Genomic DNA, 72,089 nt, shown 5'->3' on the forward strand with positions numbered 1-72,089 from the left:
TATCGAGATTGTCAATCTCTTCAGTACTCAACCACCTAAAATTAGCGTGTGGCAAGGGCTCAACCATGGCTGTCCCGTAAAGGTTGTTGCAATCGTAATATTGAACCCAGGATGTGGGTTCGGATGGGTCATACTGATCTGGAATGTTGGGATTGTTCGCCTTGGCGTACCTGTTTGAAATCATGGCTACACCACCTCGTGTTCCTTTTTCGACAAACAGATGCATATCTATGTCGGTCAACAGTTCCAATTTTTGTCGGGTAAATTTTAACATGGCATTCCACGTGAAATGGGGGGTGGAGTAAAAGTGACAGGGGTCCAAACCGTAATATTGTATAGACGTACTTCGGAAATTTTCAAAGACGACTGCCAATAATAATACGTCGCTAAGAAGATAAAGATCGTGGTAATCGCCTAACGTATTGCAGGCAAACGATTCCCACACGTTTTGAGCGTGGACGTAATCATCATCCGTTATGTTCTCTCTTCTTAGTGTACTGTAGAATGCCGTCTGCGGTGGAAGTTGGGTTTCGAAAAACTTGTTTATATGGGTCATGTACTCGTACGGGTAAACGCCTTTACGGATTAAACAATCTCTTTTCTCGGGTAGCGGGTAACAGTTTGTGAGATGTTTAAATACGGTGTCTTTGTCCTGACAATCTTTTACAAGATTTTCTACAAGTTTTTCGAGCGATGACGAAAGAAATTGTAAAAAGTCCAAGAACCTCAATGGACCGACAGACAGTGACTAATCGCTCGGACGTGTTGGCGATACAGTTTATTTTTAGATCGTCCTTATATTTTCCCAGAGCTTGAACTATATGATGACTATCGTAACCGCGGAGGTTATGAAAAAATACTGGAATATGCTCGGTGCGCTTACAATTTAAATTGCACTCGTTATGACATGCACCGAGAAACCGTCCTGTGGTATGCGAGTGATGACGTACACGATCGTCGTTCAACTCACAATGACAAATAAAACACTCGGTAGCCCTTTGAAATGTTTCAGTGTCTTCGGGAGTCATCACCATCGGTTTTTCGGTAATCATAATTTTGTGCAATCTATCGGCGTGATCGAGCAATTCATCCAGCATCTTTTCAACGATATTTTCACCATCAGTTCTCGCTCGGTAGACTACAGGACCTTCACAAATCTCCCCTTCCTCGTCGACGATTACATAGGCGTAACCGGACGGAAGATGATGGGCTACCTTATCGGTAAAACTAGTGTTTGGTTTAGGGGTGGCAGTGTCCATCGGATGTACAAATGATTCAAAGTCTGCATACACCGTATACAGAACGCGTAGTGTGGACGAGTAGTCCCTGAACTTCATCACACATTCCTTTTCTTTAGCGGGATCGGGTACTCTTATCCTTTGTGCACCGTGTCGCTTACACTCGATCAAATGTTGGTTTAGGTTTTGTGTAGCGACAAGTGGGTCTGATGAACTGAAACGGTGCAAACAGTAAGGGCAATATTGGCTGCTACCGCCATGTTTTGTAAGACCTGAAAGGAGACGAGATAGCCCGTTCATACCAGGTTTGGTATTTATAAGGCAGTAGTGAAATTTATCTCTCGTCTCCCCTGCAAGCAGCAATAGGTGTATGCAGTGGGTACGATCGTGGTTTTCGGTAACACGCACCGGGTACACGCGATCGTTATCTTCCTCATAGCCGTAGACATTGATGCTTATTGTGGGATTCAACACCTCGAAGCGATCAATGTCTTTTACCTTTACTGGGTATGATATCCCGTTCATGTTAATTTCATGTTCAAAGCGTGCATACCAACTCTGACGATAGTTACGACCTGGTTGGTCATGCAGGTATGCTAGTACGGACCATAGGAAACATTTTTCATCATGCGGATTTTTTACATTAACTATTGCCTCTCTTTTTACAAGTTTTTTTGGTGTTTTTATAAATGTGCTAGAGGCGCCATATAACGGACGGTAACGGATAATATTTAAATCAATATAAATTATTTTATTCATTACCCATCCGCTACCGTTGTTGATGAATTTGGTTAGTGTCTCTATAATTTTCTCCACTGATTCTATCCATGATTCTTCAACAACGTCGGTGTTATCGTCCAAATTTATCACCGTTCTAGTTTTTCCATGCAAGTACAAATTGATGAATGTTGTTTCTACTCCGTCTTCGAGTTGTGTCCGCTTCATCAATTCAAAATTTGCTGCAACGTACCTGTAGAAACAATAATTTTAGTACATATTGACTACTTTAAAAAAAACAGTACATTTACAAAAAAATATTAACGTTTTTTTAATTACCATTTTATGTTGCCATCAAAGCGTCTGCCTTCTTCCTTCAAACAGTTCAGGATGTTCTTCTGATACCGTAGAAGGGTTGAAAGGAGATACATCTCCTCAGAGTCAGACAGGTCCCATCGAAGACGGATGACGTTGTTATTTATTGCATGGATAACTACCGGTGATACCATTTTTTTTTGTAATATCTGAAACAAATTAAAATAACATATATCGTAACATTGTTTTTTTTTGTGTTTCAGTGAATAACAGAAGAAGAAGACATTTTTTTCATTATATATATTATTTATTATATTTGTTTAAAAAGTATTTTTTTATTGTATTTATTTTAATTGTATAAAGTATTTTTTTAATTGTATTTATTTTAATTGTTTAAAAGTATTTATTTTTTTTAATTTATAAAGTATTTTTTTAAAATTTAATTAAATAATTTATTTGATTTGATTTGATTGAAAGTTATTTGATAATACCATACTGTTCCATTAGTATTTATTTTTTTAATTAATTAAAGTAAAACTTACCTTGCTAATTAAGATCAAAATGTAATGATCTCTCTCCGATCGATGTATTCACTTTCAATAACAGATTGCGAATGATGAAATCACACAAATTTTTTCACTTATTTACAAACACAACCGGATTTAACCGACGCAAGTTATAGGTAAGAAATTAAAATAAATACGATTCGTGGAATTATTTATCGTGTCGATAAGAACAAAAAAAATAATTGGCTTGTGGTTTTAATTATTAAAAAAAAAAACATTTTCCTTATCGCACCCGCTCTTATTAGAGACGACGTTCCAGTTCGCACGTGCGCACTAACGGCTAGTGCGCATGCGACGATTCATATACAAAAACGGTCCGAAAGAGAGAAGAGAGAAAATGAAGAGGGAAGGGGCAGGATAGGCATTCGTGTATCGGAGACTGCAACGATGGTATAGAAACGGTGGCTATGTGTGTGTGTGTATTAATATTACTGTACCATAGCAAATACGATTCTTGGAATTATTTTTCGTGACGATAAGAATAATTTTTGGCTTTGATAAAAAAAATAATTGGCTCAATTCGCGGAATTAATTATAATGACGATAACAATAAAAAATTATTTATAGCGTTGATAAGAAATAATTGGCTCGACCGGATGTGATTAGTAGATAAGAACTTAAAATTAAAATAATTTATGGCTTTGATAAGAAAAATAATTGACTCAACCAGATGTTGTTAAGCAATTAAAATAAATATTGATAATAAGAATTTATGGCTTTAATAAAAAAAAAATAATTGGTTCAATTCGTGGAATTAATTATCGTGACGATAACAATAAAAAATTATTTATAGCGTTGATAAGAAATAATTGGCTCGACCGGATGTGATTAGTAGATAAGAACTTAAAATAAAAATAATTTATGGCTTTGTTAAGAAAAAATAATTGGCTCAACCAGATGTTGTTAAGCAATTAAACCAGATGTTGTTGACGTCTATATTCACTTGTGTGTATATATATGTATGTGTGTGCGTGTGTGTGTCGCAGCAGACATCGCCGCCACCGCCTCCCAGTGCACGATCCACGACGAGAACCTCTCTCCTTCGAGGTAACGCCTCCCGACGCCATCGCCTGGACGACCAGGATCATCCTCGAGGTACGTCTATATTCACTTGTGTGTATATGTATGTGTGTGCGCGTGTGTGTGTGTGCATGTGTGTTTGTGTGTGTGTGTGTGTGTGTGTGTGTGTGTGTGTGTGTGTGTGTACAGACTGATGTTACGTTAAAATTCACAGCTTACGTAGAACATTTTTCACTCATTACATCAGGGAGTCACCGCAGCCGATTGGTTTAAGGCGTCAGTCGGTCGCGTCCCGTCATGACCGGGTTCGAATCCTCTAGCCGACAGAATTTTTTTCACTTTAAATATTATTTATTTATTTAATTCAAATCGACCGCCACACAACAGTGATACCAACCTTTGAAATATTTCTTCAATATATAAACATGTCAACAAAAAATAAATCAAGTTGGCAACACTGACGGGGTACCGGCGTCAATGACGTCACAATCCAAGATGGCTGACCACAGCCATCTTGAATTAGTGACGTCAGAAGTGACGTTTCCAAGATGGCGTCATCTTGGATTCCACGATGGCGGCCGTACGCCATCTTGGAATGACGTCATTTTTGACGCCGTACCACCATTTCCGTACTACTCTGGTGGGTTAGGTACCTCAATCTGTCACTGTTTTACTCAGACTTTAAACTTTGTTTCTGAAACTGTTTTCCTACTGCTGTACAGCATTGTACCTACCTTAGTGTACTATTTATGAATTAATCTTTCAATGGTTTCAATAAACCTTTTTTTTTTACAGCTTTTCTGTAGAAGAGCGCATTTCACCCACAAAAAAAATCACAGTAAACATGAGGATGCTGGAAAGGTATCTCTTTGATAGTCAGTCTATGGTGCACATGCGAAACAGTGACAGAAATGGTGCTCTCAAAAACTAGTGGCAGCAATGTTATAGTGGAAGTGAACAAAGGCAAATTCACACTGCTGAAAATTACACCGGTCTTGTACTTAACAACAACAGTGGTTGTTTGCTTAAATTTATACAAAAAAACAATTCCTTTTAGAAATTATTTTCAAAATAAAATTTAATTTAGTGGATATTATTCTGGATGCCAAAATTTAAACTGAAATACAGGATTGGGTTTTTATTCCACTTTTTTATTTGGCTTATTCTGTAATAGTTTATTGTACACATTGTGGTTTTCCCTGCCAACATGACATAAATAATAAATGAGTTTTGAGAAATCAAATAACAATAATACCCCTATGAAAAATTCACATTACAAACAAATTTTGCCAAACTATGTCAACACATCTTAATAAATTATAAATGAATTATTTTTATTACGTAAAAAGAGGAACAAGAAAAACATACAATTTCCCATGCTGGGACTCTCTAGCCAAGAATTGCTTTCATAGCTTATTTCTTATCACTTGATATACACCCATAGGAAACAGAAGATAATTCATTCATATACAGTATTTTTTTAAATTTTGTTTTCAATATTTTGGCAATTCATTATAATTTACGTTATTTTTTAGGTTTTTTTGTTCTTAATATCATTATTGTTTCAAATAATTTGCTATGAATTAATTTTTATTTATTTTGTATTAGGTTTTTATATTAATCCTTAGATTTAGCAATTTATTAAATAATTATATTTTCAAGCTGTTTTTTTTTTAAATTGCTTTTGTTAATATTTTCAAGACTATTTCTACAGTAAAATTTTTTATCTTACAGTAAAACTCCAGAGTTATTTGTTACAGTTGAGATCTCAGAGATGTGGACAATTTTTTGGGGTTGATTTTTTTGTAGTAGTTATGTGTGATGTATCATACAGTGCAAAGTTGTTTTCGCCATGAGGATATAGTTTAATGTTGAAAAAAGGTTGTTAAGTGTGGCTTTATTTAAATCAAAGTTGTATGAAGGTGGTGCGAGCATGTAGCTGTTTGAGAGGGAAATTTTGTGCTGGATGGTTGTTTTTGTTTGGGAATGTTTTATGAACAAATGCTTAAATGAATTCGGGCAAAATTGGCCTAAGTCCTGAAGGTGAGATATGCTCTATGGGCGCATTGAAGGCTAGTAATGTGTATTTTAACCGTTTCTCACTGATGTAATATTGTAGAGTTACTGTACAACATATAAAATGTGTATGTTTTATAAAATCGTTTATCAGGCAATTTTATTAGATTTTTCAATTTTATGAATTTCAAGCAATTATTGTTTTTAAAAACAAATAGCGTCTACTTTCACCATTTTATTTTCTTTAATTGTTGTATATGTACTTATTATCACTTGCATGAGTGTCTCAGAATGGCAAAGAAGGAACTAACTATCAATGCTAATCGTGGTCAGTACCTTACCTCATAAGAAAAAGTTATTGCTAAAGAGTAAAACTAGGAAAAAGGTTATTTTCCTATAGAAGATAATCAAATGAAAAAAAAACATAGAAAACTATTTTCTCATTATTTTTTAAAGTTATAATTAAAGAAACTGCTTCCTTATGATACGGTGTATTTTTTTAAAGGTCCAGGTACATCTTTAGTTCTTAGGTATATTTGTGATACAGAATGAGCAACATATAATGAAACCACTACCCAACACTATTTATGTAAGACTCACACAAATAGTGCGATAAGTGGATGTATATGTTACTACTGATTGTTGCTGCCATTTGTCAGGTGGCTACATTTCAGTGCAGCATACATTTTGTTGCAGTGCAGTTCTTTTGTGTAAAATGCCTTATTCAATTCAGGAGAGAATAGCTATAGTCGAGGTTTACATTTGTTCTGGATTGCTTGAAGAATCACATCAAGTATTCATAAAAAAATATCCAAATACCTGTATCCAAGAAAAGAGTAGCATACACCATTTTGTTAATAAATGGTATACAAAAGGTTTGATTTCAAATACAAAATTAAATAGGCAACCTTTCGTTAGGACTGCACAGGCCAATACAGATATTGAAAGAATTACTGCCGATCCAAAAAATTACTACACAAGTAAACCCAACAATTTGCTGTTAAATACACATCTTGTCATAAAATTCTTCATGAATTAAAATTAAAACCATGTTGCAACTGAAGGAGACAGACAAACCGAAATGACTTGATTATTGCAACTGGCTTCTTGAAAACATTGTTGGTGGACAGATAGACCTGCTGTGGTATTTCATTTCAGATGAGGGACGGTTTCATTAATCTGACCATGTTAATTCACTGAACACCAGGTATTGGATGACAAGCAATCCTCACGAAATATTCGAGCGTCCACTTCAGGATGAGAAAATTGGTGTTTGGTGTGCCATTTCCGGTAATCGTAGAGTAGGATAAATATTTTTTGACCGGACTGTCAATACACAAGTTTACCTCACAGTTTTCGAAGAATTCTACGCCCAATTAACTGAAAATGAAAAAGAATACAGCTTCTTCCTACAAAACAGAGCAACGTATCACACATCAAACGTTTCACTGAATCGCGTTCATGCAGCTTCCACAAATGAATGAACTGTCAGCAGAGGACGGTAGCCTCCACTTTCCCCAGAGTTGTCTGCTAGCGATTTTTTCCTTTGATGGTACTTAAAGGAGAGAGTTTATGCATCTAATCCCCACAATATTGTTAAAATGAAGGTGAACATTCCATGAGAAATCAATACAGTTGACAACGTTTTGCATCAGACGACTCTCAATATGATATATAAAAGTCGAGCACAAAAGTGCATCGATGTACAGGCTGGTCATTTTGAACATCTTTTGTATCAATAAGGTAGATATATGCAACATTTAAATTACGTTTTGTTATTATTATTTAATTTATCCGTATCATTCATAAAATTTGATTCCAACATAACGTACCGATTCTGCAGCGGTTACGTTATGGGTTCGATTTTATATTGCTCACTTTGTAGAACCGGTTGAAAAATATAGAGATTATAAAATGAGTCATCCCATTTCAATTGCTGCTGTAAAATACTACTAAAATTACAGAATTATATTATAAATAAAATAAATAAGCATTCAGTGTTAATGGATTGTCATAAACATTCGACAATCGAGGTTACCGTTGTCCAGTTCTACTTTATTTCTTTAAACGCTATAGCTAAACATGAAATGAGATGGTTGTAATACAAAAACTGAAAAATTAAATCATACATTTTCTTTTTTATTAAAATTCATTTTCAGGTAGGAAGTGGAATACATTTGTGAATGAAATTATTTAAGTATTAACCAAGAAAAATGAAGTTAATTTTTTTCAACAATATTCCTTCGATCTTCGAATTCAAGAAATCTAGTTCATGTCCAGTATTTAAAGATTGATTTTAACTGATATTGATGAGATGAATATTCTGTTACGGTATGACAGCTGAGAACGTTAATGATTTTTAATATCGGTATGAAAGAAATTAATGATTTCTTTCCGATGCAAAGGTTACAATTGTAATTCACTTTAATTTAGAAATAAGATAACAGATTGAGTTATATGATTAAACCTTTTCTTTAATATGCATTAAGTGGTATCAATAAATTCTAGAAAGTATTCTATTTACACTTGCGCTTACACGAATAGTATACTGTTAGTATCATATTAGTAATTTTCTAATTGGTACAAAAGTTATGATTGAATAAAAATCAACTATGGTTGCCGGTGAAATACTCAATATTCAAGATTGGCGTTGATTTTATGATATTCTTTTCATTTACAAGATTATCTGTTTTTTTAAGATTCGTAATCAACCGCTAACGTCTTCTAACGAAAGTAGTAGGTTTATCTGAGTTTGAGCAATAATTTTGTAATTAACGGTTACTAAAATGGATAAATATTTATATAAAGCTATTCTGTTTCACATTATATTATTAAAAAAAAAAGAAAGTTTAATGAAGAGAGAGATCATTTATATCTGCAGAAAACTGCTAAGATAACGCAGTTTTCAGTCCCCGTTTTGTATGTGAAGATCTGACCTCTACAGTTTTAACTGCCATAAAACAATTCTATAAAAATGAACATTTATCTTATCCCTCATCAAATTTCAGGCCGTTTTAGTATTTTTGTAGTATTTATTAGTGGAGTATTGAAATTAAATGTAATGTCAACCAATCTTTGTATATATGCATAAAAGTAATTTTACGAAATAATATTTCAACTGATTTTTATGACATAAAGAAAGCGATAATGTGGTAAATATGAAAGTACTGTGGTGGCTACCCTGTATTTCATTCAGTTTGTTTTCATCTGTCCATAGTAAAATGGCAGGTTTCACTGAGAGTGGATTATGTAAAAAACTTGAAGATTTAAATACTTCTCAACATAGTATTCAAACATTATCATTGTGGGTTATTCATCATAGAAAACACTTTCAGGTTATAGTGAAAACATGGATGAAAGAATTACAAAAAGGTATTTTATTTTGTTCATATTTTTCGAATGGTTACTTAATTGTTTGGTGGAATTTTGTAGAAGGTTACGTTAATACAGGTTTTGAAGTGTTCCGGTAAATTTAAATTAATTCGAATTATAATTACTTTAATTAACTCATCAACCTGCAAAGTTCTATATATTTGGTTTATAGAAATGCAGGTATTTTTTTTTTTTTAGTAAAATATTGTTTGCCGATTCAGTGATAACATTTATTACGTAAAATGATTGTAAGGGAAAAACGATTTTATAAGCTATTAGTCATTATATTTGTTGATTTTTAAGCATGCAATAAATGATTATATTTTGTTAAAAATGTTCAGTCCATAATATATTATAATATTGATGGGCGTGTAGGTACACTATTTTTAACTTGTTGGCAGTATGGGATACCGTTTGGTAGTTAGATAAAATCTGTTTCGCCTACGAAAATTGCATGTGCTTAGTGAACAGAGAACCATTAGATTTCAAAAACTAGAACCGGAATTTTTAAAACTTAAAATTGTGGAATGTGCTTGTAGATCTCTTTAGAAATTTTATTCTGCTTCATAATTCCTGATAAACTGATGGTATAGTAAACTCCAAAATAATGTCATTCTTGAATTTTATCAGGAATGAAGAAATTGAATAAAAGCTCAAAAAATTCTTCAGTTGTTGACTAGTTCTTGCATTAGAAACAAATGAACAATAAAAAAAGTAAGAGAAAGCTTTAAAAAATCTTTTTGAAGAAAGTTTCACAAAATTAAAAACTGTAGTTATTTTAAAACATTAAAAATGTTATTACTTATTTAATGTTTTCAGTTTTCATTTGAGTTTATATTTTGCTTAAATGACCACCGTTAAATATTTCTTTTTTTTACATTGTGATCTATTTTTTACTATCTTGTATGATAAAATTAGTACATAAAAAGTTCCTTACAATGAAGTAATAAATTTTGTACAGAAGTGTATGGATAGAATGTGTTAATTTTGTTTGAAATAATATTTAAAAATGAAATGTACTCATATGAAATTTACCTTTATGGAAATTTTGAAAGTGTACTCTTGAGGCCTAATTCAACTTTTTTACTCTTGCCATTATAGAGTCTTATAAAGTGTTTTGACTGATAGGAATTATTACCTAACGATGCAATTGCACTTTCGGATCCTCTACACAAATGACAGTTTCATGGACAGAACCAGTTGTACCCAAACACTGTGTGTTCTGCAATGTCCTCCCTTCCATAATAGTCTCACTCAATAGAGAGTCTCATTGCCTGTGTATGCAGGTATCTTAAAGTGACTGATTGGTTAGTAATTAGATAAACTTATACTCCATTTTTTGTACTTGTGGTCCAGCCATCTCAAGATCCAGGATCAGTCTGTAGATCCATTTACCCTTCATCTATTGGTTCCATGATTTATGTCATTGTGATTTCCCTTATAGCTGTTGTATTTGTTATTGTAAAGCCATTATTTCAGTGTCCCAAGATAGACAACAAGACTCGGATTTATGAATATTGGAGATATAAATGTGTTGGTGAAGTTAAACTTCTTTTTTTTATTAGGTTTCACCACAAATTTTTGATTTCAAATAAAATGGGTACTTAACTATGATTTATTCTATACTTAGGGACTCTTCTTTGCACTCTTACAATGTGTCAGAATGGTGTGAAAGGTTAGTGCTAGCCGTCCTGTGCAGGAAGAAGTTGATAGATTAAGGTCTGACTGAAGCAGTTATATATTCTTGCTAACAGCTCATTAATACTGTTCCTGACCATATTCTGTTGTTAGTTTCTAATTTATGACATTTCTAAACCAGTAGTCAGTGAATATTACAAGCTACAGGTTCATTCATCATCTAAAGAAGGACTGCATTTGCATACCAGTACTGAATAATGAAAGCTGTATTAGGTATCCATATACTCCCAGAATATCATACAGTTTGCTTTAAAAACTTGCATTAAGTCTTGCTTATGCATCAGATGTACAGATATATCATGTTGTCTAAAGCAAACGCTTAAGAAAACACTATAAACTGGTAAAAAAAAAATAAGTAGGTTTACAAATTTTAGTTAAGAAATTTGTAATGTTTAACAGATGTAACTATTGATTTTTTCTGCAATTTTAGAAAAATAAAAAGTAATGTATTCAGTATTTACAGGGCAAACAAATTAATCCCAACACAGTATTTTTAGACGAAAAAATGTTTAATGGTCATTCTCAAATTTAATAGTTTGTCTCCTCCTTTGTTTCTGATTATCTCATTAATTCTCTTTGGCATTGATTCCAGTAAGGTAGAACAATGATTTTTGATTTCTTCATCTTGAAACCAAACCTGTATCACTGAACTAATGTCAGTTTTTGTGCTCAATTCATTTTCCCAAGTCTTCTTTTTAGTATGGCACATGAATTTTCAATGAAATTCAGGTCAGGGGAGTTCCCTGGCCACGAGAGCACTCAATTTTTTTGGTTTTTGAAGAATTCTTTTGCTTTCTTGACATGTGACATTGTGCAAGGTCCTGTTGGAAAATTAGTTCTGGGTTCTTCTGCATAATTGGGACTTCTTTGGCATATATTAATGTATTGGTTTGATTTTATTATCCCATCCACAGGCATAAGTGCTCCTGGCCCTTCATGTGAAATATCCCCAAAACATCTTTTTGACCGGGTGTTTGAGAGCTTGTTGCTGGTGTGCTGACGTAGTAGTCTTCTCATCTGCTGACTTACGAAAGTAGGCTACTCTCTCCCCTTGAACAAAGAAATGAGTCTTGTCTGAAAAAATAACTTTTTTCCAAATCTTGATAATCCATTCTTTATGTTCCTTTGCCCATTGAAGTTCATTTTCTTCATAACCTGTGTCAGTAACTGCTTCTTTTTAGGTTTCCGAGTAATCCTTCTCACTCCCAAATCTTCTACGAACTATCATATCAGAAACATTAGTCCCAGTGGCTCTCAAGTCCTTATTAAGGTTAACAACTGACAATCGTGGATTAATTTTGCTTTTTCTTATTAGTAATCAGTCCTGTGTAGGTGTGGTTTTCTTTTTCCATCCACATTTTCCTTTTCTCTTTGGAGAGACAGAACCTGTTTCCTTAAACCTTTTCAGATTTCATTTACAGTACCTAATTTCACACTGCACTCACTGGCTATATGTCTGTTTGTATATAAACTATCAGCATAACCTGAAACACCAAGTAGTCTGCCACAGAATGAAAATTCCCTACAACATAATAAAAATTCCCTTTTTTTGGATTAATTTGTTCAGTACTGTGTGCCAAATTAACATTAGTGATTCACCTTTAAATTAATGAAACTTTTCTTCTGAAGGACTTTTGGGAACTATTTATTTTTTTCTTTTTTTGATTATCCAAACAGAAAGTTAGATAAAAACAATATTAAATTGCCCTGGGTTCAAATCCTGGTCAGGGACAGCATTTTTCATATGCTACACATTTCCATGTCCCATGCACAAGCTTCAAGCTTATGTGGCGATATCATCAAGCAAACTCAAAAAAAGCCAACACAGATCTAATATATTTTTAGATTATGTATTTAAAGCTTTTGTAAGATAGCCATCTGTAGCCACACTATTATTGGATACTACACTGAGGTCAGAGTTGACAACTAACTATGAAAGGTTTTAAAAGAAAACATTCCAATTAATTTGAGTGAGTTGTTAAATATTTAATTTTAAAATGTTATTCCATTTTTCTTGCTGTTAAATGAATGTAATTTTTAAATCTTTCACGTATTTTAAATAGGATGTCATTCACTTTGGAAACTAGCCAAAGAATCCCTTTAGCTAGTTATCCAGGGGAATAACCTCTTCATATGCAATATTCAAGAGCATAATATATGGTTGCCCACAAAAATTAAGTTCGTAAGTGGTAAGGAGTATAATTTTGAATTAAATACCAGGTGATAGATTCTATAGCTTTATTTGCTTAAATGAGCTCTTTTATGTGAAATATTAAAAATGATTTACATGATTATTTGGTAATATGAATTTCCATGTAAAATTTTACTTATGCGTACTTGAATATTGTATACAATGAAAGGAGTAGCCTGATTTTAGAACCACATATTTAGTTGATACAAACATGTAAAAAAATTGAAACTTAATTGGTTTTAAACCTGGAACTTTTCTGAGTTTATTTACAATATATTTTAAAACTTACCTGGAAACTTTAATGATGGTAATGAAGGAAAAAATACTAATTTTTCATCTGTTTTTCAATAGGTAATTTTTTAAACCAGAGCATTTGCAATTTCCAATTTAAAAATTTCCCTTTAAAGGAGATATTTTAGCTTATTATGTTAGAAAAATATTAGCCTTCTAATGTAAGTGCTTCGGTAGCTACAACAGTTAAAATAAATAATTTTTCTATTCCCAAAGAAATTTAGTAAAATGGTTTAGTGGGCTAGCTTAGAAGCTTATACACAAAATACAGTGAAATTGGAATGATATACTGACAATACAATACTTCCATTTATGTAATTTGTTTTTGAATGGAATCATATTTGAATGATGTATTGATTGTCTTTGTGTAGAGTTGTAAATAATATAATAATTTTATGAAATAAATGCCTGCAAATAAATAACTGAAATTTTATTATAAATTACATTGTTCTATAAAAACAATTAATTACTATGTGAGTAAGTATACTGCATTTGAAAAGTAGTTATACACCTATGTAAACGCAATTATATGTTGAGGGGTTGTATTCTGTGCAATGCAAGTAGTTTCTGCAAAGAATGGTACCCTGCGTTATGTGCAGTTTGTGTCTATAAGTGTGTCTAGTTCTTTGCTATTCCTTGTGTTTTAACGATTGAGACTGTGTTTTTCTGTGTAAGTTAAAACATTGTTAACTTTAGAATAGTGAATATTTCTCATTGAACACTTCTTCCAAGAATACTTTAACTGAAACTTTCACATTCAAGGCAGAAAGAATCCCAGTCTCATTCCATTTATAGTGAAGCGGTTCAAAAGTTATCAGCTACAGACAGTGGAAAGTGAATTCAATTTTATGAATGGTTTTAGCAGTTTCTAGCTGACAATTTTGATATTTTAGACTATGTTTTCTGTATCAATAAGGCACGGTTCCATTTATCAATGTGCTTGCTTGCACAGAAATCATGTTTATGATTTGCTAACGCCCGCATACTGCCCATAAAATTCCTGTGAATGATGGCTGCTGAAGATGACAGCCATGCAGCCATGAGGTGTAGTGGCATCTCAACGATGGTTGAAATTAAGTAAATGTCACATGGGACTCTGCGAAGGAGCTGAGTGGGTGTAGGAAGTCTGTCTACCTCTCCCTGGTAGACCAGACCGGAGTCCATAATGAAACAAAGTCAGGGGTATGACGTTGAAGAACAAAGTCAGGGATAACTGAAGTTGAGTTCATTAAGGGAACCAGGACTAAATTTAATTGTTGCGAACAACATTTCTGGTGGTATGTTTTTGTTAAATTGCCTCGTATTTTAAGACATTTACTATAAAATACTATCAATTTAAGGTAGAACTAGGTGCGGGGTTCGTGCTTCTGTGAACTCGGTTAGCTATTTCAGAGGATAACGATGTAGGACATTCAAGATGTCTGGATGAGGCCTACAGCAAAGGCAAAAGCTGAGTTTGAAAATTCCCAATGTAAATGCCTACTGAGGCATTTACATCAGTGACATCCAATGAGGCTTGGCTTATTACTATGAGATGTAAAAAGTTAGAGGGCGAAAGATGACCCATTAAAGCCCATCAGGGCTAGGACCGGGGGGGGAATGGCGACTGGTGTCTTCTCCTCCTACAGGGTTGTGATGCTGAAGATGACAGTCCAAAATGAAAATTCATGTGTGCAGAATTCGGTCTGATAGAGAATTCGTGTGTAATTCTGTTTTGATAAAAAAATTAATTGCCAACCTACGATGAACTCATTATGAGAGCATTACTGGCTAAAAAGTTTATTATAAATTAGATCAACCACTTTATTCTCTTATTTAACTTCCCTTCAAAAAAAAAAAAATAACTTTTAAAGTGAAATTAATATCAATTCTTCAGATTTCATTTTTTAAAGTCAGTATTTTGTTAAGTATTATTAAATTATTGATATTTGATTTTAATTAAGTGCTGACTTCTAAAAGTAAGAATTAAAAGAAGAATTATTTTTATTATTATTTTTTTTAATAGTGTTATTTTACTTTTTCCCGTCTAGCGCTATAGCTGTAGAAGGGAAAGTAGACCAATTTAGGCATATGCAGTATTCACTGGATGTTGACATTTTGATAAGGAACCAAAAAAACCAAATGGAAATTTTCCGGATGGTGTGTTCAGTGTCTCACACCTTATATCTCCAGAACTATTGGGCTGATTTTGACCAAAGTTGGTCAGATTACTTCTGTATGTGGGGCATTAAATTTTCAACTAAAAGGTAAAGGGGGTGAGGCCGAGCAAGGTCACTCAGTATTTCAAAATTTCACCTAATTAAGGTCATATTTTTCTTATGCACTTTCGCTAACAATTAAAAAACAATATTTGTAAAAAATTGTTTTGCAAAATCGCACCCCAAAAAATGCTCTAAATTAGCGGTTAAGTGGGCATACTGTGTCAATAGTATCCCCTGTCACGACAAGTTGTGCTAGTGTCGCAGTCCACAATCTTGGAATTTCCCTTTGGGAAATTCTCTTTCCCTCATCCTCTTGGACTGACAAATTTGAAATTCAACAGGATTGTCAAGCAAATCATTTTTTACTCTTTAAATATTATTTTTTTTATTTAATTTAGTTAATATTTCAAAGGTTGTTACAACTGACGTAGAGCTATACTTGTAGTGTAAATGTATACAGCTACAGTTGTAGTCATCTGCTATGTTGTAATGTCTTAGGTGAGTGGTAGAATTAAATAAATGAATAATATTTAAAGTGTAAAGTAACTCGATCACCCGGTCGACTTGGTACCTGGTGCGTTAAGCCTCACGGCTACACCAGTCAGCCAACTGTATAAGTAAAATCTTTTCTATGTACGTTGTGAAATCACATTAGTTTAGTTAGTGGCAATTGCCACTAGTACCAGCACACATGTGCGAATTAAATATAGTACGCGTGTGTGCTTTAGTTAAAGTCATTGAATTAAATAAACAAAAAAATATTATATTTAAATAAAATTATAAATATTTTAAATTAACTTGTGCATGTAAGCCGTGCATCAGAAACAACCCACAGTTGTAGGATTTCCTGGAATGAGGCTTTAGCTGCGTGTAGGGAAAGTCCTACAACTGCGTTGTCAGTTTTTTTACTGTTAATTGTTTATGGTAAGAATTATTTGATAGAAATTTCAGAGTAGCAGTGAATGTATTAATAATATTGAATTGACAATAAAATTGTATTGAAGTTTTTATTTTTTTAATTCAAGATAATTTACTAAAATTGAACATTTGTTTGTGGTTGTATACTGTTTTTAAATAAGTACCTTTGATGTATATCCTTGTATATACTTTTTAATTGAGGAGTAAACTTTTTTAAATTTTCAGCTAATGAAAGTCGACAAGTAACATTAATGTATCTTGCCAATGATGTAATTCAAAATAGTAAGAAAAAAGGTCCTGAATACGGTAAAGAATTTGGCTCTGTATTAAAAGACGCATTTGAAATAATCGGTGGACCACGTATTGGAGAGAAAACAAAGAAAAATTTAAACAGAATATTGAACATATGGGAAGAAAGAGCAGTTTATGACAAAAAGCAAATAGAAGACTTCAGAAAAGCCTTTGGTAAATTTATTTTAGTGTGAATCACTTTTTACATAAGTTGTTTATTTTTTATTATTTTAGCTTTTAATAATAACATTGATATATAAAATAAAACCTTTTTTAATGTTTCTGTATGTGTGATACTTTTTTTGCATTTTTTTCCTGTTTAGATTACAGACCTGTAAATAAATCTTTATATCACCCTTAATTTAATAAAAATGGCACATTAAAGGTCTATAAAAGGGTAATATATAACTAATGTTATGGGATGTCTTATTAAAATAAGCAGATAACAACACTTTAGGAACCGGAATGGATTGATTCACTGTGAGGTACAGGTATGAGGAGATGCCAATGAAGAATGGAATACAGTGTGTTTAGACATCTCATATATATATATTTTTTTGTGTAATGTGGTAAAAATGTTTTTAAGCTAATAATTTTTTTTTTAAAGTTGTAAAAATTGTTACGTTCAGCATTTAGGCCTTTGTGACCTTTGAATTAAATTAATTTAGTTTATTAAATTTAATTTAATAAATTTTTATATTAAATACAGATATTTTCTATTGAACATTTTTTAGTGGATTGGTTTATTTGTATTGTTACATTTCTTTAAAGATAAATTTTATAATATCTTACAAGCTCCTTGGCACGTAAAGATGAATGAACATAACATTGTAATATTTTGTTGGTGAAAAACAAATTTCTTTAAAAGTGAGATGTGTAATTTTCTACACATTGCAAGGATTTTATTATTTAAAAAAAAAATTCAATTGTGTAATAAAAAAAAATATTTGTCAGTATTATTTTTAATGTATTACGAGTAATAATTTGTATGGTTACTTTGTTTTTTTATCATTATCATAGTATAATGGAACATATAGTGTACATGAGAGTTGAATCTTGAAAGTGTTGTAAAACTGTAATTGTAAGGTTACAATTTTATAAAAGTACCAAAAAAGAAAATTTAACTTAAAAGCACATACACAGGTCCAACTGGAGGTCGGATGTAGTTCCTGAACAATTGCATTTAGGGAAAAGATCCACGAATAAAAAGGTCTTATTAAAATTATTTTAATATTTATTTTTTCTATTATTTAATATAATTCTATTTTTTTTTTTTAATTCTGGAAAAATGGAAATGATTTTAAAAATGTCAGTATCCTATTTTTAATGCTAAGGAATGAAACAAAAAACAATAAGTTTCACATTGAAAGCTTTTTGTAGCCGTCACAGTTTCAGAGATCTTAATGCTGGCGCACTTAAAAAAGTATATCCTTTATAATGATCTAATAAGACAATTACTTTTATTAGCGTATGTTATATGAAATGATGTGACAATATATCTTTTAACACTTGATACAAAAATTCTTTAATGTAAACATGTAATTTAAAGATCAAATTAATTTAGAAAAAGATTGTAACTCTTCTGCAAAGACTTTGCACATTCTTTTTTTTATGTTTTAAACACATTGATATTTTACTCTGGAAGCAAGTGTTATTCCTTTCTTTCTTTAGCTGGTGGATAAATGCAAAATGCCTTTCTTAAAGTTGCTGATAATTTCTGCTTTTGTGACAAATTTTTTTCAGGGTAAATAGTTATTTGTTCTCAGGTTTCTTGAACATTTTGTTTCTCAATATTATTATTGTTTTTTTAACTGTTCTTTCATAAAATTTAATTTCTTCATTTCAGGATCGTTTGAGTAAGAATGAATTAGAAAAAACGAATTTACTGGAATATCAGGAGTTATAAAAAATAAGACATGTTCACTGGCCACCTCATCTCCAGTTTTTTTAGTTAGAGAATATGTGGCATATATACAAGGTCTGTTCAGAAAATAATGACATTTGTAATTATGCGGCAGTGGAGATATTTAGTTACGGTGCAGTTGGCAGCAGTATGTTTTGCATAACCTCTGTAACCACATGTTCTTAGATTGTTGATATCTTGTTTTCATGGTTGTTGTTATTTGAGTGCAACATGCTTAAGTGTTAGTAGCCATTTTTGTAATATGCGACTTTTGAGAGCAACAATACAATATAAACGTTTGCGTGAAACTGGGGAAGACTATCTCAGAAATGTTTCAAATTTTGAAACAAGCTTAGAGAGACAATGCTCTTGAGTCATATGCAATGTTACAAATGGTTTTCACAATTTAAAAGTGGTCGTCAGTCAATCGAAGATGACCTTTGACCAGGAAGTCCTTCAGGTTCAACTGATGACACCCACGTTCAGAAAATCAACAATCTGGTGCGTACAAATTGCCACTCTACTTTCAAGAGAACTTGCAGAAGAGGCTAGTATATCAATCGGATCATGCTGTGACATTTTGACTGAAAAATTGACATGCATTCAGTTAAAGGAAAGTTTATTCCTCGTTTGATGACCGAACAGCAGAAAGAATATCGAGTATGTATTTGTCGGCAACTTCTTGAACTAGCCGAAGACAATGAAACATTCATGCAAAGGAACATAACAGGAGATGAAAGCTGGGTTTATGGCTAGGACATTGAGTCAAAAGTTCAGTCACACAATGGATCAGCAAAGAAAGGATCTCCACGTCCCAAGAAAGCATATCCGTTCCGATCCAATGTCAAAGTGATGCTCTCTGTTTTGTTCAATTTTAATGGAATTGTGTATTTTGAATTCTCAAAATACACGAGGTGAAATAGTGAACTGTGTGTACCATCAAGGCATTATACAATAGTTACATAAAAAAATCTGCAAAAAGAGACCAGAGTTGTGACTAGACACCTCATGGTTCCTTCATCACGACAATGCGCCTGCACACTCAGCTTTGTCAGTTTTGTGCCAAAAATCAAATGACTATCCTCTCTTAGCCTCCCTACTCGCCAGACCTGGCACCTTGCAATTTTTTGTTATTTCCAAAATTAAAATCGGTGATGAAAGGACGCTGTTTTGAGACTATTGATGTCATTAACGTAAATCTGTCACAGACCTTAAAGACCATTTCAAATGAAGCTATCTAGGATATTCATGAAGTGGAAACTTCTCTGGGCATTGTATGAATAGGGGAGGGGAGTACTCTGAAGGGCCCAAGGACCAATTATCTATAAAATTAATAATAAAGATTAAAAAAATAAATTTTGTTTATTTTCTTAACAGACCTCATATCTGTTTACATTTTCCTTTGTGTAGTTATAAACTATTTAGTTTCAAGCATCCCCGTTTCATTACTGACTGCTATGCTGTGATACATCGAAGATATCTTTATAACAGATTTAGACTTTAGTTATGTGCAGTCTAGTCTGATGAGTAAAACCTATAAAAGTGTCCCAATTTCTTGATTTATTGGTGGCTAGAAGTCTTTATTTTCCTTATTTGTTGACATATTTTTATCATCCATCAATTAATTTTTCAATAAGTTCTAGTGAAATTTCTACTGGTTCTCTCTGAAGGATTAAATGACCTGTTAACTACTGCATAGATTTAGTTATTTATTCTGTATCTCAAATACCCATATGTCCATATCTACTGGAATCTTCTCCACAGTAAATATATACATTGTATAATTTGTTCAGACAACTGTATAATTGGTTAAACACTTAAAGTTTTTAACCAATTATACTTAAAACTTAAGTTAACTAATTAACTTAAGTCTTAAGTTGCACTTAGATTTCTCAGAATAAACATTCAACATTTACACTGCCCTTTGAATGGAATTAAAATTTCATCGGCTGTAGTTGATGTTCCCAAAGAGTAGCATGTCAGAGAATTTTTGATGATTGTATTAAAATTTCTTTAACCAGTACAATAAGATAAGCTTTTTTTTAGATGCATCCAAAGAAGAAGTAAGAAAATTAATAACTATTCATGTGTTTTCTACTGACCTCTCTTCCTGTTTCATCTATTGCAAGTAATGTCTCAGTATCTTAATGATTTGATTTTAAAGCAGCAGAATCAATAGTCTTCATTTACATTTCATTCCTTTAACATCTACATCTGCTAATATTGGGTAAATATGCCTCTTGTAATTCACTCAAATTGACTGGAGTTTTTTTAATTTTCCAGCAGAACAGTTGTCATATCAATACTAAATTTAAATTCCAAATTGACTTTCGCTTCAACAGCTTCCCTAAATTATATGAATGGGCTTCAATCTTGGAAGTTGTCTTATAGATTATGAAGCAGTATGCACGTACATTGTGAGCATAGTCCATTGTGTTTCGGCTGCTATCCATTTATATAAATTTACAAAGCTGAGACTACCACTAATTTTGCAGAGTTGGACAAATCGCATACTGAGGATGTTAAAAAGTTGGAAAGTCTTTGGTCTAAACTATCTGATTGCAAAATGACTACATTGAAAAATGAAAAAAATATTTCTGAAAAATCTGTTTCTTTGTCATGCTGAAAACTTTCAGAACATCCCTTGTAATATTATTTATATTAGGAATAGTTAATCAGAATTTGATTTTTTGTTTGTTTAGAATATGGTGGTGCTCAACTTGAGATGTCTCCTCCTAAAAAGAAAGCAAAATTAGCAAATTCTAAAGAAACCGGACAGAAGAAGGAACGGAACAAAGATAGAAAAAAATTAGATAATGAAGAAGTGGTAGAATTCCATGGTATGAAGGAAGTTCATATAACACTTTCGCCGAGAACACCGGTTGGAGATCCTCCAGAGCCTGAAGAGTTAATTAAAGCGCTTTTGGTAAATAATCCCTGTAATTAATGTATAACCACGGTTTTTCAGTTTTGCTTTTTTACAAACTCCTGATTATAAATAATATATTTATCGAAATGTTTGTAAATAAAACAGCATTCATTGTTTCTCTTCTGAAATGTTAAAGTAGCAAGATTAAGTTGAAGGATTAAATTATGATTAAATTCACTTGTGATAAGAAACAAGAATATACTAGCCGGCCTGTCTAGCCAGAACCTAAACCCTCAGGACCCAGGTCAACCCAGACAAATCCTGGAACCAACTCAGGGCCACGGGGTCTACCCAAGGGCCATAGAACTCACCATTTCATGTTGCAGGGGGACAGTGCCTTGGACATCCATACAGCTCACTTTGGTCGCCATTCCCATTTATCCAGAGGGCTTTGCTCCTTGGATCCCCACACTGTTCATTATCCTCATGATTGTGAGAATAGTACGGATAAATAACAAAGTATTCATTCAGGCTTTATAGAAATCTTAAAATGAAACAAAATTACAAAAGATAGAATACTTAACTTTTTTCTTTTTTTTTAACCTTCGGGACCACTGTTAGGTATTACTTCAGAAGATAAGGTGAATGGCAATTTTTGTAGTGTGTGAAAATGCCATGCCTGACCGGGATTTGAACCTGGGACCTCCGGATAAAAGGTCAAGACACTACCACTTGCACCACGGAGGCTGGCAGAATAACTAAAGTATACACACCTTGACGACAAAAAATTTATAACTTATTCCTTTGCCATGGAGGCAAAAATATAATGAAGCAAAAAGATTAATATTTTTTCCCTAATGAATATCTTTAATTTAAAACTTCACCCTCCTTGGGGGTGAAGAAATAATGAGTATTTTAATATTTCAACCTTCAAGGGAGCCAGGGCCTCGGTTTGTGGCTTAAATTCTTCCATGGTATAATACGAATGTATCCTAAACTTTTGAAATCAATTGATCAATCGGTTCTTCGAGATTTTTTGAGATGAAATATATCTAAAAATCTTCTCAGTTATTCCAAGAAACATGAGAAAAATTTGGTTTAAGTAGTTTTTTTTTGTTTACCTTGAACAAACAAAAACCCTCTTCCTCTTTAAATAATAGTATAGATTGATAAATTGTGTTATGAAAACACTTTTGTTTAACTCAGCGGATTTTTAAAATCTTTAGTTAACACAAAGATCCTGATTAAACTTCCTTTGTGGAAGGTCAATAGTTTGAGACCAAGCTAAACCCTGCAGTATTTTAACACTATAGTTTCCTTAATATTGTTTCCAAATCACTGTTCTGTTTCAAATTTTAATGATTAAACTTTGTGATTAAAGAAGGTTAAAGGTAAACAGACATTGGATGCAGCCCCTTCCAAACACCAATTTAACTAAGCTTAAAAAATATATGGTTAATTATAGAATTCTATTTTGTTTTGGCATTCTAACAACAGACAATACATTATGTCTAGAAATTAGTCAGTTGTGTTTACTATTTGTATTTACTTCATTGACTTATTTCCACTATTATTTGTTTTTGAGCTTTTTCAGGAGGATATGTCACCACATTAGGTGTGATTTTTACTCTAATATCACTTAAAATTCAAAACTCATAATGTAAATAGTTATATGTATGTTGATCTTGAAAGTAGCATATAATTTGTTGTTAAATTTTAGATAATTTTGTTTCACTTTATAAAATTGTTTTATTGATCATATATTCTCAATTTTTCTTTATATAATTTTTTTTAAATTCATGATCGTAGGCATAAATCTATTAATTATCTTTATGGAGGTTTATCTAGTAGTTCCTGATTACCATTGAATAGCACCCAGTTGCCTTGCCAACTACATCTTATTAATTTTCAGGCGTGCATATAAACTGATACACATGCTTTTGTTATTGTTGTTACTTATTTTCAAAAGTTGAAGTGAATGGAATTTTCTTGTTTTATTTTACATTCGTTTTGTCCATAGGGAAACTATATCAAAACACATATTAATAGATTTAAATATTTATAATTACCTTGATTTAAATCTGCCTTGCAGTTTTTTCCAGTTTTGTTATTTTCTAACAATATGTTTTGGAAAAACGTATTTCCATCATTAGGTGTGATAGTACTAGTCCTGATAAAGTAAACATAAAATAATGAATTAATAGATTCACTAAGTTACACGTGGTATATATAAAATAAAAATGGACATTCTGTGGTTGTTTCTTAATTGCAGGGCAGTTGTTTATAGATAGATTATTATAAATATAATATTTTATACATTATCTTTTGATAAAGTTTCTTTAAGTCTATTTTAAATTATCTTTCTATTTGAAAAATATTGAACTTTTATTTAACATTATAAACTCCTGAAAAATTATTTGTAAGTTTTTATATGCAATATTTTCTATAAAGTATTTTGAATGATAAAAGTATCATTGAATTAAGATTCATTTTCAATATTAACAGGACGCAATTTGGTTATCTAACCTGAGGTAAAACTATTCTAGGCCCGTTTTTATATATAATTATATATATATATATATATATTTTTTTTTTGCTAATTTTATTCCTGTTCTTTTTTAGGAACTATTATGCCTGTTATTTCACTACTGTTTGGTATCCTGTGTTCACAGTAGCTGTTTTATTACATTCAGTTCACCTTGAAAATCTTGAGGCTTTTCAGGGAATGTTAGTACTTAGAGAAACTATTAGTAGTAATATATATGCAAATGACTTGAAAGAAGCCTTTTCTTTACAAGCATGGATCATCTAATTAACCGATTATCATAAATAGTTATTTAAACAAATTATAACAGATATAAACTGTATGTAAAAGTATGTATGAGAAGTTATCCTGAAAGTAAATAACAAGGGCTATTAAAAGAAAAAATCAAGAATATCGCAAGTATATTTAAAATATAAATCTTACTGCACCAGAATTTATATCCCTTAATCATAGAATGATGACACCTGCGACACAAACCACTTATTAACTGATTTTTTTTATTAACTTATCACTTTGGAACTGTCAGCCAGCAACGAAGACTTTAAGACATAGGAACAGGTGATATTCACTTGGTAAAAAGTTTAGGTTGCACAAAGGGGCGATTGAACTGTTTCCAGCTGAAGGTCATGAGGAGACATGTTCTGACTCTAGGGTGAGGATGACCGCTGTGAATTTGCATGAACCTTGACTTGGTCTGGATTGCATGATGTAATTTTTTTCAGTATTTTGCCGTAGACATCAGTATTGGTTTTACAAGATGAAAGAATTCATAAGAAAATCTGCTTTTTTCACTGTGCGCTTATCTTCCCATTGGTAAACATTGATTAGCTTTCTTTTATCTTTCTGGATGATGAAATTGTTATCATTCCATAGATTGTAATTTTGTTAATTACATGCAATACCCATGTCTCATTCCCAGTAACTATACAAATTAAGAAGTCATCACCTTGTTCTCTGCAGAGAGTCAAAAATTCCAAGGCGTCATCCAACCATTTCATTTTGTGATATTCCCTATGCATTTTATACACCCAGTGTGATACGTACCTGATAATTCAGTTTCTTGGATACAGTTTTGTATAAACACATGCAAACGTGAGAAAACTCTTGAAAATGCACAGAAAAAGATGCGTTGGTGAATTGTCTATTAATTTTTAATCATGTGATAATTGCTAGCACCAAATTGTCGGTAATCAAAAATTGTCACCTGTGCCACTTTTCATTGTGCATATTATCGCCATTATACAGCCACATTCATCTCCATACCATGGAATTACTCATTGCATTTCCTCTATAAACATTGGAAATTTGACAGTGTATTTCAACCGGCTTAATGTTCCTTGCATTTAGAAATGGATTACAGACTGAATTTTACATGTAGCAGGTGTTTTGATTTTTTTTTTGTTGATTATAACACACAATAAGAAGAGTACAGACTAGAGAACTAAATAAGAATGGCATAAATCCATTCCTAAAATATCAAACAACTGCAAGCATACATAAGATATTTATGCATTTGTTTGCTGCAACACAATATTTAAAGGTGGAGATCTTAATATCCAGTATGATAATTTTAGGAGTGATTACATGATGGAGAATACTAATTTCAAGATTGGTCTATACTACTCATGAAAATCTTAAAAATATTTTTTGCATTCCTTAAAATTCTACTAAAACACTGAAAGTGTATAGTTAATAGAATCCAAAGTGATATTAAAAAGAAATTGTAGTCTGATGTCCAGTTCCTGGAAATATGCTACTTATGATGCATTTTCGTGTGCCATGATCTGTTGTTAACATAGAGACATCACACACTTAACAGAAGTATATTTTCTCTTTCAATAAACGAATGAATTATTATAAAAATTAATTCATTAAACTATTTTTTTCTTACAGTTTTATTTCTGATTTTTGTAAGTTTAATAGTGCTAAAATTACAACTTCAGTAGAAAAGTTATTGTCACAAAGCTATACTAGTTAGTTAAAGATTTTTTAATGTTAATAACAATAGTGATGAGAGGATAATAATAATTATTAATCTTTAGTGCTTTAAATTGTTACAGTCACAAATAAATTCCAGCTGTATGAAATGAAATTGCTCCCAATATTATTTCACTTCAATGATTTTTTGGAAACCAGATTTTTAAATATGGCTTTAGTATTTTAACTTAGCTTCACACCCCACAATTTCCACGTTGCTGTTCCATTGCAGAACCATGTGATTATAAAAGGAGCCATTCAGAACTAATGGTAGTCTCTTTTGTTATTCGTACAAGTGTTACTTTGTTAGACTGTCATTCTTGTATTCTGTGAATTGATTTTAGGTTAGGAGGTTAAAAGTTCTGTGTTTCTTTGCATGTAAGTTTTCTTGTAAGCTGAATATAGACTCAGTACAGTCCATTCACAATTTGAGCATAAGGTTTAAAAGAAAGCAGAAATTTTAATGTTTTTTGTGAATTTAAATTGGCATGCTTGTAAAGGTTTTAAAAACATGATTGTGGTCATTTTTTTTTTTTTGGTACTTGAATATAGCTTTATAATCTGAACACTTCCTTTATTTTTGGTTGCTGATAATATTAGTTGCATATCGTGTATAAATTCATCTTATATCTAATTCATGCCTTTATAAAGTTATTTCGTCATACTTTCAATCGAAGTAAAATATTTTACACATAAAACTGCATAAACTGATTTATTAATTTTTTTTCTGTCCTGTGTTTATATGGCTAGATAGTAATTTATTAAAATTAGTTTAACTTTTTGAATAGAAATTTCATCAATTTTTTAAAAGGTTTAATTTTTTACTAGGAACTTGAAAATTCAGCTTCAAGTGACGCAGCAATTAGAGAAAGGATAGCTAGTTTACCCCCTGAAGTATCTGAAATAAATCTTTTAAGCAAATTAGAAGGTAAGTAAATGTTTTTGAAATGTAATTTTATAGTATAATTGTATTTTGATAATCTTTTTAACATATTCCATTTATTCGATTATACTGAAAATAGTTTTGTTTGTAATAAGCATCTAAATATATTTATATTAGCATCCCATTAGCATTATAATAGAAATTAAGTTTTTCAAATACATTTTATTCTTGTTTTTATAGTTGTTTATACTTCAGTGGTGTCCCTTTATTTTTTAGTTTTATTTCTTTTCTATTGTTTCAAGTAAAATGTAATTTGTTTAATACCATTCATTTGATTTGGGAAAAGCTCTCCTTCCTGGTTGCTTACTCTATAAAAAATGAATAATAATGATGATTAACATAAATAGTAGAATTAAATTTACGTTGCATTTGGAAACAAAATTATAATTAGTGTTATAATATTTTTACACTTGCTTAGCATAGTGTTTATATTCTGATTAAAGTGAAATTACTTGTAATCTACTAAAGTGAAATCTAGGATGTAAGCATAAAGCTTTTGGATAGAAGCATTTCATTGGCTAATTGAAGTTTCTTAAACATTATTCATGAAATTCCACAACCCAAAATGAATGCTGATCATGCACTTGTAAGTTTGTTATAGGGTTTGCTGGAGAGCAGATATTTTGCTGATACTCCTAGACAAGGTCAAAACTCATAGATCATATAACTTGACGCTTACAGAGTGTCAGTTGTTTCATAGCAGTACATCAAGCATGGTGTTTTTTCTTCAAAAGTCCAGTAATATTACTTACTTATGGAATATTATTTAACTGCTCAGTCTTATCCTGAATTTCAGAATATTTTTATAATAATTGCCCCAGTGCAATGGCAAATAAATTGTTTATTTTTGTTGAGTGAGTGTAGATTTTGTGCACCAGGAAATGTAGCCGATTTGAAATGTAATGCATCAATGTTATATGATGACAGTGTTTTTTCTTTTTCTTTTTGTTTGTTTGTTTAACCATGGATCTGCAGTCAAACAATTCTTTCCACATAGGATGAGATGAGTGTTTTGTAGCGTGTGTGAAAAATGTCATGCCTGACTGGGATTCAAACCCAGGACCTCTGGGTGAAAGGCCCAGACGCTACCACTCGTGCCTGGGAGGCCGGCACATGATGTCAGTTTGGACAACATTCATCAGTCACTTTTGTCATCACCAGTTTAGTTACTCAGGAAACTTTCTCAGTAGACTGGGATTTTGGTTGAGCTTATTCACAAGGCTACAAAAAAACTTTAAATTACTATATTAAATTTTATTATAGCAAGAAGTTAGAAAATCTGACTTTAACTTGCAACATCATTTTTGTGTTCAAGTGTTTCATTTGAGGTGATTACTTAATTTGGATAATGGTTTTATGTAGATAATGTGTGGTTTCATTTTGGATACATTTACAGCAGTGTATGAATTTGCGAGAATCTTTACATTTATCATGAAAAACCATTACCTTCTCAATATGTTGGTGTTTGATTTCATTTTGAAGAGCAGTCAGACCAACTTTTTTCCCCAGAAATATTAACTACCGAACATTATTCAGAAATTGTTACAAATTCTTGTAATAATTTCAATCAGCAAAACTCCTGGTTACATCCTGATCCCCTAGGAAAACATCCTCCAACCTAGCCCTGATGGGGTTTACCAGAGGTCATCTTATAAACCTCGGCGTACAACATCTCTCAGTCGCCTCGGCCCAGGATGCCATCGATGTGAATGCGACAAGTGACATTCTCATTGGTGTAACGATTACTAAAAATAACAAAACACCTCTGGTCTCAAGCAAGTCTGAAAACTATAGTCGTCAAAGGAACTGAATCACCTATCTACCCAAAAGGTAAAGTGAGTTCACATGTGACACAAATGCAGAAAAACGCAAAAACACGAAAATAAAACTAATAACAAGACAACCAAAACCAATATAACACTAACAAAATAAAAACAGCACTAACAAGAAACAGTAACAAAACTCGGAACAAGACCAAGCAGCACCCTAGATTCCCTTCGCAATCTGTTTCCTAGCCAAATAGTGCAGAAATTCTGCAACAAGTGACCATTCAGCCTGGTCCTTCCTGTTTTGACTGATGTCAAGCGTTGCTGTGATGGTATCCAGTTGACAAATTCCTGCGGTGTGCTCCAGCTCATATTTGGCACTCATACAACACATGGAAGGCATCATCCTGCACCCCACACTGCAGGCATAGACCCGAATCCACCAGGCTGAACCCAGTCTGTCTAAACGTTAAGGCCCTGTGACCAGTAAGAAACTGAGTTACGCACTTGTGAGGAGAGACCCATCAGGCACCCCACAAGCTTTTAATGTCTGGAAAGAGATCGTGCATATATCTGCCACATATCATAACCATGTTGCTTTTTATTTAAGGGCTTTTTTGAAAGTTACTTTTTTCAAGAGCAACCTCATACTCTGGATGATTTGAAAGAAAATATCGAATACAGTTTCTCTAAACATCAGTTAGCAAGTCTATGGAAAGTTGCACCCAATATGAAAAAAACAAGTTGATGCCTGCGTCATTGCTCAATGAACATTTTGAACATTTATTATGACACGAGTAGAAAAAATTAAAGCTATAATCTGCTTAGTTTCCTATTCAGTAATAAAATTGTTTTAGTCATTAAATAAATATTGTGTATTTTACATGCGGGTTGCATGATTTTATGAACATCCTTCACATCTATTCTATTATCTTTTGTGTTTTAGATAAAGCAACAGCCGAGAGGTTATCGGTTCAGGTAAATGATGCTGTAAGCCTATTAACTGAATATAATACAAGACTTGCTAATGAAATGGAAGATAGAAAGAAGGTAACACAGATGCTACGAGATTTCATTCAAGCACAAAGAGAATTACTTCAGCAGGCTGAGAATAGACTTGAGGTATTCTCTATGACTTTATAATTATACTTTTTTCAGCAGACAAATAATATTTCTCAGCATTATGTTGAAAAAACCACTACTGGTTTCTTTGATGTTTATTGATAAGTAATAAACGTTCCCTGATATAATTTTGAAATTTCGAAATTTATCCCTTGATTAATTCCAAGTTTATATTAGGATTACCCCTATAGGGTCTCCCACTCTGCTCATTTTGTGATATATTCTACTTCTGATATCATTGACTTATTTTTCTTTTTTAACATACCTCTCCACTGTAGCCCATTTTTTTTTTTTTTTTTTTTTTTTACTTTTAAGACCGCAAAGGAGACCACTTTATTCAGAATAATTCAAGTCTTTTTTGCCGATCTTTTTTTAGCTTTTACTTTCTCCCAATATTTAGTCATTCTTAATGATCTTGCTTTACGATCCTCTTCTGAATAAACCCTTTTTGTATAATTAAAAGTTCTTACTTTAAAGTTGGTATTCGGATCTTTAATAACAAATTTTAATTTTTCGGATTTATTAAGTAAATCTTTGTAGCTACTATTATTATATACTATTTTAATATATTATATATTATTTTAAGGTAGACAAAACTAGAAAATTTTAAATTAAGTTATTGTCTGTCGTTTTACATTTTGTCTACGTGGTAATATCATGTTATAAGCTGGTGTAATATCTATGTTTAATTTAATCTGTTCACCTACCGTTGTAGGGATTGAATATTTGATCTTCCTCTTTGATTAGTCTTTAGACACAATTTTCTTTTCTCGTTTTTAAATTGTGAATCTTTTGCTCTGTTTTTTTTTTTTTTACGAACCTTAATTTATTGTAATTCCAGTTATGTGTGAGATTAGTCACCAACACTCTAAGTTTAGTAAAGGAAAATGTGACCTCAGATTAGTTTATTGTATTATGTTTTATTGTACCTGCTTGTAATCCTTTATTTTACAGTTCTTCCATTTTCTAGATTGATTCTGTACAAGATATCTCAGTGTTCTGGATCTGGGTTGTGAAGTAATTGTAAATATAAAATTCTTAGCTGTTAACACTAGTTTTATCGACTTATTTTTTTATTTATCTTGTAATTCTATTCCCGACTTCTAATAGCAACTACTACTATTTGTTAGATGCTACTTCTGTATTGGGAACTAGTGAGGTGGTAACTCTGCCTGTGGACTGTTCAGGGACTCTGATTTCTCAACTTGGGTTTTCAAGAAACTACTGACTACGATTCTTGTTCGGTAAAAGGCTCCTATCCTCTTAAAATTGAAACTATCATTGCACAATGTATCAATTTTCTTTCTAGTTAATTTACCTCCTAAACAGACCATTTTCATTTAGATACATATACAGTGTTAGTATTTTCTGTTTTTGATTTTTAGATGCTTTTATATATTTGGTATTTTGTTGCTAAATTTCATTGTTTTATATATATATTCATTAACATATTAACCATAGTGTTAATAAAATTTAATATATGAGAGATAAACCACCAAAACACAGTAATTATAGATAAATTAAACTTAACATATTAATTTCCAATAATCAATTTTCGCTGGATCGTGCATCTTCAGTTGGTATTGAATTCTATAACTGCATTACAACATATTGATTTTATAATTTGTAAATTTGTTTTGTTTCAAAAAATTTTGAAATTTATTATAAATGTATATGGAAATTCTGTTGTCCAGTACTGGGATGATGTATTGGATTTTGCAAAAATCGATTATTGGAAATTAATATGTTAAGTTTAACTTATCTAATTACTGTATTTTGGTGGTTTATGTTTCATTTAGTATTAAATATTTTATTGAAATAAATCTTTTTAACATTCATATTATTCTTTTGTATTGATAAATTCTATTAAATAAACCACCTACTACAGAAGGCATATTTTACCTTAATTTTTCATGAAAGTATTTTTGCAGGGTCACTCATGATTGAAATAATTTTGTTATTGCAATAACAGAATAAAAATTAAGGTAAGATATGTCTTATCTCATTACTCTGTACTTGGTGGTTTATTTAATAGAATTTAAATATATTATTATCTTTTATGACCGTATAGAATCACTTTTGTCAGTCAATTATCCAAGTCTCTTCGATGGGACTGTTTGGACTTTGCAGTCTTCCCAGTACTTTTTCATACGTTCTGATCTTTGTACGTTTTCTAGCGTTTAAAATGTTTGTGTTATGAGTTTTTTCTTCTGAGTTTAGAACAAGTGTTTTTGTTCTTGATTTTCTTATTTAATTTTATTATATCTATGGTATCTTCTAGTGACCAGTTTCCTTCAGATCCTTTCTTATTTCTCTGCTCCATCTGCATCCTGTCTTGTCGTTTTTCAGGCCGAGATTGTACTGTACAAACTGTTTCAGAAGTTTTGACTCTTGCATCCTTGTGATATGTCCAAAGAATCCTAGTCTCCTCTTGTACGCAATTTCAGTGATGGGTCCTAACTCTTTGTACATGACTGTGTTTGGTACAGTCCACCACTGCCCGTCTTTCTGATAATTTTTATTGATGCAGGTTCTTCCACTTCTTTAAATTTTCTGTTTGTCTCTGATTGTTCGTTTCAGGTGGAAGAGTGTTTCTGCTGCATAAGTGGCTTCTGGTTTAATAACTTTGTCTAGTGTCTTATTTTTGTGTTTATTGATTGGCATTTTTTATTATAAGTGTATCAGGTTAATTTCTGAGCTTTAGCTAGTTGTTTCTTCTTACACTTGGATAAGGTGTTTTCGTTTAGGTTGTTTTTTTTATTATTTCTCCAAGGTATTTAAATCAGGTTACTATTTTGATTTTATTACCATTTATGTTTACTTCTTTTAATTGTGTTGGATTTTGGAGCATAATTTCTGTCTTTTCGAATGATATTTTTTGGGCAGTTTTATTTGCAATGTTTTGAAGTTCTAATATCTGTGAATTAGCTTCATCGAAGTCGTTTGCTAGCAATGCCAAGTCGGCAAAACCAAGACAGTTTGTTTTGATTTTTTGGCCTATTTTTACTTTTGGAGGCATTTTTTGAGCCAATTCCTCATTACCATTTCTAGAACACAGTTGAATAATAGCATGAGACCCTTGGCGCAGTCCTGTTTGGATTAAAATGTTTGTATATATATAAAATTAGTATTTATTTAGTAATTATGCATCTAAATCAAAGAACTAAATTATGCATCTTATGGAATTAAGCATTTTTGGATGATTATGATTTTGGTTTTGCTTACATAGTTAGCAAAGAGATAGTCTTTGACATGGCAAAACACTGTGCATCTCTTGTATCAACTTATCTCTTTATTCGTTCATAAATTTTTCCTTTGTATTAATTACTGCTTGAAGAATTACTTTCATAGCATCCATCGTCTGCTACTCCTTTCTTAAACACAAACTACTAAATTTCTCTTCATGTTCCTATTAACCTTATGAAATTCTCTCTTGTGTGATTTTCTCAGCACTTCTTCATTTCTCAATCCATCAGTCTACCTAATCTTTTCTAAATCTTCAACAGGCCTGTACTTCCATGCTATTTTCACCTTCCTTTTTGAATATTAAATCAGCGACATACATAATGATAGTCATCACATAGTACATTGTCAGCTTTTACGTCAGTCCTTTTCTTTCCCGTTAAACAGGAAAAAATCAGCTTTCACAGATGACTCGCTACTTATATAATATTTGAAAAGTAATTTTAAAAATGTATTCACAATGTAATTAAATCTTTTTTATATATTAATGCTTAGTGCTTACTTGAAAGCTATGGTCTTTGTCAGTTGTAAAGCAGTCCCCTTATCTGTGTAGGTGTACATTTATCATAACTTTTCTGTGTTATTTATCATAACTTTCACATAAGTGTTTCTGCTTCAGAAATTAGTCATAAAATGGGTTGGTTAGAATTACTTTCATTGTCGTTTACAAATTTCTTTTAAACCTTTCATTCATTTAACATTGATTTGAGTTTAGTAAACAAAAATAAAAAATACACAGCAGTAAAATTGAGAGAGTATAGAGGGTGAAATAGAAGTTATTTTATTTTTTGTCCAAAATTAACATTAATTAACAATACAGAATGCAAGGGCAAATGTTACATTTTGGAGCAGCCAAGATTTGTCTTGACAAACTGCAGGTCTCTTCTACCTGATATTTTGAAATAATCTTCTTAAAACTTCAATGTAATAATATTAGTTTACAGTTTTCCTTTGATTAAAAATACATTGTGAATCACATTTATACTGTTAAAATCCGTCAACATGATCTCAACAATAGATCGATCTTGATTTTCTACTTGCGGTCTTACTGATTTGTGAATATTGAACTTTAGTTTCAACATGTACCTAGTATGAAAAAATTCTTGAAAATTTTTCATCATGGCACAGTCAACAATCTTAACTCATCACTACATAAAAATAGTTTTGTTACTATGACAAGTGGGTTTGTGATTCAATTCAGCTTTAATTTTTTGATTAGATTATAATGTTATGAGCCAATTGAAATGTTGCACTTTCTGTTGGTCAGTTTCTTTGCTGTTAAATAAATGTTGATTAAGATACTTAAATGCATTCATTGACTTTTGTGACATGAGATGTGTCTGCCGATGTTGACAGATAATCTGTTCTTCCCGAGCAGAGATCATCAGCTGATTTACGTCAGTTAAAAATTTTTTTTTATAGTCATAATGCTTTGTACAGTTTAAAAAATCATTATGTAAGCCTTTTTGCTTACAATTTGTGAGTCAGTAGATGTTTTTCTGATTCTTGCACAAAAAGTTTAACATTTTGAGCAAATTACTTGTAAAAAAATCAAAACTTACATGTAAAAATTTCAAAATTTTTCTAAAAACTTAGGTGAATGATCATAGCATATAAACCATACAACAAACAAAGAAGCTGTTAAGGATATCGACCACATTTCATTCAAATTCTCTATGGGGATGCAATTCAAAAAGCTTTGTTACTTTTTGAACAGATCTCTTATAAAACTATTGATAGCGTGAACCTTGACTAGTTGCTAGTGATAAGTTGAAAAAACATATGGCAGTACATTGAGAATAACCCACCCACCAAGTTGGTCTAGTGGTGAACGCGTCTTCCCAAATCAGCTGATTTGGAAGTCGAGAGTTCCAGCGTTCAAGTCCTAGTAAAGCCAGTTATTTTTACACGGATTTGAATACTAGATCGTGGATACCGATGTTCTTTGGTGGTTGGGTTTCAATTAACCACACATCTCAGGAATGGTCGAACTGAGAATGTACAAGACTACACTTCATTTACACTCATACATATCATCCTCATTCATCCTCTGAAGAATTATCTAAACGGTAGTTACCGGAGGCTAAACAGGAAAAAAAGAGAGAGAGAGAGAGAGAGTACATTGAGAATAAAGAAATGATATATTTATTATACCCTTTGTAGTATTATCTCAGTGACTGTTTTATAAAAATTGGATTTTTTTTTATTTATAAAATTATGTAAGTGTTAGTTTGCTAGTTATGTGATTCCCTGGGGTGTCGGTGTTGCCTTCTATAGTCTTGACTCATATTACCTGTGCACCTGATTCATGAAGGTATAGTAAATGAAAATACAGCTGATTACAAATTTTGATTGCCAGACAGGATGTGTTGTTGATTAGAATTCAGTAACAGTTATAGATTTTTTATACAGCTGTTATGATCTAATAATAGTAAGAAAAATGTTTGAAGATTGTATTACTGTAGAAAGAATTTAATAATATATTTGTATATTTGTTTTTCAGGAATATAAAGATAAGTTAAGCAAAGTTATGCAGGTTAGACAAGAAGTTAAATCGCATTTAAAAAATCTTCCTGATCTATCATTACCTTCAGTTACCGGTAATTTAAAACCACTGCCATCTGCTGGTGATCTGTTTAGTCTTCACTGACCCAGGTATTATTCATACTTACTTTTAATATTAGATTATTATTATTATTATTAATCTTAAGTATTTAAATAGTTTATTTCATTATTATGTTAGTCAGTTGAACTATTTATCCCCTGAACCCAGTTGTAATCAGCAGGATTTTACCCACAGTAAATGATGCTTTTTTTTAAGGATTTATTACATCTTAAGTATATTAATTATATCAAGTTACGGTTTAATTGATCATACTTTAAATAATAGTAAAGGTAGAAGTACATTTACCAGAAAAACTATAAACTGCATTTGTTATTTTACAAACTATATCGATTTACAATTTATAATAATGCTGTTAAAGGTTTTTAAAAAACCTTTATTCTACTCTGAGTAATAAATTTTGCATTAAAATATACAGTACTATTTAGACAAAAAAAGGTTTAAACAAAACTAATTATGTATTTTCTGTACTGTCCATATATATATATATTATTAACACTTTATTTTAATTACATCATTTACACTAATTAAATAGTTTTATTATTAACAAAAAATGAAATCCCATCATGCTCTATCCAGAAACTGGTTCATTCCTTGTTTTAAATAAGAGAAAACTTAAAATGAAACATTTAAAAACCATTTTACTACAGAAGTTTAAAGCTCAGGCTTAGAACACGTGATACAGATAATGGATTAGTTCTGTGACTCATATATGAGGTCTTCGATAAGGATCTGTAGAAGTCGATGTCATGTAATAACTGCCTAAATGTAGATGCTACTATGGGGAGAAGAAATGTAGGTAACTTACATATGTAATACCTGTATCTATTTTTCCCAAGTAGTTTTGGAATAATTTTTGTACTTTAACCGCATTCATTTTAAAAAAAATTATTTCTTTAATACCCGGTTTCATAGTAATACAGTATAGAGACATTGTGTAACAGTACTCTGCAGAGATGTTAAGTTATTTGTATGCAGTCACTTACAGTAAAAGAATGCAGCATAATGAAATAATTAAGTAATTCTCAGCCTTAACTGAAAACTTTTTTTTCTCTCAGTGGTACTTCACTCTGCAGACTAAAACTTGGATCAACAGTTATGAGAACAGTGGTTGTGATACATCTGTATGTTCTTTGCCTGGATCGTCTGGTCAGCGTAATAGCATTTCAGCAGCAAATGATACATTTGAATCCTCTACATCATTTGCGCAAAATGATAATTCAGTTACTTCTTTTTGTTATAAAAGCGATGTTTCTAAAGCGAAGATTATGTGAGTTCTCAATGTTGTACAAAGTAAGTTATCCTTAAGTTCATGCGAAAATATTTATGCATCTTTTAAAATTATGTTTCCTGAAAATTCCAGCTTGCAGCTACTAAATCTTCTGTCATCAATCATGGCCTTGCACATTACTTTGATGGCACTGTAAACTCAGCTGCGTTCTTGTGTAAATTATGTGGTGCGCTTATTTTTTGATGAAGCATTAAATAAAATTGAACAGAGGGTTCAAATGGACATATATGTGCAATTTTTTGATACAAAAACAAATAAAGTAGGAACAAGGTATTATAAGAATATATTTTTGGGAAAGTCTGCTGCTCAACATCTTCTCTTTTATACAAGGTATCTCTCCCTCTAGATAAAAACAAAACATTACAAATATCTATGGATGGACACAATGTGAATTCAAGTTTTTAAAAAATGTTCAATGGTCAGCTGATAGAGGAATGCCCTGAAAGATAGTGGTGAATATTGGTGTTTGCAGTTTACATGTTGTAAATGAAACCATGAAAACAGGGATTGAATCCGTCTAGAATGACTAGTGGTTAGACAATGTGAAATGCTTAGAATGACCCTTGCTAATTTTGGGTGATGTAAAGAAATTTATTGACAATCAAAGAAACTTAAATCTAAGCGATGCACTATTGTTGAGCATTGTAAAGTCAGATTCCTAAAATGTAAATTGGCATTTTATAAATTGATTTCGTCTGACTACGAACCATTTTTAATCCAGTTTCAGAGCCTGGATTCTCCTGCTCCTTATTTATTTTCACATCGTAAATCGACTAAAAATGTTTCTTAGCTGTATAATTAAATCAAGTAATATATATGTAGCATAACTTCTTTGAAACATACTTCAATTGATCTTGCTCACTTAGAAAATTTCCACAAATTACAGAAAATTTATTTCGGATTTCAAACTACTAAATATCTGAAAGAAATAAAAACATCAGAAGGTGATGAATTGAGGTTTATTAGTTAAACTGGTTTCAAAGCTTGTTAAACGAAGTCCTTTAAAATATAAACTTGTGAGGGGTCTTATCATCATATTATATTCACCTGTGATCCTTCATGAGCCTGAATTTGGTTGTGACAAAATGAAGTGTTTATTGACAGCATTATATGAAGCTAATAAATTTACTGAAAGTATAGCTAAAAAAGCTAAAGAACAATATTCTTGGCTATGCATGGATGCTAAAGGAGCTCTGAGTAGCAAGTTCAAAAATTTTTTACCAGATACTGAAGATGATGACAGTAAAGAATTGAAAGGTAGGGGAAGTTGGATAAATTTTTTTCATTATTTTTAGCAAAAAAATAAAAATAAATTGTGTGTGTACCTGTGGGAATTAGTAAAACTATGCCTAATTTTTTTGCATGGAAACACAACAGTCAGAGGTGGCTTTTCCATTAACAAATCTCTTGTGGAGAATTTGCACAAAGAGACAATTTATCAATAAAAGGTTTTTATGTTAATGTTGGGGGTCAAGGAATGTCTTGTAGAAAAAATAAGACTTCTCTCAAGAAGAATAGAATAGAGCCCTGAAAAGGAAAGTGCAAGTATAAATTTAAAAAAACGAGGAAGAAAGGAAAAATTTGAGAGCTACATTCCTGGCAGAAGAAGAATAGATAGCCATCAACTTAAATAGAAAAGGGTAAATCATTAGGAACCTAGAGATATTGAAGACAAGTTACCCTGTGTTTTATATGTACATAATAATATATTAATGAGATCTCATATTATTATTTTTTTTAATGTTTGGTATATGTTAGAATAATGACAAAATATTTTTCAAATAAATGCTTCTTTTTTGGACAAAATAAGTTATTGTGTTACAATGAAACATTCACGCAAAGGATCATAACAGGAGACGAAAGCTGGTTTACGGCTATGACATCAAGACAAAAGTTCAGTTATCGCAATGGATTGTCAAAGGATCTCCACATCCCAAGAAAGCACGTCAGTGTCGATCCAATGTTAAGTTGATGTTCTCTGTTTTTTTCAATTTAATGGAATTGTGCATTTTGAATTATTGTCTCAAGGTGAAACAGTGAACTGTCTATCAAGGTGTTTTACAATGGTGATATGAAAAAATTCACAAAAAGAGACCAGAGTTGTGGTGAGACAACTCATGGTTCCTTCACGACGATAATGTGGCCGCACAGTAAGCTTTGTCAGTTCATCAGTTTTGTGCCAAAAATCAGATGACTGTCCTCCATCAGTTTCCCTGCTTGCCTGTCTTGGCTCCTTGCGATTTTTTTTTTTAATTTCCGAAATTAAAATCAGTGATGAAAGGACACTCTTTTAAAACTATTGATGACATTAGAGCAAATTCATCACGGACCTTAAAGGCCATTTCAAATGAGGCTATCCAGGACTGCTTCACCAAGTGAAAACACTGCTGGGAAATGTGTGTGAATAGGGAACATGAGTACTTTGAAGGGGACCAATAATCTGTAAAATTAATAATTTTTTTTTTGCCTTCAATCATTTGACTGGTTTGATGCAGCTCTTCAAGATTCCATATCTAGTGCCAGTCGTTTCATTTCAGTATACCCCCTACATCCTACATCCCTAACAATTTGTTTTACACATTCCAAACATTGCCTGCCAGTACAATTTTTCCCATCTACCTGTCCCTCCAATATCTAAGCAACTATTCCAGGATGCCTTAATATGTGGCCTACAAGTCTTGTCTCTTCTTTAACTATATTTATGCAAATTCTTCTTTCTTCATCAATTTGCCGCAATACCTCTTCATTTGTTACTTTATCCACCCATCTGATTTTTAACATTCTCCTACAGCATCACATTTCAAAAGCTTCTAATATTTTCTTCTCAGGTACTTCAATTGTCCAAGTTTCATTTCCATATAAAGCTAACGGTCCAAACACATACTTTCAAAAATGTTTTCCTGATGTGTAAATTAATTTCTGATATAAAGAAATTGTATTTCTGACTGAAGGCTCATTTTGCCTGTACTATTTGGCATTTTATATCGTTCCTGCTTTGTCCATCTTTACTAATTCTACTTCCTAAATAACAAAATTCTTCTACTTCCATAATCCTTTCTTGTCATATTTTTATATTCAGTGGTCCATCTACTTTATTTCTACTACATTTCATTACTTTGGTTGTGATTTTCTTTGTATTCATGTAGTAGTTCTTGCGTAGGACTTCATCCATACCAATCTTTGTTTCTTCTAAATCTTTTTTACTCTCAGCTAGAATTACTACATCATCAGCAAATCTTAGCATCGTTATTTATTCACCTTGCACTGTTACTCTGGATCTAAACTGTTCTATATATCATTAGCTAGTTCTATGTAAGATTAAAAAAAAATGAGGATATGGAACATCCTTGTCGGACTCCCTTTTTTATTACTGCTTCTTATGCTCATTGATTATTACTATTGCAGTTTGGTTCCTGTAAATTTAGCAATTGTTCTTCTATCTTCTATATTTGAACTTAAATTTTTTTAAATGCTGAACATTTTATTTCAGTTTACGTTATCAAATGCCTGTTCTAAGTCCATAAATGCCTTATATGTTGGTTTGTTTTTCTTTAATATTCCTTTTGTTATTAATCTGAGCACTAAAATTGCTTCCCTTGTCCCTATACTTTTCCTGAAACCAAATTGGTCTTTACCTAACACCTCTTTCATTCTCCTCTCAGTTCTTCTGCACAGAATTCGAGGTAAAATTTTTGATGTACAAGTAGTTAAGCTAATTGTTCTGAATTCTTCACATTTATCTGTTCCTGCTTTCTTTGGTATCATGACAATAACATTCTCTTTGAAGTCTGAGAGAAAATTTTTCATAAATATTACACACTCGTTAAACAAAAGTAACAATCTGTTACATGATTCTATGGTTCACGCCAAACCATAGGTATACCAAATGGAAAAGCCTTCCGTGTACCTTTCAGCAGCCATACTCGTAAATATACAGAACAATTAGTGCATACTATATGAGGAGAGGAACCCACGTCTTATCCTGATCACCAATTTTACACTGAAATTACAAATGATATGGCTTTTTAATTAAAGGTGTAATGTTTTTTCTATTTGATTTTCCGGAAAACTCGCCACATACATAACAAAAGACATCCACATCATTTACACAATTTTTAGGCATTATGACACTGCACTGTTAACAAACTTAAGACAGCAATAAGACTGAACAAAATTAATTCATTCCTAAATCCAGTATTTAATACAAACAACACAGCTGTGTTTTCAGCTACATTTTTTGACCTGCACAGACACGATTGATCTTGTCCATGAAGGCTCACTCTTCAGTATTAGATATGGTGTCATAATACGTGATTGTGATATGATTTAATTCTTTGTCTAGTATTGTTTATTTATAGCTTACAAATTATGTTAACAAAGTTACAATAAAAAATGAGCTAAAAAAGTACAATGTAGGAGCTTAAAAAGGTAATTGTACGTTGAAAAATGAAAAGAAATCCTTTAATTAAAATTTAAATTTTTTTTCAAAACTGATGGGCGATAGAAATATTCTGAGTTCATAGTTGTTTTCAGCATCAGAAAACAGATTAAAATCACGTATCGCATATTAGGAAACAAAAATTGTTTATCAGTGTTATTTTCTCTATTTCATCATTTTTTACAGGTCTAAGGTACATAGACTTAATATTAGATCTACTTTTATTCATATACTTTCTATTCAAGTTTTTAACATTAAGGTTTTTTGTAATCATACTACCTACATTACAAAAAACATTATTGAAATAATCAGCTAAATTTTTATCAGTTTAAATCAGCTGATTAGTTATAGGGCATTTTTATTAATTTGTATCTTTTTAGATTTGTTACTTTTCCTCATTTCTGCTTTACATAATTCCACTTTTTTTTTATTATTATTCTGTAGCTTAGTAACTTTATTTCATTCAAATCTATTTTTTGTCTCTTGCAATAGTGTTCAGTTTTTAGTTCTGCTCACTCCATCTCTTGGGTCAAAAAACTGATGAAAGAACATGGTAGTGTGGACAGTTTTATGAATTGTAATCATGATGAAAATCAAGGCTTATTGAATCGTTTTTATTAATCTTAAATGACTGGTATAAGCTGACTCTTTTTTTTAGGCAAATGTAATTTTTTGTCGGCTAAACCGGCCAGATATGCTGTACTTTTTTTATCTTATTACCATAGAAGGAAAATGTTTAATCGTAACTGTTATACATATAATTAAATAATCTTTTTGTGACAATGTTTTGTATGAAACTAAATACTTATGACTGAGTTGTAATTCTACTTGATACTATTGTGACACTTTATGTATATCGTTTTTGTTATAATTGCAGAAGTTAATTGTTATTTAACATAATATTTTCTGAAATTGATATGCTGTATGTAGTAATATTTTTTGTGGATGTTCTGCTATTTTGTGTCAAAATTATATTATTAAAAGACAATTTATGCAATATTTTGGAAACTTTGGTTGCTAAGGGTTATTTATTTGTCTTCATTTTTTTATTGCAATCACTACCCAATCTCAGACCCTCAGATCCTCTCAAAACAAATAGTTTGTTCTGTAGTTTATTATTAATTTGGTATTTAGTTTTCAGAGAAATATAATGTTTGATTTTTTCTATAATTTTTATATAACCATTGCTTTTTATTAATCATATTTAGTAAATATTGTTGTATAACCCATGGTTTTTTTTTTAGAACCTTTGCCTTGTAATTTTTTAACTGTGCTAGTTTTAGCAGTTAACTGCTTACTAATTCAATTAATAATTGTATTGCTTCATTTACATTAACTACAAAACATACATCATCCTGATTTATAGTTTCAATAATAACAATTTTTTGAAATCAGTTTAAGTGAAAGAAGTCATTAAAAGATTCTGTTATTATTTTAGTAATCTGATAATTGAGTCTTATAGATTTTATATTAAAAGAACTTCTAATGAAATCATTGTCTATGCATGATGTTTCAAAGTTAATTCTAATTGGAATACTTTTAACTAAGTTTGACCGTTTTAATTCTTCCATTTGGAAATAAAATTTATTTGTTTGTGTTTATGCTTCATACTGTAATGTGTAATGCATATCTAAATGAGGAAACTGCTTAAAGCATGCTGTAATAAAGAGAAAGAGTAAGATAAAGATTGACTTATTGTGTTTTAGTCGCTTACTGCATTTATAAAAATTATCTGAATCATTACTTTACATCAAAAACTATAAAAATGATCGCAATAAATAAAATTCTTTTATTTATCATGTAAGATCGATTTATTTGCTATACTGAGATGTAATTTTTTATTTAAAATTGATAATTAGTAAATTTTAATTAAATATTATTTGATAATGATAACAGCAGTATGCAGTAATATATATTAGAATAATTTTAAAATTAGAGTGATTATTATGTAAATTATTCTGAAATATAAGTAACTAATCAATCCATCATATGTTTTCACAAACTTTTCTATAAAATTTTGTGAATTCACATGTGCAACATGGTTTTGATGTTTTCAATGATTAAAAAACTGTTAAGCATATAACAAATACAGTCAAAGTCTACATTTTTATTTAAAGATTAATAGATTATTAATAAAAAGTTGTAATTGAAAATAAAAACTAGCATAAAAGTAATTGGTAGATTAAATCAACAAGCTGTACTTTTATTGTGACACATAGATATATGTAGAAGATAGTAAGTTGAACTGTTAAGTTTAAGTTAATAAGCTGCAAATTTGTTACAATTAGATGTGAATGATTTATTCAGCGTAGTAAGGTCAGTTGTAAACAAAGTCAGAATAGATGCTTAGTCATCACACCTGTGCTAGTCACTCACATCAACATAGTTATGAGTTCATCACAAATAGCATATTAAATTACAGGCTGTCTATGAATTATCTGTACAATCTTGTGTTAATATAAATTCATTATTAGTAAGCCTAAAACAATGATATTAATTTTTTTTGTTACAGAGAAAATATGGATCTTACCTTATAATCCAAACATTCAGTATGAGAACCTTATTTTTTAAATGCTTAATGCCCAAATGATAAAAGCTCTTGCTAGCCACAGTGAGCATGTCCGCCTCAATTTCTTGAATTGCAGTTTGAATTCTTGCCTTAAGTTCAATAAGGTTAACTATTCTAGTGTTGTAGAACTCAATACTTATGAAATCCCAAAAGAAGTAGTCGTAGATGTGATATATAGTGATCTTACTGACCAGCGGGATGGGGCCACCATGATCGATCCAGCAACCAGGAAACTTTTCATGAAGTATTCAGTTAACAAAGTTGTCCTGATGAGGCAGATCTTATAGCAGAAAAATTTGGTTGGAGGTTTTCTACCTGAATAAGTTCTCAAGCACAACAAGGTAATATTCCCCTTAACAGCTAGGTTTATGGAGAAAAAATGGTCCGATAACATTCGTGGAATAAACTGACCTCGCATTATTTTTTGGGTTTTCCTTACATTTATTTGGATATCAGGGTTCTCCTCATACATTCTTAATCCTATGTAGGCAAATCCATATGGTTTTCTGGTTCCTTCTATGTGCTTTCCTTATCTGCTTTTTTTTTATTGTATGACCTCAGCCATTCTTTTACATGTATTTTATCGAGGAAAATGAGATGATGAATGAAATAATAGATGAAAAAAACCAGACCCTTGCCAGGAATCGAACTTGAGACCGATTGATACAGAAGCCTGCGTACTAACTACTATACCATTTGGCCAGCCACCTTGCCGCTTATATGAAAGATTGCCCTGTCTGAGAAACACATTTGTTTCTAAAAATACATTTATCATTTTCAAACCCACCTAGCTTGTTGGTAGTAAACTCTGTACAGGCTACTTTATAACTTGTAACCTCTTGCAGCTTATGAGCAATCAGTATCAAATACCTAGATAAAACTTTGTGAACTGTTGCATTTGGCTATTTGAGTAAACTTGCTTCATGACTGTGTACATGATAGTACATATGTTTGTTTATTATCTCTCCGGTAGACATATTTATCTCTTCATACTTTTTATACTTTATTAAAGTCGCACAGATAATTTTTAGACATGCAATCATTTTATCTTTAGGAATTGAACTTGTTTGTTTTTTAGAATGTTAGTTTGTATAATAGCAATGCGTGTCGATATTATTTTTATGAATATGTTGAGATAGCAAAGCATTCAATAAGTAAAATCATACAGGAAAAACTACTTTATTTTTCTAGGTATACGTAAAAAAATTTAAGAGAAAAGGATAAATAAACAAAGTGACTATTTTAAACAGGCTAGTAAACATATCGTTGCAGTATGTGAGATCTGTCATTTTTCCTCATTCTGATTTAACAGCTGACACCTTTGACAGTTGGGTTTTAAAATCAAGTCTTATTTCATTACTGTTAAATATTTTTTATTTATTTTTTTTAAGATTTCTTGAATCATACTATGTAAGAATTTGTATTGTAATAACTGATATATTTATTCACAGAGAGTTGTCTAATGACACACGTTTTATAATGTCTACTTAACATCTGAAACTTTTCAAAGTAAAAGTATTAATATAAAAACCAAAGTTAATAAGTTGGTTTCAGGAAAAATGATCCTGAAAAGGCAGTTTAGTTTTTTTTTTTTTGTTGGATGAACAGAAGAAGTGCTTCTTTAATTTTTTTCTTATTCAGGTTATCTAATTGTTTTCCATTCTAATACTGATATAAGGTTTTGAATAAAGAATTAATTCACGTTTTGCTTCCACATAATCTGAAGCCGTTAAGTTGGCTGCTACATTTTTAAATGCTCTTCATTATCTGTTCACATTATAGCTTAAAGTAACAATATGTTATCAATTTTCACTAGTAATTTCTTGATTCACTTCAAACTGTGAATTAAATTAGCATTCCACTAACAAGCAAATCCTACTGGTAATAAAAAAAATTATGAGTAAATATGATAGACAAATTACATTCAGAAATACACACGTACACACTAGTTGCAGCTGACTTAAACAATGTTAAGTAATTAATCTCGTTAACCCTTAAAGTAGGATGTGTGTAATGCAATGGCATATATTGTAAAGATTGAAGAATCCAGATGACTGAGATGATTTGTACGCTATTTATTTTTAGTAATAAGCAATAAAGTTTATCAAGTTTAAAAATAACTAGAACTATATTTAAAACATAGGTACTTATGTATTAACGCCACCGCAGCTACAGCTTTATTTAAAAACAAAGTAGTCAATCGGATTTCGGTGGAAAATGAACAGTCTCTTTATTAATTTTAATAAATGGTTATTTATATTTATTTATTTTATAAATATAATTTAACCAAACTTAACCTACGCTCGCTTCGCTCGCTAACCTTGACTAATTAACACCGTAATTTTTTGAGTATTTATTTAATAAATTCAGTAATTATTTATTATTTTAAATAATCAAAACACTCCTGTTAATTAGTCATTAACTGTTTTGAATCTATGTTAAACTCTATATCAGCCCATTTTCCACCGAAAGCCGATTGACTACATTGTTTTTAAATAAAGCTGTAGCTGCGGTGGTGTTAATATGTAAGTACCAAAACATACATTTAATCCTTTTTCTGGTTAACCTGGCTTCAATTAAACTGTTTTCTTCTATATTATTAATAATAGAGGTTTAATTTAAACATTTTGTTCTGTTGAACAGCAATAAATGGAAGATCTACAGTAAGTGGAGATTAAATGATTTGGAAGATCAGACTCCATAACATGAGTGGTTAAATTACGATTCATTACAAAAAAAGAAAAAAAACAGAAGCTGGATTTTCTTTTTTGCTTTATTAATATTATATCATGTTAAAGAGAATGACAGTTGTCTCGATCATCAGTCATACTTGATTTAAGATATTTCAGTGATTGTACATACTTCATTTATAAGAATCAAAGATGGTTAAATTCTTATTAGAATTAAAATATTAATTATAAAAAAAAGTAAAAAAAAAATATTTATGTTTTCAAGTTTTATTTTTTTAAAATGCGCATTATAATAGATTTACAGTTTTTAGTAATTAAGTTGGGCCTTGAATAAACTTAATTTAGTGTGTTATATATTATTGTTAATGATTTAAAAAGTTTTATTGTTGTTTTATTTTCATATTGCTTTAACTATTGTATCTGCTGGATGAAGTTTTTAATGATCTATTTCTCATTAGGCTTCATCATGGAATATTTTTCAGTAAATATAACAGTTGATAATTAACAAAGAAAACAAATTTTTAAGTCTGTACCGACTGAAAATACTGAGAAGATAGGAACTGTGATGGATATGAAGTGGCGTTTAAATGCCTGATTCATGTGTGTCATCGGATCGCATTGAATATTCAGTTTTTGGTTTAGAATAATTAGTGTAAATGCTAACTTTTCTGAATATTTAAAAATAAATACAATCTGATGTCTTAAAATTGATGTTATTCTTGATTTTATCAAAAGAGTCATCGTCAAGTGTAAAGATTTATTTTAATTTAAGTGAAGGCTAATTTTTTTTTTCTGCTTTGTGGTGTCTGGTACACTACCAAGTTCATGTATTGTCACCAAATGTATGTAAATTGGATGCAGTAAAGTGTAAAATTGTAAATTAGTGTAAAGTATGGAAATTTTTTTCTGTTAATGTAGTAATTCAAAAATTATACGTACACACATATATATATATATATATATATATATATAAAACATGAAATGTAAACCATCCCATATCTTCATGAGAATGCAGAATACGTGTTAAAACTGGCTATTGGAAATTAATATGGTAAGTTTAAGTTTAACTTATCAATTACTGTGTTCTGGTAGTTTATATATATATGTAATTTTTACATTTTCTGCTATTCATTTTTTTTGGTAAATTACCCATTTAACATTGATTAGAGGCAATCCTTTTGCTGGTTGGTAATCCCTTCCTCATAGAATCCAAAGGTTCAAATCCTATTAAAGGCAACTTTTTTATGGTGGTTGGGTATCACATATCTCAGGAATGGTCGACCTGAGACTGTACAAGACTACAATTAATTTGCATTCTTGTATATCATCCTCTGAAGTAATACTTTACAGTAGTTCTGGAGGCTGAACAGAAAAAAGATAGTCCCTTTCTCTTAGTAAAGTAATATCCTCCATCTCTGCTTTTTTCTCATCCAGGAATAAAGTAAACAGCATATTACCAATAAATCCGTCTTCTGTTCATTGTGACTGGTAGCTCATGAGCCTGTTCACATCATAGTCCCGCTTAACTATGGACCGTATTTTAATGGTTTCATGACGTTCATTTCAGCCTTTGTCAATTGTCCTAACAAGAGTATAACTTCTTTATCACTCATTAATTTACCATCTAGAGCCTTCATCTGTTTCATACTGTACTGCTTTCCATCAATTGTGACATTACCCTTACCTCTGGTGCCGCTCTTGCCCTGCATCCATCCTCAGGTTCTCACCCAGTCCTCTCAGGATAGAACTCGCCAAGGTAGATGCCATTCTTGCTTGACTATCTTTCATTTTGGTGTATAACTGTCATGCATACTCTTCTGGGGATTACAAACTTGCCTCCTAGATGTATGTGGGTCCCTAACTACTCGCATGCCTTTTCCAGCCTTTTCCAGACTGGGCTTCCAGTCCTTTGTACTCCTGGAAACCCAAAAAACACCTCACAGTAGCACATGTCACGCCATTGAGATTGGGCATAGACACCCTCATGTTTGAATAATTCGGTAAGACTTTCACTACCTATGGGTCTGACGAACAGAACCCATTCTGCTCGACTACCACTTTCCTATGCTTGAGCTCATGAATCAGATTTTGTTATATACCCTTTGTTGATGCGTAATAGAGTAGATGAAAAAGGTGTAGTTCTTCACTACACCTGTATCAATTCCAGTCAGATATAAGGATGCGCTTCACTTTGATCAGTCTCAACATAGTGTGACAGTCATTGTATACTTGGTTCCACAGACTTGTGCTATAGCTCCTACTGTGCTCCAAGCTGATGTCAATACACAACTCTTTCCCCTCACTCTGCAAGATTTCCCAGGTCCAGTGTTCATCCAATAACAGGTATTCTGCAGCGAGGCTCTGCATTGCGAAGACTCCCAGCTGGTACCTAACCTGCCAGACCTCCCGGTCGTAGATTCTCCACAAGTGCACATCCTTTGTCTTTCAGGTCATTCACTCCCTGAACCTTTGTAGGGGTAGGCATTGAAGCTACAAAATCACCCTGTGCTGGTGTTTCCATGTGCGTTTCTTTCTATACAATCAAGTGGGTGGTAGAACCCACCACATCGGCTACAGCTTCCTCTTTTTTTACTGGGTTGAAGCCTTTGTTAATGTTGTAATTTAAAAATTATATATATATATATATATATTAGATGAAATATAAACCATCCCAGATCTTCATGAAGATGCAGGATACTGCGAAAACTGGTTACTGGAAATTAATGTGGTAAGTTTAATTTATATAATTACTGTGTTTCGGTGGTTTATATTTCGTATATATATATATATATTTGATTTAGTAAAATCAATTCTTCCTTTATTGTTGTCCATATGCAAACAAGAAAGTATTTTTCTCTGTGCTAATTATATTAGAGACTAAAAGTAAAACTCAGAAATCCACCACAGTACAGAATCTAATAATATTTCTTCCTACTTCTTCATTTGTCCATCAAAAGCACTTTCGAGGATTTTCCCTCATCGTCAGTTGATCAAAAAATTAAAAACTTTAAAATTATATTAAGAAATTAAAATTATTATTGCATATATAGTGTAAAATATGCAGTCAAAAATTAAACATTCTTAAAATCAAATTTTTTTATCTTAAAATTTCCTATGCATGCATGCCTGTGGCTAGCCACTACATACTGTGCTGTATTAATGATTAATACAGTAATGTATGTAGTGGCTAGCTGCAGCCATGTGTAAGAAATTTTAAATAAAAAAATTTGATGTTTAATTTTTGACTGCATATTTTACATATGATTATTTTATATATGATATTTTAAATAGATGTCTTTGCCTCCCTTATATCTCTTATTATTTCATTTCTTAGTACCTAGAATAGTATTTTTCTTTCTTAGTTGTGTCATTCTTCAAATTCCTTCTTTGCTCTATTTTTTTAATTATGTACTTGTCACCCATTCCTTTCTAGTTTTGATTTCTGTCTCCCTGTAATCTTTTTAGCAGAATATGTTATAGAATCCTTCACTGCTCCTCTATATTCTCAATCTGAGTCATCCTGCTTCCCATAGTCTTGTTGGTTTCATCTTTATATACTGACTTTCTTGCTTTTTCAATTTTCAGTCTACCCACATCTCACTTCTGACTAGTTCTTTTTGGTAACTTTAAATTTTAGGTCACATTCTTACGGCACAATATTGTTATCACTAATTGTGTCAGGACCAGGGTGGCTTCTGCAATCTTTTGCTTGTTTCTTGAATCTTTGACTGGAGTAAAGTCTATTTGGTATATTCCCCTACCACCTGGGGCTTTTCATATAAAACATCTTCTAGGATGCTGACAGAACCATGTATTATATGCTACCAATTTGTGTTGCAAGCAGAAGCCAAATTATCTCTCCCCTATTATTCCTCATACTGAAATCATATGGGCCACCGGAAATCCATCAGCTCCTTTGCCTATCACTGCATTCCTGTTGTCCATTATTATAAAGTTGTGTACTTCCTCCACTTGTCTTAAAGCTTGATTTATTTCATCATAAATGTTCTCAACTTTGTCTTCCTCATTGGATGTTGGCATATATATTTGCATTATTGCAGTCTTGTTTTGTTTTGTATCTGATGTGATTAAGAATAGATGTCCATTCAGTTGGACGTACCCACTAATTGTACCTAAAATCTTTTCTTAAGATATTCGTACTTCTCCTTCCTTTGGTCTTCTCTGAATGCATCTGATGTAAATCACTGTGTAGTCTTTACTTGAAAAGTCTTCTCTGTCATTTCATCTCATTTACTCGATCCCATTACATCTATTTCCATATTCTTCACTTTCAATTTTACCACACCGAAGCAAAGTATATTATCATTAAAATTTTTTATAATATTACCAGATTGGATCAGTGCTTATTCACCTGCATTGAAAATAAGAGACGCCATTTAATTTTTTTAGTTACTGACTTTATTAGTAACCCTTATCTCTTGCTCCTTATTCTTTGTAATAATTACTCATTAATATTTAAAGTTGTTAGTTTGCTAATTTATTTGTTAGTTCTGCATACCAGAGGTATTAAAACCTTTATTGCTAAATCCCAAAAAATACAGTCCATAGGTAAAGGATTTTAAACTTATTCTTGCATATGTAACATGCACTATCTGTCGTACTGTGAATAGTCTCTGATCTGCTTATGGATGAATGAGAGTGCTGTATTGATTAATACTAATCGGGTAAGTATGTGCTTCAGAGAAAGCATTATGACATTCTGGCAACATTATTGCTAAGGTAGATAAACAATAAATAATATTAAAAGAATACAGATAAAAATCTTATTTTCTTGAGAAAATAGCTTTATTTATTTCTTTAATGTTTGTACATTTGATATATTGTCATTAGTCTCTTAGCTTCTCTGTACAATTGTTGCAATCAGACATGTTTTTATTACCAGTTAACCTTTTTGCAGTTTTTCAGTCGGTCACAGTTCATAGTATCATGTTTACTTATTTTGCGTTAGAAAGAAAATTACATTTCTAAATTAGTTATTTATAATAATGAGAGTTCTCAACTATTAAAAATTATTCAGAATTCAAGCTCTCAAATAAAACCTTATTATATAAAATTTGAATAACATAAGTATTGTACAGTACATATAGTATGTTTTCACCACAGTAAATATTATGTTAGACGGAGATCATAGTCCACACTCCAAAGCACTGTAAACATTTTAAAATAGTGAGAAGATAATATTTAAAAAAATATAAACACATTATCATAAATATTTTACTTTATTCAGATAACTAGTTTGCTACAAAAACTAAGCAAAATTGATCATAAATAATGTTCATTGTAAATACAAATCAATAGATATATTTACAGCACCATTGAATTATTTTATTTGAAAAATAACTAGTATTTTAAAGATTAAATAGTATTAGTTCAAAAATCAAAATAAATTCCAAAAACAACATTATATAACTTATGTACTTTTCATTAATATTTTTTGTTTTTTACTTTCATTAATAGTCTATTTAATAAAAATATATATTTTAGAAATGTAACAATCTGAACTATAAATATGTAAGTAAATATAAATAAGTAAAATTGATATTGAATGTAAATTTAAAATTGGAATATGGTTTGGATATTTATATTTCAAAACCTATTTTACTCGTGAAAATAATGGAAAAAGTTCATACAAATGTATGTCTTAAAATGCTTTGTTTGCAAGTTGCTAATGAAAGTTTCACATAAATTTCAACTATCCAGTGAAATGAGGTTGTACTGAAATTTTTAGCATGTTAATTAAGGGGTGTAATTCGGGATTTCTTATGTTTTTTGTCCTGAAAAATTGAATAAAATAGGTCCCAAAACCATATCTGCCGTTGTTATTGAGAAATCTGGTAAAAACCAATAAATTGAGGTAAAAAACCCTTTTTTTATGTTTGACATACAATAACTTTGTTAATTGGGTAATAAGCATATAAAACTTTTAATACAACTTGTGAAGAATTTAGTTCTGAACAAAGTGGTTTAAGATAAGTTGAATAAACAAAGAAAACTTTTAAAAAATTTTATTTTATTTAGGAATGGTACCCTAGACCGAAGTGTATTTATTATATATAGCAGTTTATAATTAACGTTAAAAAATGAGCCTGTTATTTTCAACACATTTTTTGGCATCCTTCTGTACTGCTTTTGTTTCTCATTTCATTTCTTCGAGCTGTCCTTAAGTAGCTCAGCCACATCCACAATGCAGACAGTTAATTCCTCACGAGAATGTATTTTTGTTTTGTATATAATATATAGATCAGTATATTATAATGGTTAGATCAGTCAATTTTGGTGGCTAGGAATGTGGACCTCTGTGACCGATCCAAGAGAAATTATGATTTAAGTGAGTGGGAATGGCACAGGAGAAATGGGGAGGCACACCATTTTGTTGTAAGTATACTTTGCATCTCAACGCTAGATTAATATCTTCAAGCAGCTGCAACATTACTTGAAGAAAGTGCAAGTAGACCTCAGCATTTAAGTGGCCAGGTAATATGAATGGTCCAAACACTAAAGAATGCCACACTGTACATTGATGCTAAACTGAAAATTGCCTTCCACCATTATTTGAAGATGCACTTCTGCTCATTTTGTAAGTTGTCTATGCCATCTTGAGTCAAATTTACGTTGTTGGTAAACAAGACACACTTTTAGAGTTGTCGATTTGTATTCCACCAGATGCAAAACTCCAAGCAAAGCAAGCCATCTCTTAGGTATAGATGTTTAACTGTCTTTTTTATGGTAAGGATAAAACTTGTTTTAGGTGTACTTCTAATCATTAAATGTAAAACTCTAATCCGTTTAGAAAGATGTCGTGTACTGATGCCTGGACTGCGCTGAACTGTATTAATAATTTCATCAATAACAGCGTCATGGACACATGATTCGTAGATGGTACAAGTACTAACTAGTGAACCTGCTTTTGGGATCTGGAATTCTGTAATTTGGAAAATGTATTTCATATTCTACTGCAGCAGCTGTAGAATTACCATTACACACGCCCAAAGGAATAGCACATCAGTATATTCCTCTGTTGTAAATAAGTACGGCATTACTTCAGTGGCAAACTGATCATGTTCAGACTTGAATTCACCGGAAAGCTTGTCTAATGATAGCACAGTTCACAGTACCTGATATACTTAATGTAGTTTAAGAAATGATTTAAACAGTAATACAGTATTGCGCATTGTTGATCAATTGTTATTTTATTATCAACTTTGAAATTATAAATAAAAAAATGATTATTTAAGTAACTTTTGTTCACAGTTGTGGAATTTTCATTTTTTTTAAGTTTATCAACAGCAATTTTTAATATAATTTTGTTTTTACAAATTTTTTACATCGCCAAAAAAGAATTTGTTTTTTGTTTACATTATGTAAGTACTTTTCTGACATATGTAGCAATATATTGTTTCTAAATAAAATTTGAATTTTTCTAAATTTTCTTTGTTTATTCAACATATTTTATATCATTTTGTTCAGAATTAAATTTTCTGCAAGTTTTGTTTAAAAGTTTTATGTGTTTATTACTCATGTAATAAAGTTATTGTATGTCAAATATAAAAAACAAGATTTTTTTATCCCATTTTATTGGTTTTCACCTCAGATTTCTCGAAAACTACTGCAGATACCATTCTGGAGCCTATTTTATTCAGTTTTTCAAGGTAAAAAATCATAAGAAATCATTAATTCTGTTCTTTAATTAGCGTTTTAAAAATTTCAGTATTACCTTATTTCATCAACGTAACTGAAATCCGTGTGAAATCTTACACTAGCTGTAACTTGCAAACAAAGCATTTTAGGATATATGTTTATGTGAACTTTTTCCATTATTTTCACGAGTAGAATAGGTTATGAAAGTCCTGGGAGATCTTCATGATACATCCCTGCATGTTCAAGATACAGTTAAATTTGAAAACTGGTGTTGATCCCATCAGTAGTTTACTAGCAAAATTAGATAACAGATTTAACTGTATGGAAGAGTTATCTGAATTTTATGCAGCTGATGTGACAATTTTTTCATATATTACTATACGTATAGGTATGTGTGCATGTTTTAAAACCAACGAAATATTACATAAACATTTATAGTATTCATTACTTATGCTTAACATATAGAACAGTGGTTCCCAATGTTTTTTCTCTCGTCTACCCCTTGATTAGGTTTTTCATGTATGAGTATCTTTTCTGATCATACCACCACACATTCCTCAAAAGTGAAATAAATCAAAAGCCAAAAAATATCATTATGTTAATTTGAGTTGTTTGATTATTTAGCAAACTTAAAAACCATAAAAACAAACAACTCAAATTAACATAATGATATTTTTTGGCTTTTGATTTATTTCACTTTTTTAGTTAATTCAACTGGGTTAATAATTTTAATGCAATCCTTGAGCCTGCTTCATGGATTCGAGTATTTTAAATCAAATACGTCAGCTAGACAAATTTTCCAACATCTGTGCAATCACCACAGCAATTGTGCCAATAAATTTTTTTTTCACAAAAATAACCATGAATGATATCACCTTCATTGAAAAAAAGAGACGCCATTTAATTTTTTTAGTTACTGTTGCTTCAATATCATCAGACATGTCCTTAATCAATTGTTTAATTGTTCAATTGTACTTAATTGTTTTTCGGAATATTGTTAATTTTTCAGATGTAGTCCTCAATGAACATGTATTGCATGGTATCTTTGATGCAAAAATATTAAAAATTTTCTGCGATTGTGTGATTTTTACTATTTTTAGCAATATGATAACTTATCCTACACAATATTACAACCACATTCTGATTAACTTTGTTTGCAGATAAGAAATAAGAAGATTAGAGCGGTTTGGTAGTTAGAAAAATTAACATGTTTTTGCTTATAAATAGGAGGTTTTGTCTTTAAATGGTGCATCAATAAAGAATGTTTCATACCACCATTTGATAATGTCTCTCCACAAACAACATACGTGGTTTCAGACATTCTTCATCTAACATTAATGAAAATTGAAAATCCATATCTCAAATATTCAACAGAATATTTTTTCTTTTTTAGTGGAGCACTGTTTTGATTTTTTTTATTAATAGTAATTTTATTTCTTCCAAGAACATACCTGTCAGTTGCTGTACCCTGTTTCCCTTGCACTTGTGAATCATCAGACTGCTTCAAAGTACTTGCAGCTCCTGACTCAGCAGGTTGAATTTCAGTACTAACAGCTGCTCTCTTAAGATTTGCAGTTTTTATTTCCATTGATAGAAGTACTTGTCAGTAAATAATAGCTAAATACTTTCAAATTAAGCACTCGTAAACAAAACATGATATCTAAACCTATTAATACAGGTTACTCATTAATGAACAGTTTAACATTAAAATGGTGTGAACTGCTTCAATCACAGTGAAAGTTTTGGCAAAGAGGGAAAGGATACATATGCAGTCATTCAATTTTATAGTGGTGACTGGTTCTAATGACAGCTTTCACATAATTTCCTCTTTGTAAACCAAAACTCTACTACTTTTGTTTTTGTGTTATTATTTTAATTACTTTTTGGTGTTTTTCAATATTATTAATATTTTTTTTCACATACTGTCAGTTTGGAACTGCTTCCCTAGAATTAAAGTATTTTTTTTACGCATTTCATGTAAATAGTTTTCATATTTGAAAACTAGTTACAAAATTAAGGTAATGTAAAACAGAATTCATGAATGTTCTATGAAATATCTTAATTGTCTTTCTGCAGTTGGTATATCAAGTCCTCTAGAAATTCTGTTTTGTGGTGGCATAGTACTGGATGTATTTTAACATTTTAAGCTGAGATTAGTAATGAAATTATAGGCGAAAAAGTCCCACACTTAACTGTAATTAAATTTAAGACATAGCCGATCTAAAGTTATTAAACTTCTTCAGTATTATATTGCATGTTATTGTTTTGTTTTTTAGTTTCTGTAAAAATACTCTGAAACCAATAAGCAGAATTTTATTTAAAATTTTATCATCCACTTCAAAGTTGGTATTGTTTGTTTCCAGCCTGAATGCATAGTTGCAATCGCCAAAGTACGTTTAGGAAAACTCATTTCTCAGTTGATATCTAATTTTTGAATATTTGATTTCTTCCTTCGAATGACTCACATTAAGCCAGCTCCAATTGTAAAAATCATGAATTTAAACATAAGGAGAACTGGACAGCCACTAACTGAATGAATGAAGTGTGGCAGAAAAGTAATGACCGATTTTTTTTTTCAAAAATTTTATTTTTATACGTCCATGTTTTCACCTAAAGAGTAGTTCCCTTGGCAGCTGTACTTCACTGCAGATGTTTCAATTCTTAGTAATAATGCTGAAAGGCTGTAACTGGAGTTGCTGTCAGCTCATTGGTTATGCTCCTTTGAATGTTTTCAACAATACCAAAATGATGTTCTCATAAAAAATCTTAGATCAGTAAGGGAGCTGAGAAACCACTGGAATCCCTTTTTTCATCAAAAACTTTTATTTCTCTTTTTTTTTGGTTTTTCATGGCAAAAAACACTTTCATGTTATCACCTGAGTACGATATTTTTTCTAAAAAAACGACAGTTAAAAATTAATTAAAAACTAAAAACCCCGACACACAAAAATCCATCTTCAAAATAAAAATCCTGTAAGCATGTTAAAAGTGAAATAACACAAAGATAAATCACATTATATATCTTGGAAAGAAAAAAGAAATTGCAATTTGCTGGTTGATGGAGATGTGACAGGAGCATTGTCATGGTAGAGCATCCAAGTGTTTGAAATGTTCAGTCTCACATGAAGTACTCTTTTTCTGAATCTTTCAAGGCCTTCTTTACAGAAAACCTGGTTGACAGTTTGTCTTTGGGGCACAAATTCTGTGTGAACAATCCCCCTACTGTCAAAAAAACAAATTTGCCATGTACTTGATTTGTTGATTTAAGCTTTCTTTGGTGATTCATCACCTGGGTTATTTTTGATTCTGTCAAGACACACATTCTTCCGATTGTCTGTGTTCAGTAGAAAGATTTTTTGGTACACTTTGCATACACCTTTCTCATGCCCAAATCTTGATTCAAAATCTGATGATGGATAAAACGATTTAAATTTAACACACTGTTCATCAGTCTCAATGTTAGTTGATTGTCTGATCCTTGAGAACTCTCAATCTTTCCACGTATTCCTCAGTTTTTTATGTTGAAGGCCTCCCTGGGTGAGGTTTATCTTCCACTCCAACTCGGCCCTCCAAAAATGCTTTGTGCCACCAAAGACTTTTATGCTCTTGTTTAGCTATATTCTCCAAGGGCTCATTTCAACTTTTCATTTGTCAAACTTGTGGATTCACAAAGTTTAATACAAGATTTGATGGCATAGCTTTGCTCCAAATTTTGGTGTTCCATTTTCATAACACATTTCATAACGCAACTTATCACACTGTCATATTTATATATGAGGTATGGCAGAAAAGTAATGAGACTGGCAACGCCGAGAGCAAGCTCTTGATGATACAGGCCCCCTTCTCATACCTTGTGCATCAGCCTTTTCCATATGCTCAGTGAAAGTTTCAGTCTTGCGTGATAACTATGCACACTAGATAGCATTATATATGAGTTGGAAGAGTGAGGCATATATGTACATACGAGGTCTGTAAATAAAGTAATGGAATTAGTTTTTTGGCATCCAAAGTGGCAGCATTGTAAAGTTACTAGTAAACATATGGCTATATGAATAGCTGATTTATGTTAGGTATTAATATTTTTAGTCTATTGTTGGCACGTGAGACGTAAACAAACTTTTCGTGAAACTAGTTTTTGTTGTGCGTTACAAAAATGAGTGATAATAATTATGAGCAACATTGTGCAATCAAGTTTTAAGTTACATTTGTTGAGGAATGCTATTGAAATTTTTTTTAAATTGAAAAGGGCAGATAATGTTCTGTCACAAGACCCAAGTTTTTAGGTGGTTTAAAGCATTTTCAGATGGCTGGGAATCAGGTCCGGATGATCCACACTCTGGAAGACCATTAACATCAAAACGTGACTACAGTGTTGAGCGAATCAGAGACTTGATATTGTATGATGCAATTAACTGTCAGAATGATTGAACGATACCCCAGTCCATCAAATTTTGAAATACAAATTAGACATGAAGTTTGTGCAAAATTGGTTCCAAAAAACTTCACTTAAACTTATTTTGAAGGTGATATAAGTGGATTGTATGTTTTTCTGAACCAGTCTCATTACTTTATTTACAGACCTCGCACATACACTTGCCAGTCAGGATTTGCTTTTCACTCTTCCAACTGTCTAACCAGGGGGTAGAGCTGAGCGTTTATTATCCTCATGGTTATGCGGATATAAATATTTTCCACATATTCATTAAAGAAAAAAAGAATAGTAATTATATTTCTTCTTATATTTTTGTTTCCGCATGGCAACAGAAAAGTAATCATAGAACCTGGGAACTTAGCCGAGAGGTCCCAGATTTCACAATTAAATATATTTTGTGGGTCATATATTGTTTTTTAAGTCAAAAAACTGTCACAAAAAGTGAAACATACACCTAGCACTTGCTAAGTTTTAAATGATCTCTATTGTTGTTTTTACACTTCCAGCTTGTTTCAGTGTTTTAGATATTTTACTATTATTCAGTATTTTTAAATTCTTAACAAGTCATTCACGATCTTATTCTTAAGTCTTGTATTTATGTGAAATGAAATTATCCCATCGTTTAACAATCTAATAGACTGTACAACAGTATTGTCCCTATTGATTACACATGTTGATTAGTAAAGAGAAGAGCATTTTAACACTACTGATGAAAAGTTCAAACTTGTAAGTATTTGTACTGATCAGTAAATGTTTACTTTTCACATAAAACTACAGTATGAAAATATCTTTTTATATGAACCTCCCTTCAGGTATTAAAAAAAAAAAAAACACGTGTTCTAGTTTTGTTAATTTATTTACATGTAGCAATAACAGTAGTAATACTGTTTTTATTGTATAATTAATTATTTTTTATTTTCAGTGATTACCTAAGATATATGAAAATATTTTTTTTATATATGACGTGGTTTTTATTGGGACCACAATGTTTAATTATAATACTTTTAATATAATAGTCATCATGATAAAATGTTTATGATAATAAAAATAAAATGTTGAGACTGATGTTTAATATATTTTGTTATAATCTAATCATAATTTATTAGAAATAAGTAATGAATTTGTTGTATAAATATAATATTTAGCTACTTGTATAAAAATATTGTTAATAGTATAGTCCTAAATTATTTTTAGTTCACTATCATATTTTGTTTAATATTGTGTTAAAAGTATTAAATTGATTTGTTAATATTTTATCTTATTTTGTTAATTTTTATCCTTATTAAGCAATAAAAATTATGTTTTTGTCTTGTCTCGTGTTATGGGTTAAATGATAGATCACAGTCCACTATATAACATTTTTCTGCTTCCATTCTAAATCGTTGTCAGCTTCATATACAGTGGAGGTGACAATTCAAAGAGCGTTTTACAGTTTATACAAGCAGAAAGTTTTGTAACTTAGATGATTGAGACGCCCTCAATTTTTTGAATACTCTTTATGGTAACAATGACAAATTTACAGAGGGTAGTAAAAAGTAGCACTTGAGTAGAAAAAGCCCTTTGAACACACAAGTGTTCAAAACTTGAAAAAGGCCATTTGGTATAAGCAATGCATGAATTTTTATTTATTCATATTAGCTTAATTAGTGCTTGTAATATTGGGATAGTTAAAAGATTATTTTCTATTTAAATACAACTAATTTTTTTTTTTATTGGTGAATAAATCACTTTAACTGCCCTCAAACCCTCGCATTTATATTTTTTCCAGACCAGTAAAATTACAAAGATTTTATTTTTTGGGAAGCAAATTGGTTGTTTCTGTATGAAACAATTTTATAAAAATCCTTATTTGGGATAGCATTGATTTTCAGGTATTTCAGTTCTCTCTCCAGCTATCGCATTTCTTTATACATTCAACATAATTCTACCATGAATATAAATAAGCTTGTAAAAACTTATTGTTAAATACTTCATATTATTATTCTGTCAATATACTTTGAGATTATAATCTCTCCAATATATAAGTTAATAAAAAAAAATTCTTGAGTGAGTTGAGTAAGTAACTTCATACGGGAAATAAGTGTTGTTGGTTGCTCCGCTATTTGGTGGTTTTTTTGGATACAGACGTTAGTGATGGTGATTTGAATTACTGTGGAAATGTTTATTAAGTTTTTGGAGTTTATGAATAACGGACGACATTTTTATTGAAGTTTTCTCGAGATAGACCTTATTGCCACAGGCAATAGGGACTGTATTCATAATTTCACTGTTGCACATGCTTGGACAAGACAGTTATTTACTAGTATAGAAGTGGCCTCAGTTCGACTTTGAAAATTTTCATTAAGCTCAGGTGAGTGAAATATTCTAAGTTGTAGCCTCTATTATAAGGGGAACTATATTCCGCTATTATTCCATTATTTCTTCGAATCCTGCCAAACCACTTCGGATCGATTCCTACCTCTCTTCCCCCACCCGCCAAAAAAGCTCAGATTTCGGTGTGCGGGTACTCGCCGAAACGCGGAGTTGGGCGCTGAAGAGCTCCGCGCATTTATTTCGCAATCGGAGCTAAAAAACGAAGAAGACATAATCGGCTTTCGCGATCTCTAATAAAGGTGAGAGAAGAGATCGCACTCGTGTTGTCGTAGGGTTGTGGCTGGAGACATAGTTAAGAATGACTCAGTCATCATAGGACGAGAGCAATCAGTGAGTCACGCAAGTAGATATATACTACGAAACAAACAAAGGAGAAGAAAATGCGGAAATAACAATACTGAAAGCTATGAGGAAAATACTTGATCCCACCGAAACAGCGACCTTCATGTTGTCGGATGGCAGACTGCGGAACCAAATTATAAAGATACTAGTCTACTTAAAAAAAATATAGAAGAGACCAAGTACGAGTACTACTTGCAAAATCAGAACCTAGTCAGGAAGACAAGAGTTCTGGGATCAAGCGCTCTGCCCCACCCGTTGAGGATAGCCGCACAATAGTGATCAAGGCCGCATAGGTCATATGCGGATCTCCTAAAGACAATGAAGCAGACGGTAACTCGAGAAGAAGCGAGAGAGGTACTGTCACTCAGGAAGTAAAACAACGAAGAACTATGATTAGGAGGAAGGAGAAGGCCTAAGAGTTCACCAATATATTGCGTAACAAAGCTGCAGACCTGCAAATGAACTTGCGGACAAGAGCTGGAAGGAGGACAGTTGTTCAGTTGAAAGACATCGATTTTGATACAACTGAGCAGGATATTAAAGACACTACCTCAGATTATTGGAGGAACAAATGACTAAGCTTTCATCAATCAGACCAGCTTTTGGCGAGACAAAAAGGGCGGCGTTGAAATTAACAGAAGCTCGCATATTGATTGGCTGGGTGCATTGCCGTGCGTGCATTTGCCTGAGGACAAATGTTTTCGTTGTTGGGGTTCAGGCCACGTCTCCACAACATGCAAAGAAGAAGACAGGACCCAATTATGTTTCAACTGTGGAAGACAGGGTCGTAAGAACGCGCAATGCACCAACCCGATGACATGTGCGAATCTGAGGCCATTGGACAGGGATATGTGCTCCGCAGAAATGAAGATCCGCAGCAGAGGGGCACATGACAACTGCTGGAAGATAAGCGATGCAACAGAGAGTATATATTATTATCGCTGCGGAGAGTAACACGTTAATGATTACTCGGCCCGAATGGATCAGAGATGAGAACCTGGTTGCGGCAATTGGTTTTCCTTCGATGGGGACGCCGGTAGGGACATGCGGATCTGGCAAGGGTTACGTATGGACGGATCTGTGCGATACGGTGATCTTTGCTGCATATCGCTCACCGATTGCGGTAGTCGACCGTTTTGTGACCTAGTTTAATGGACTGGGAAATGAAGTCCGGAAATTCAGAGTTAAAAAGATAATATTGGCTGACGACTTTAATGCAAAATCGCCAGAGTCTGCGGGAACAGTACGTAACCTAGAGGGGCAGTACTGATAAAATCAATGCTTTAAGACTGACATGCATGAACGAGGATGAGCCGACTTTTTGTCGTGGGAACTCTATGAAACTGGAGAATACTAAGAAAGACTGTCACACCACTTCATAATAGCATATGAGGTCACAACGGAACGAAGTCTAGTGAAGCCAGAAAGAGTAATCACCTCGAGGAGTAGGTGTATAAGATTTTCCGAAGAATTGACAGCAATAGTCACCGCAAAATGCGATAAGGTGAGAGTTCTAGTAAAAGTACCAGAAAAAAAGCACTTGTACCGATGGGGACCTGAATTAGAATTACTATGTAAAAGAGCCTGGGCAGCCAAAAGAGTGTTACAAAGAGCAAATAGACCCGACTGTCAGTCTGGTAAGGAGAGTGCCAAAAAAAGAGTACGTGGAAGCCGTGTATGCATCAACTATTAAAAAAGGCAAGACTAAATGTTGGAAGGAATTATGCGAGGACATTGACAGGGATCCGTGGGGGAAGGCTACCAGTTGGTGTCACGAAGATTAGGTCGACGGTTACAGTGGTCACGGAAGATAAAGTACGTGAATACGCTGAGAAGCTCTTCCGGAACGGACAGAGCCTACCAGAGAAGAAATAGTAGCTGACGATATACCGCTGTTTACCATGCAGGAGCTTAAGAGTCCAGGTAAAAAATGAAGCTGCATAAGAGTCCGGATCCGGATGGGATTCCGGTTGAAGTCGTTCGGATCCTGGTAGAGGAAGCTCCAATTACTATACTAGACGTAATGAACAACATGTTAAAGGATGATTTTATCCCTACTTCTTGGAAGACGTCACTACTGGTCCTTAATAAACCTGGGGCGCAGTACCCAACATACCGATCTGTTTAGTTAACAACCTCTGCAAGTTATTAGAGCGAATGTTAGAGGCGAGGCTGAGGAAGTACATTAGAGAGGTGGCCTTAGTCAGTGGCAATTTGGTTTTCGGTCGGGGAGATCAGCCACTGATGCAGTAAAAGAGGGGATGAAAATAGTCGATAACGCGACGAAAGGTACTTTGCGTACAGTGGTCATATTGGTAGATGTTCACAATGGATTCAATTCTCTCCGTTGGGAGGCTATATTTAAGGTGTTGAATAAAGTCAATCTGCCCGCATATCTGAGAAGACTGATTCAAAGATATCTGCAGGAGAGAATCTTGGTGTACCGTACGAGCAACAATGAGCTCGAGTTTAAAGTTTCTAGGGGTATGCCCTAGGGCTCAGTCTTGGGCTATATATTATGGAACAGTACGTTTAACGGGATATTACGCCTAGAGTATCCAGAAGGGGTGGACGGAGTAGCGTTTGCCGACGACCTCGCTTTGGTGGTTGCAGCAAAGAAAGAAGATGTTGCGAGGGCGGCTAATAAAGCTTTATACATGGTAAGTAGATGGATGAAAGCCAGAGGCCTTCGATTAACACACGGAAAAACAGTGTTTATCTCTATAACGGGTAGGAGAATTATAGGACCTATACCGATTGTGACCGTTGAAGGGCCGATCCAGGCAGTTAAAACTGCAAAATACCTCGGGCTGTGGTTGGACCGCAGGAGGTCCTTCACGTTTCATGTCCAGGAAGTTCGGGTAAAAAAAAAGTCGTCCAAAGTCTGAACAGATTGCTGAGAACTACAACTGGGCCGCGAGTCTCTAAGAAGAAATTGTATTCCCACGTAGTAAATTCCATTTTACTGTACGGTGTACCTGTATGGTACAGAGCTTTGAGGTATGATCTAACAGACGACAGCTGGAGGGAGTACAAAGGAAGATAGCCCTGAGAATTGCGTGTGCCTACTACTCGGTGTCCACGGAGGCTTTATTCGTGGTCACCGGAGTGTTCCACTGCAGCAGTTAGCTGATTCCCGGGTGAAGATAGACGAAGGTACGAGTAAAGAGGAGGCATATCGTGAGCTATAAGAGGAGTGGCAGATAAGGTGGACTGTTTCGCGTAAAGGTGAGTGGACGGTACGATTAATATGCGAGATTGGGCCGTGGATCGGGAGGGAATTCGGTGAGCTAAATTACTGGCTCACACAGTTCCTGACCAGCCTTGACTCCTTCAGAGCATATTTGTTTGCGAGATGCAGAGTATGTAGTACAGTGTCCATACTGCAGTGAAAGAGAAACAGCAGAACATGTCATCTTTTCCTGCAGTAGATGGGAGAAGGAAAGACGAAAGTGCACAGCAGTAACAGGACAAATTAATCCTGATAATGTGATTAGTATAATGCTAATGGGAAGTGACAGATTTTCGGCCGCAGCTAATTTTGTCTGCAGAGTGTTACAACAGAAAGAAAATGATGAGACAAGGAGGGTTAGACAAGTGAGTTGAATACACAACAGAGCCCTGGCAGTTAGGTCAGATGTTGGAAGAGGGTGAAAGACAGTCCCTCGTAGAGCTCCCACTCGGTGCAGCTCCATGAGCATGTTTGCATGGATGGATGGATGGTATTGATGAAGCGGGGGGACTACAGTAGCCTCTTGGCAAGTAGCGAGTGGTACCAATGACCAAAAGGAAGGTGTAGACAACGATGTAGTGTGTGAATACTAGCCAAAGTGAGTACAGTCGGTAAGTTATTATGTTATCTAGTATATTGATTAAACTATAGTTAATTAGTTGAAGCAGTGAACTAAAACATCCAAGAAGAAACAGTCCAGATTAATGTAGCTTTCAGAGGTTGGGGGAGTGAGGGACAGCCTTCAGTTGCCATATGTCTTGTGGTTGTGTGGGTGGGCAGCAGCGATGAAGCTGTGGGATCCCTAAACTCCCCTGCCTTGTCATCCCCGGGGTTGTGATATACTTAATTGCCAAACCGGCCCCAGGTGGAGAGAAACAGTGAAACTGGAGTTTTAATCAGTAGGGTGCGGCACCTCTATAACAACATCTACGCCAAACCCATGTGAGTTTGACACTCCCCGCCTTGTGGGGGGTATGTAAATGGTATTTCTCTGCAAGAGAAAAAAAAAACTAGATTGAAAGTGTGTCAAGTAAGGGTAGTTTTAAGTCAGCAAAATCTGTTAGTAAATACTTATCAACTTATTTAATGATTGTACATGCTTAAAATTAGTTAATATAATTATAATGCTTGTTTTATTAAACGTGACAACTGGAATTACAAGGAAAAACTTCTAAAAACGTTTGACAAATCTATTAACTTATTTTTATTGAGAATTAATTTTTTTTCTATTTCATGTTATTTTACTAATAAAAAAATATATGTGCTATGTATATTACAAAGTTTTAAAATGTAATTCGCTAAATTAAAAGTTCAACTTATTTCCATTGAAGAGTTCATTTCTTAATTTGTTCGTCTATTTTGCTCAGCACAGGTTTCTTCAAACTACCCAGCCACCTACTGACAAAATAAATTTATGGTGCAAAATTTCTTAATTACATCTTTATTCTGATTAAAAAATTATATGCAGTAAATTGTTTAACGAGTATTAAAGTCATTATTAGTTAGCATTCAATCCAATTTTTTTTTTAATAATATTTTAGTTCAGCTGTTTTTATTATCCACATTACAGATTCCTTCAATCTACAGTATTTACCTGTGATATCATGAGAAGAAAACAAGCCAAGTGTAGCAGTTATAAAAATATTGACTGAAATAATATAGTTGATAATAATTATTGACCTATTTTGTTCAGCATAAAATCTTTACTAACTGATAACCACCAGTAATGTAATAATAATTTTGTATGTTTCCCTCCCATCATTCTCTTCTATTTTGTGTAAAAGACAATATTATTTACAAATGTAAGTGAACTAGGAATGGAGATTACATTCCTCTACAAATGCAAGCGATATTTTGTGGGAAAATTCTTCTATTGTTACCCAGTGCAAGTGCTTTGTTTATAACTATTACACAAGTTTTAATTGTTAGTATTTACTAAATCAAAACTTTTAAGCTATGTGCATAATTATCATATAAATAGGCTTTTCCATTACTTTATTACATTTTATAATACTAAAGATGAGTTTACTATACTGTGATATGAATTATGTTTCACTAACTAAATTTCACACTAGTATGAGTTGCTTATTAAGTGTGGATAAAATGTCAAAACCATGGATCAATGATTACATGCTGCTAGTGAACAATGGTTAACCTCATTCAATTTTAGTACAGCATACAAACATCAATTGACTCATCACCTACCTCGCTTCCAATTTTATGGTCTCTGATGGCAAAACAGACTGGTTGTTTTCATTCAAGTGAAAACTCCCTGAGTAGTTCCAGATCTGAGATATCCAATCTAATCTTGCCAGATCGCAAGTTAATATAATTTACATAGTGTTTTGGGCTGTAGAAAAATCATTTAAATGCTCTTCACTCGCCAACTTTCCTTCTGAAAATCAAAGTAACAATGGTACACAGTTTATATGTGTAAGGGACTTACGAAAAATTCATATACTATTGATTGAAATGCCTATTTGGTAATGACAGGTCATTTACTCCTAAATTTTAGATCTAATATCCTTTCATTAATATAATTGTAAAAAGTTAAATCAAAATTAATACAATTTTTTTTTAGAAAATCAATTTAATTATTTTCTTTAATAGAGGAAAAAACAATAAAATTTAATAAACAGCAGTTTGCAAAAAATTCAGTTTTTTTGAGGTCTGCTTTCTGTTTATTTTAGTGCATTATAATCTGGGTATCATAAATATCTATAAATCAATACTAAATTAGTAGTGTGCATTGAGCACAAGTTATTAAAATACAATATATTTCTGACATCTATCATTAAAACTCTTAATTCACTATCTAGATAATGACAAGCCATTAGGAAGACATTTTATTTAATGGCCATTGCACTACTAATTTTATTGATAATTTATAATTTTTTTTATATGCATCTGATGTACTGAAAGACATTTTTATGGCTAATTTTGTTTAATAGCAAAATAATTGAAGAAGTCAAAGGATGGTAACATTTATTTTAAACAGTATTAGAAATACATCAGATTTACTATTTTAAAAAAGTTATGTTAAAAATTGTACAGTTAAATATTTTTCAAGTGGCAGCTAGCTAATAAAAATTACTTTAAAAAATTGATTCTCACTTACGTGGTTAAAAAGCCACTTTTAGTCAAGCACAACTTTAATAGTACTACATAGTTGCTTGCAAATTTTAGAAAGGCCAATGTAATATTGTCCTTAAATATACTCAAAGAGTATTCTAGATATTTTTGTCTTCTCACTAGGAAAATGCTTCAGTAAGTAGTTCCAAGATTTAAAATTTAATATTAGCAGTGAAACCATTGTATAGGCTTTGTATGTGTATTGATGGGGAATCATCTCATCAAGCCCTTGTTCCGTACCAAAACACTGATTTTCAAGGAGAATTCTTGTTTGTCTGTTTCCCTCAGAAATGTTACCTGAATGTATCTGAACTTTACCTTTATGAATAAAATACATGTTACAGTCTTTTGTACCCTTTCTCACAATGATATTGCCAGGTAGAAACATCTGTCTTGTTAAATGAAGTAACAACTGATCTGTAAATTCCTTTTGACATCTTGAAAAAATGAAGTGTTCATTGATATGGTGTTTATATAGTGTTATTAAAAGTTTTCTTTGTAATGAAAGCGGTGCTTGGAATAAAATTTCTGGTACCTGCATCCCCCTATTATAATCCCATAAGAATCGTAAGTAAGTTTTTACAGTGTTTAAGAGGAACTCGGCTAAAGATTGAACTTTTAGTTTCAGTATAATATCTTGTCTAATTTGTATGTAATTCAAAATTTCATCAAAGTAGCTTTCAACCAAAAATAGAATATTTCCAGTAAGTATTGCTTGTACGATGAGTGCAACTGTAATTTGCAGAGATAGACAAATAATTATCTTCAGTCGATTAACTGCAAGAACAAGTTGTATGGGAAAACGTGCAAAACTGGCCACCTTTGAGACAAGAACATGCAGAAACAGTATTAATCTTTCATATGTGGTTAATTCCTCCATTTCCACAGAACTATATGAATACATCACCAGAAAAATGCAGGATAAAAAATATATTATATTGTAAAAGTTAAATATTAAATAAATTATTTTTGTTTTTGATTGTTTGGCTGATATTTTTTTAGTAAACTCGTTTAAATATGAAATGAAATGAATATATCTAAATATTCTGTTAAATCGCAATAATGCTAAAGCATGAATCTTTTTTTCAAATAAAAACCAGAGCGATTCAAATGGGAAAACTGTAAAAATATCAAACCAGAATCCAGCCTTTTGAGATCTGTAATGCAGTTTTATTCTGTTTAAATCTGTAATATATTCCCCTACTGTATCTTTATATGGTGTGTGACAGTTAATCACAATACATGCCATTGTAAATAAATCAAGACCGTATGTCAATATTAATCCAGTAATCGTAAATTCACGGACTGAGATTACATAAATAGTAGTAAGACTGGATAGTAGCGATCCCATAGCCTTACAAAATTCTAATCTTGTTGATATTGATGTGCTGATTTTTAATTTTGTAATGGTATTTGTCAAACCTGTACTGGTATCTTTAAATATATCATCATCCTCGACAATAAAATTTCCAGGAATCACACAAATACCTTTTTGTAAATGTTTTAAATGCTTTCTAACCAATTCTTTATAGTGAGGATAAGCATCTAAAAATTCATAAAATTGTGTTGTCGGTAACACTAACACTTCAACTGCTGTATGTGCTATTACAGTTATAGACTGAAGAGTTTCTGTGACTTCATGCAAGTTGCCAAAGATGGCACCTGCACCTAGGGTTTGCATTAATCTTTGGCCTGATAGTATGTTTATATACCCTTCATGTAATATATAAACATTGTTTTCTACGAAACCTTCATCAAATATATGTGAACCTTTATGATACACTTTTGCTTCAAATATTAACAAAAAACTTCTGAAAAAAGAAATATTTGTTTTTTCAAAAATTGCAGTTCTTCTTAGATTTATCCCATAGATTTGATGTATTATATCAGATTTAAGTGCATAGCTAAAACGATCAATTGTATGTCTTGGGCTTTGACCTTGATGTTGTTGCCAGAGTAGATTGTAGTACTCACCAAATTCATCTTTTAATTCTTTACTGACTGCAGATTCATCTAAAAATCTCATTAAAGCTTTTACTTTGCCCTGATAAGTTAAACCAGTTTTTTGAAGAAAGACTAGAGCAATTATTTGTCCTGATATGTATAGTGTAATAGCATAACCGAAAAAACAAGTCACAGTTGTGAATACCTGATTTTTATCCCACTGGCTAAATGTTAATATGTTTATTTGAGCGATGATTGATGCTACATAGAACTGAAATAAAAGGTACATCTTTACCGGTGTCATAACACTGCCAAAAGTGATTGAATTGTATTTAATACTGGGGCAGTCAACTCCCCTCATTACAAATGTATTCTTGTCTAATTTTATTTCAGAATTTGTGATGCAGTTATAGTTATAGGAAAGTGAAGCAAAAAAGTTCATAATCACAATCAGTAAAATAAAATATTTTATTATAATCGCATAAGGGCTGGCACCAACTTTTCTGTTGTTTATATAGTTCAGTAATCCGTTGAGACGATAGCACTGAAGAAGTCTGTTATAGCATAACCAATACTCAGCTGTTTTAAATGAGAAAATATTTGAAAATATCATTTCAAATGGTAAACAGGCAACTATATCAGTTGTGAAGCTATTTTTAAGGTAATGGATGGCAGTCATTAGTGGATGCTTAACAAGAATTCCTTCCTCATTGTAAAAAGCTACATGTAAACGAAGGTAAATGTCGATGTATGCTGTCAAATCTAAAATTAAGAATAAACTTTTTTGGAAACTTGGATAATATAAAAATATTGATTTTGCTGGGAAAACCATACTACTGCATAATGCCATACAACTTCTGGTTATTTCCATTATCCATATCGCTTTACCTGATGGGAGAATTACTGTACGAAGAAGTCCATATCGTATTGATGTAAAATTACCTATTATTTTCTGAAACGGTTGCAGAAATTCTTTTTCAGCTTTAGAACCTACAACTAAATTGTATCCGAAGTGATAAAATGAGTCGTTTGAATCATCTGTTTCTAGAAGGTCCATTGTTGTTTCAACAATTGGAATATGAAATAACTGTGTGCACTTCATTTTTGTTTTATTTATCTCTTTTATAAAATGAGGAAATTTATGTAGCACTTTCATCAGCTCTTTTCTTTTAATAACAATAAACTCAACACAAGTTATTGTTCTGACTGTTTTTATTATGGGTATATTCAGTATGACTTCCAAAGTGTAACAGCTCCAACCCGGGCCTTTACTACCTTCAGATTCCCCAGTTTCTGAAGTTATTTGACAATAACCTTGTTTTATCACATACATGTATTCTGAACACATTCCACTGTAAGCAACTACTTCATTCGGTGGATATAGTATAACTGTGCAAACATCTATGACCTCATACAAAAGTTTTTGTCCTGTACCTTCAAATAATGGATTCTGCAAAATGAAATTTACCCATGCAGACATTTTAATCTCTTTCCTTAATTCTTTTGAAAGATTAAGACAATCGTCAGTTCCTTTAAAGAATTTATCATTTACAGAATGTTTCATTATCCTTAATCTATTATATATTCTGGATTGCAGTGATTTTGAAAATTTTTTATTTTCTATTAACTTCAAAACTTGTGATATGACATCTCTGTTCAGCTCTTGTGACCTTGTTATGAGAATTCCAACTGAAGTGAGCCCTGCCAAAAAAAATGAATGAAAGAAAAAGTAAAATATATTCATTAAGAGTGCAGTGATATGTTCCATTTTTGTGTAAGGAATAGTTAATTTTCCACCTTCACCGAATAATAGTGTCACAGTATACCCAACGGTTTTGAAGATCACATAAAAGTCATTTGACTTCGAACGATCTTTACCTTCTATCATCATCCACATTCCATGTTCATCACATTTTCCATTATAACAGGATATCAGATTAAGCACCATGCTCCAGAATAATACAACAACAAAAAAATAACACATAAAAGTACCCAGTACTACCAATTTTCTAAAGGTGAATGTTCGTATTATATAATAGTCAAAGAATTTTATAAATCTCCATGCTCTTAATACACAATTCAATTTTAGTAAACCCCATGTATTTACATCAACGTTTTTATAGAATACTAACAGAAAATTAAGAGGAACACTACCTATTATG

At 32.0% G+C, this 72,089-nt stretch overlaps 1 protein-coding gene across 3 annotated transcripts; it reads left to right on the forward strand.

Moving 5' to 3' along the window:
- Positions 1–9,087: 9,087 nt before the first annotated feature.
- Positions 9,088–47,756, forward strand: LOC142326387 (regulation of nuclear pre-mRNA domain-containing protein 1B). 3 transcript variants are annotated; one of them, XM_075368856.1, is made up of 7 exons: positions 9,088–9,244; positions 16,769–17,008; positions 21,440–21,663; positions 26,957–27,056; positions 29,784–29,959; positions 35,706–35,857; positions 46,767–47,756. In XM_075368856.1, the coding sequence occupies exons 1-6, from the start codon at positions 9,094–9,096 to the stop codon at positions 35,850–35,852; spliced, it is 1,038 nt and encodes a 345-aa protein (XP_075224971.1). In that variant the 5' UTR covers positions 9,088–9,093; the 3' UTR covers positions 35,853–35,857; positions 46,767–47,756. The 3 variants fall into 3 exon arrangements, with proteins under 3 accessions (XP_075224971.1, XP_075224974.1, XP_075224972.1); XM_075368859.1 differs by lacking the exon at positions 46,767–47,756 and adding an exon at positions 42,047–42,390; XM_075368857.1 differs by lacking the exon at positions 46,767–47,756 and adding an exon at positions 36,884–37,189.
- Positions 47,757–72,089: the final 24,333 nt, after the last annotated feature.

The sequence above is a fragment of the Lycorma delicatula genome, chromosome 6, assembly GCF_047948215.1.
Source record: "Lycorma delicatula isolate Av1 chromosome 6, ASM4794821v1, whole genome shotgun sequence".
Classification (NCBI taxonomy): Eukaryota; Metazoa; Arthropoda; class Insecta; order Hemiptera; family Fulgoridae; genus Lycorma; species Lycorma delicatula.

Coding starts and splice junctions, on each gene's coding strand:
- LOC142326387 (XM_075368856.1), top strand. CDS start 9,094: ATGGCAGGTTTCACTGAGAGTGGATTATGTAAAAAACTTGAAGATTTA. Junction 27,057..29,783: donor TCTTTTAAGCAAATTAGAAG/GTAAGTAAATGT, acceptor TTTGTGTTTTAG/ATAAAGCAACAGCCGAGAGG. Junction 29,960..35,705: donor AGGCTGAGAATAGACTTGAG/GTATTCTCTATG, acceptor TTTGTTTTTCAG/GAATATAAAGATAAGTTAAG.